Source organism: Palaemon carinicauda, unplaced genomic scaffold, assembly GCF_036898095.1.
Source record: "Palaemon carinicauda isolate YSFRI2023 unplaced genomic scaffold, ASM3689809v2 scaffold173, whole genome shotgun sequence".
In the NCBI taxonomy this organism is placed as follows: Eukaryota; Metazoa; Arthropoda; class Malacostraca; order Decapoda; family Palaemonidae; genus Palaemon; species Palaemon carinicauda.
This window is the reverse complement of record NW_027169292.1, coordinates 86,569-158,657: the sequence shown is the minus strand read 5'-3', so window position 1 is coordinate 158,657 and position 72,089 is coordinate 86,569. Positions and strand designations below refer to the sequence as shown.

Sequence of the window (72,089 nt, the reverse complement as noted above, 5' to 3'; positions counted from 1 at the left end):
ACAGGCATTTTTTTTTTTCAAGCACATTTTGCAATATATTTTTTTTTAAATTTCTCTAACAGCCTTAATTTTTGTCATAGAGAGGTCAGGTTGGTCTCATTGTTTTGGAAAATGCCTGAAATTTCTCGTAAAGTTATCAAAAATATGCAAAAAAAATGTAAAGAAGTTTTTTTTGCGAGGACGTACCGGTACGCCCTTGGGGGTAAAGGGATGAGTTTTGTGAAACGTACCAGTACGTTCATTGGGGGTAAAAGGATTAATGATGGTGATAGTAATAATGTTATTTTGGACCAAACAAATATGACCAGCACATTGTAAAGCCCCTCTTTGTAGAATAAAGTACTTGCATTTGAAAAGGGTGATTCAAGGGAAAAGAAATCATTAAGTACAGTACTGTGCGGTAAAAATTAAATACACATATGAACAGCAGCTTGGAAACAAGTCCTCTAAATTATGGTGTAGAAACCTCACTCTACGATTTAGCGTAGTAATATGTTGTAGATGTAAGAATGAAATTTTCTCTTTCTTTAGGAAGATCATTCCTCAATCAGGCTTTTACAGTAACCTGTAACCTTACTTCAGATAATCTTTATTTTCCCATTTTGTTTTACAATAGATTTCAATTAATCATGTCTTCTAATTGATGAAACCAACTCATGTTTAATTTGTCTTGAAGACTCATCTTAAGTCTCCTCACTTATTCAAATTACTGTACAGTGTTTGGTTGAATTTCTCGTATTGTAAAAATGAATTTAAAACAACCTTTTCTTGTGTTTCTCAAACAGCCCTGTTTCTCCGGCTAGCCTTGCAGCTGCTAAACAATCTTCTATTATAATCATCCAATATATTCTTTGTGTTATTAGGACTTGTTCAACAGTTTTTGAAATGTCTATGTCTTGACGAATTATAAGTGCTCTAAATTTTTTTTCAGGTGCTGCTGACGTCAATAGAAGAACGTGACGAGGCCGTACGGTTGATAGCAACCAATTCAACAAGAAGGCTTAAGATATGAGAGCCGTCTCTACAAGTGCAGACTTGCCGTCAGCAATCCGAAAATGTAACCGACATACAATCTCTCCCCCTCCAATAGCGATCTGACTTATGCATCTGTTGCAGGCAACTGCATCTAAGAATGAGAGTTAGAGACGGGGGCTCTCTTAGTTTGTAAATCATCACAATTATAAAGTACTGATTTTCATTCATGGTCCTCTTAAATAGCTTTTAAAATGTTTTGGGAACTTTTATGTGAGTCATATGCATATGCCAGGTAGCTAATTGATAGGTTTCTAAACTGTGCTCCAAGTTGTCTTTCATTTAGTGTTGGAATGCTTAGGGCAGTGGCGGCCCATTACTTAACCTAAATTGTTACTGTTTAAGCTTGATCCATTTATTTTGAAAATTGAATTCATTTTTTTTATTTTAATTTGAATGAAAAGATCAATTATTTTCTTGATCTCTGGATGACAACTGAGGAATTTTTTCTCCATGGAAAGTGTTGCAAGTGCGTTTAGTCTATCCGAATTCATAGTACTTAGAAAAGTTTTTATGGTTTTCATTGTTGCAAAGCAGTGTTCTGCCTCTGTTGTAGTCATGAGAATTGTCAAGAGAACTGAAAAAAAAAAAATGAATCAAATAGACTAACTGGAAGTAGGATAATAAATGGATTTTGAAGCAAAGAATGACCTCAGATGTCAGGATGCCTGAAAACTTTAAATCAATCAATCAATTTGAAGCAAAGCAAAAAATCTATTTTTGGGTGAGATGGCCATGTCGTCTTGGTGGAATCTTCCTTTAGACAGCTTTCTAAGGGATATTTGGCTACAGTGATACTCCCAGAGAATTAACCATAGGTCTCCAGAATCCTAACTCCTGGCGCGAGTATCCTTAAAATTTTTCTTAAGCATATCGCATAATATCAGGGGATGTATATCTTTATACGACACACAGCAATCTTCACCCCGAATAGCGTTTTCGCTTTGAGGGGGAAGAGTGGCGTTATCAAGGTTACCCTTCCTCCCCTACTGTTACAGGGCTCCAAGATGGCGCTCATTCCTATTTCAGTAGCGCTTTCGCACGGTCGTTCTCCCTGCTCATCTAGTGTTCTAGATCGCTATTTTTGAGGATGTATTATGCATTCTCCAGCATCTTCTGCCTCTGGAAAGGAGGGGCAGAAAATGAAGTGCAGTGTGATGTACTGTAACCGCAAGAGTTAGCATAGCTTAGCTTATTGCTGCCCTTCGAATCGAAGACGACTTCTGCTTCGCTGTGATGGGGATGAAGTTAGATTTGTTGTCGTTGGTGCCATCTTGCATGGCTATTAAGACCAATTCTGGATCCACACACTCTGGCACACAACTGGCAAGTCAGGTCTGGGTTGACCGGGGGTATCCAATCTCGACGGTTTTGTCTTCTCTCCCTGCGCTGTTGTCTTGCCTGGTTCCGGGTGTCTTCAAGTGGATTGACTCCAGCTTTACAGAGTGAGCGCCATAGTGGTCTGTCAGAGGTGTTCATTTCTAGTTGCTCAGGTTGTATGTTGCACTTCTTGAGCGTAGCTTTGATGTTGTCCTTGTACCTCTTTTTCTGACCCCTGGATTACGCCGAGCTTCAGGGAGCTGACTGTAGAGGACCTGGCGATGTTCTGGCATACGGATGACGTGGCCGATCCACCTGAGTTGTTTTTCTGCCAATGTGGATTCTATACTCGGAAGGTTTGAACGGTGGAGAATTTCAGAACGAGGTACTTTGTCTTGCCATGTGAGGCCTAATATTATTATTATTATTATTATTTGCTAAGCTGCAACCCTAGTTGGAAAAGCAGGATGCTATAAGCCCAGGGGCTCCAACAGGGAAAACAGCCCAGTAAGGAAAGGAAGCAAGGAAAAAAATTAATTGTTTAAAGAACAGCAACAATATTAAAATAAATATTTCTTATATAAACTATGAAAACTTTAACAAAACAAGAGGAGGAGAAACAAGAGAGAACAGTGTGCCCGAGTGTACCCTCAAGCAAGAGAACTCTAACCCAAGGCAGTGAAAGACCATGGTACAGAGGTTATGGCACTACCCAAGACTTGAGAACAATGGTTTAATTTTGGAGTGTCCTTCTCCTAGAAGAGCTGCTTACCATAGCTAAAGAGTCCCTTCTACCCTTACCAAGAGGAAAGTAGCCACTGATCGACTACAGTGCAGTACTTAACCCCTTGAGAGAGAAAAAAAATGTTTGGTAATCTCAGTGTTGTCAGGTGTATGAGGACAGAGGAGAATGTGTAAAGAATAGGCCAGACTATTTGGTGTATGTGTAGGCAAAGGGAAAATAAACCGTAGCCAGAGAGAAGGATCCAATGTAGTACTGTCTGGCCAGTCAAAGGACCCCATAACTCTCTAGCGGTAGTATCTCAACGGGTGGTTGGTGCCCTGGCCAACCTACTACTATAGACGCTGAAGACATCGAATATGGAATGCCTCAAGTTGTTAACCGCAAGAGTAGGAACTTTTGCGGTCACACCATGTGCAGGTCTCATGCTGCCTGCGTTGTTACCACCGAAACCTTACGGTGTTGGGACCCCAAGGACTGCAACGTCTGCTCGGCCTTGGTGGCCGAGGGTTTCGGTGACTTCATCGATTGCCTTGAAATCTATTATAGATTTTCTCACTTTTTCTGATATACATATTGCCACTCCTTGTTGATGGAAATTATCTGTCCTTCCAATATACAATAAATAATGGAATATTTAACAATACTGAATTCTCCATATCCTGCCCATCTTGTCTCTTGCAGGATACCTGAATCCATTTTGTGATTTTTTTAATTCCTGGATAATAGTTTTACCATATCCAGTGTGTACAAGCTTTTGACATTCCATGCTCAAAGTTTTATAGGAGTTTTTTAGGGTGTTTGACCAATTCCTTACTGGTCGTCATCAGATCCATTCGGTGTACATCTTTCTTGAGTTTCAGTAGCATTAGATTTTTTCCCAGATAGGGGTATTAACCCTTCACTCGACCCTCCCTATTTATTCGGGCTTATGACCGGCATGTCGTATCGTGAAACCATTGGTGTCATGACAAGAATTATTGAAATGGGGAGCCAACTGATTGACCAGCCCAAACTGTCTGATCAGGCATCGGTACTTCTTTATAGTAAGCGGCTTATCCTTTGAAGGCAGATATGTATTGCATCAAGCACAATAACCCAGAAAATTCTCATCCCTTTGACAAAACTGAAATTCATTTGGGTTTTAGAGTTACAATATCGAAACCTCCCCAAGGGGCTAAGAAAGTCTGAAGCTTTCGACTTTCTTTTTCCAACTAATAAAAGGAATCCTTGATAGTAGAGGGTCTTCAACTTACTAACAGAAATCTTAACTGTGGCATAGCCAATTCCTCATCCCCCTTGATGCTTGCCTCGTTCAACTGTCTTTGCTCCCCTTTTTGTGTGGGATAACTACATTTCTGTGCTGCCTCCCTGAATCTTTCATTTTGCCAAGATTTTGCTAATTTAATTATATTTCTTAGAGGTTTCTGAAGTATTCTCTTGTAGCTTTGGATTCAGTGCCCCAATGCGTATTCACACAAATCCTCACTGCATTTTTAGTCATGCAAAAGCACACTTGAGAGCTTCCCGCTGTGACCTGTAGATTTATTCCTTCGTTGTTTCTCCTGTCTGACATCCTGGGAAGAAATTATCCCACACAACCGCTATTCTCAATTTGGAGAAATGTTCATCAGGCATCAAAGGCATCCTCTACCCTCAAACCATTCCAAGTGGCTGAAGAGAATTTAGTGTCTATGCTCTTTGTCATTTATCTTTCCAGAGTAGCCTGATATTCATGACTGCCTCGTCACAGAGGAACTTGCTGATTTTTATCCAATGCATAGATTGCTTACAGCATCTGAAATTACATTCGACTGTGAATGTGATGCATAGTTTTCCTAAAGTTTGATAACTATAATGAAAGTAAAACTTGGATATAGTAAGTGAATGTATCTTCAGGTGTATAAAAGGGATTTTGACGTAGGAAAAATATATTTTTGAACTCGAGCCATGTCGTCCAGATGGAAGTTCCTTCTGGCAACTTCTGCAGTATAATATTTCTGCAATTGATATTACAAGACAATTACCGTCGGGTATCACAGGATTCCAACCCCCGGAAACGACTATCCGAAGGTATCGTGTATAATCAGGAACGTATCCTAAGAAAACCATAGATCTCTGTAACCCAAACAGACCTTAGCCAGTCTAATCCACTAAGGGGAAGGATAAGTAAGGAGCTGCTACACCTATCACCTTCGAGTGCCCTTATACCTTCCTGCTCTCCATTCCTTCGAACGCAGTTAATGGCTACAGTTCAGTTGATATTTGGGAGTGCTTTTTTCGCAAACTTTGATGATTAGTTTTGTGAATTGGCTTCCTCTTTTTCGCAAAAGTTGAGTATCCTTCATATAACTACTTTCCCAGAGTTCCGCTTGGCTTTGTAGGTCCTATTGCCGGGCTATTTAGCCCTTTCTTGAATCCATCTTTAGCATCAACAATTTTAGCCTTCTGTTATACCTTTTTTTGCACCTTATTCCTTCTGTTGTTCAAATCTCAAGTTTTATTATCAGTATTATATCATTACTAGCTAAGCTATAACCCTAGTTGGAAAAGCAGGATGCTTTAAGCCAGGGGCTCCAACAGGGAAAATAGCCTAGTGAGGAAAGGAAAATTAAATATTTTAAAAGATAAATATCTATATATACTATAAAAACTCTAACAAAACAAGAGATAAGGTAAAATAGTGTGCTCGAGTGTACCCTCAAGCAAGAGAACTGTAATTAAGACAGTGTAAGACTGTGGTATACACAGGCTATGGCACTACCTAAGATTAGAGAACAATGGTTTGATTTTGGAGAGTCCTTCCACAGGAGAGCTGCTACCCATAGCTAAAGAGTCTTAAATCCTAACCAAGAAGAAAGAGGCCACTGAACAATTACAGTGCAGTAGTTAATCACCTTGAGTGAAGAAGAATTGTTTGGTAATCTCAGTGTTGTCAGGTGTATGAGGAAAGAGAAGAATGTGTAAAGAATAGGCAAGAACGTTCAGTGTGTTTGTGTAGGCAAAGGGAAAGTGAACCGTTAACAGAGAAGGATCCAATGTAGGACTGTGGCCAGTCAAAGGACCTGTAACACTCTAGCAGTAGTAGCCCATCTCAACTGTCTTTAATTTACAATGTAGATACCATCACTACTGCTACTCACAGTATCGAAGACCTATTTTAAAATCATTACTAGTATGGAGGTAAGTACTCTTCATGTTGTGTACTGTAAGCATGACTTTAATGTTTCTTTTCTTTGTTTTTGTCGTCCAACATTTTTACTTCATAAGTAAAAATGTTCTTTGAGCCCATAGGTAGGCCAAATGTCTCAAAATCCATACATCCTTGCCAATCAAATTTCACAAAAACATTTGCATGAAACCTATTTAGAATTTTCTTGTTAATAACTTATGCTGCTAAACTTCTGCTTAGATGAAATAGAGAATATCATTTATGGTGCAAAACCAAGATGCTATAAGGCCAATTGCTCCAACCGGGAAAAATAGTCTAGTGAGGAAATGAAATAAATAAACTACAAGAGAAGTAATGAACAATTTAAATGAAATATTTTAAGAATAGTAAAATCATAAAAAGTATGAATTGAAATAAGATAGACTATGGTGTCCAAATGTACCTTCAAGTAAGAGAACTAACCCAAGACAGTGGAAAACTAAGGTAGGCTACATTGTATTATTATACTAGATTAAATCAAAACTTTGATTTCTGGTGGTTTCAGCAACCAATCAAAGGATATTTGCAGATGAAACTTATGTTCATAGGATTTTTGTGTTTATAACTTGATATTTAGATAGTGATAGAGGTTTTAGAGTTCCTGATAAAAGAAACCCAGCTAAATTTTCCTCCCAAATTTCAGTTCCCTCTAGTATTAGAAAATATTAACCTCATTAATTTACGCTATTTTAACTATATAGTTTATTTGAATATCAAATTATACTAATGTCAATATTTTAACACCAGCTGGAGTATTTTTCAGATCATAAGTTAATTCAAGTGTTTCATCATCTGTTTAATGTTTGCTTAAATTATATGCTACAGCTTCACACACACAAGCATCGTAACCAAGACAGTCATTTATTCCTTTAAATAATCAAAGTTTACTTGAAATTCTACAAAATGCGACTTAAAGTTGGGTAGTTCCTTCACTATATAAGCTCTTATGATAATATAAGCAATCTGTAAAATGCATCCTACTGTTCATGACGTCATTGAAACGTATTTTCTTAATAAAAACACAGATTTTGTCTCTAAAATGTATCCTTTTGATAGATTGTTATATAAACATCTTATAAGGACGATCTCTATATATTTTGTTGAAATCTCTAATTTCCCGTAAAACAATAAATCTTCAGCCCCGCCTCTCATGACTAGACATCGTAGCCAGAAAGACAGTATTATTCTTTCGAATTTGACGTATTTGTTTAACTTACAGCCTTTAATACGAGCCTTTATTTGTTTATTTAAAGAAGTACTACCTTTTATAAGGTTATTTTTTGCAAAATCTAATTTTCTAAGTCATAATTCATCTGATATCCGTATAGGTTTTTCCCTACCCTCCCAGGTCTGACACGTAATTTCATTCATAAAAATACAGTCCTATGACGTCATATGTAACCACCAATCACAGCAGAGGACAAATCAGTCAGACAACAGATATTTCCCGCTAAATATACATAAAGGTGAGAGTGTTCCTCTGGATTATGGCTGCTGTTAGCAAGCGAGTAAATAATTTCAAAGCATTTGAACTTTTAATGTAATAAATAAGTAACTGATTTCTCGAGCAACAGCTCATAAATCGCAGGAACACTCTCTTGGTGGGATAATCCAGCCCTCTGATTGGATGTATCTTCTCAGCTGTGATTGGTTGTTATTTCTGTTTACAAACTCCCACATACAAGTTAAACATCGTAGCCAAAACCTTGTTGACTATTTCTTCTAAAAAGACGTATTTATTCAGCTTAAGCATTCGAACAAGGTTTTCTATCTATTTTATTAGTAAATAAATTATATTAAAAGTTCATTTTTACTATAAACTATAATTTATCAGTCCTAATTTATCTGCAATACGTATAGATACTTCACTCCTACCGAGAAGAACCCATTCATAAAATACTATTGCCTGACGTCACATACTACAACCAATCAAAACAGAGGACGTATCAGCCAATGAGAGGACAGATATTTCCCGCTAAAAATGCATAAGGCGAGAGGGTTCCTCCAATTTATGGGCTGCTGTTGACAAAAAAGTCATCTTAACGGGAGCAATTTCGGGTAAACACTCTAACTAATGACGTTTTTTTCATCCTATTTTGTTTTCATAATCGTTTTAATGTAAATTTACGGGTAATTGGGCAGGTTCCTTCAACAGCAACTCATAAGCTCCCGTTACTCTTGGTGGTACATTCCAGTCCTCTGATTGGCTACATCTTCCTCAGTTGTGATTGGTTATTGCCTTCGTTTCACGCACAAACGAACACACGCATAGAACATCGTAGCCAGAAAGTCAGTCGATTATTCCTTCAAATATGTCTTATTTATCTAACTTACGACCTTTAATAAGATTCTTTATTTATTTTATTAAAAAAGTAATAATATAACTAAGGTTATTTTTTGTAAAATTTAATTTTTGAAGCTCTAATTAATCTAAAATACATATAGTTTTTTTTTTAACCTTAGGTAACATCGTAGCCAAATCGTAGATAAATTATTCCTTCAAAAATACGTATTTATTCAGCTTAAGCAATTGAACAAGATTCATTATCTATTTGTTTATCAAATTACAGTAATTCTATCATTAGTTTGGTTTTATGAAAAAACATAATTTATAAGACCTAATTTATCTGCAATACATATAGATACTTCGCTCCTACCGAGTCGAATTCATTCATAAAAATACTATTGTCTGACGTCACATACTACAACCAATCAAAACAGAGGACGTATCAGCCAATGAGAGGACAGATATTTCCCGCTAAAAATGCATAAGGCGAGAGGGTTCCTCCGACTTATGAGCTGCTGTTGACGAAAAAGTCAGATTCACGGGAGCAATTTCGGGTAAACACTCTAACTAATGACGTTTTTTTCATCCTATTTTGTTTTCATAATCGTTTTAATGTAAATTTACGGGTAATTGGGCAGGTTCCTTCAACAGCAACTCATAAGCTCCCGTTACTCTTGGTGGTACATTCCAGTCCTCTGATTGGCTACATCTTCCTCAGTTGTGATTGGTTATTGCCTTCGTTTCACGCACAAACGAACACACGCATAAAACATTGTAGCCATAAAGTTAGTCAATTATTCCTTCGAATATGACTTATTTATCTAACTTACGACCTTTAATAAGATTCCTTATTTATTTTATTCAAAAATTATTAATATGATTAAGGTTATTTTTTGTGAATTTCAATTTTTGAAGCTCTAATTAATCTGAAATACGTATAGTTTTTTTTTTTTACCCCTAGGTAACATCGTAGCCAAATCGTAGATTAATTATTCCTTCAAAAATACTTATTTATTCAGCTTAAGCAATTGAACAAGATTCATTATCTATTTGAATAATAAATTAGTTCTATCATACGTTTGGTTTTATGAAAAAATATAATTTATAAGACCTAATTTATCTGCTAAACGTATAGATATTTCACTCCTACCGAATCAAATTCATTCATAAAATACTATTACCTGACGTCACATACAACCACCAATCACAGCAGAGGACGTATCAGCCAATGAGACGACAGATATTTCCCGCTAAAAATGCATAAGGCGAGAGGGTTCCTCCGACTTATGAGCTGCTGTTGACGAAAAAGTCAGATTCACGGGAGCAATTTCGGTCAAACGCTCTAGTTAATGACGTTTTTTTTTTTCATCCTATTTTGTTTTCATAAGCGTTTTAATGTAAATTTACGGGTATTTGGGCAGGTTCCTTCAACAGCAACTCATAAGCTCTCGTTACTCTTGGTGGTACATTCGAGTCCTCTGATTGGCTAGATCTTCCTCAGCTGTGATTGGTTATCGCCTTCCTTTCACATACAAACGAACACACGCATGAAACATCGTAGCCATAAAGTTAGTCAATTGTTCCTTCAAAAATGACTTATTTATCTAATTTACGGCCTTTGATAAGATTCCTCATTTATTTTATTTAAAAAATTATAATATCACTAAGATTATTTTTTGTAAAATTTAATTTTTGGAGCTCTAAATAATCTAAAATACGTATAGTTTTTTTTTCTATTCATGAATACGAGTGTCTGACGTCACATGCAACCAGCCAATGAGACAACAGATATTTCCCGGTATAAATGCATAAGGAGAGAATGTTTTGTAATACCATTTACGCAGAAAACAGCATTTGTTAAACTATTTTTGTTTAATTAAAAGACATTTAATTAAAGTATTCTTACATTTATAATACATGAACCCTTCTCCTTTCTGTATTTAAGTAAATACAATGAGTTATGGATAATGACGTCATCAATCAAAAATCATTAATAGCTATGAATAATGACGTCATGAGTCAAGAACCAATTATGAGCTCGATAGTTAATGACGTCATTATCAAAGCAACCAATCACAGCACATAACCTTCCCACCAGACGAGCTTAACACTAGGGCTTATGAAATGCTATGCTGACTTATGGAACCTATTTTAAACATCTCAGACATATAATAATGTATGAAGGAAAGCAAATACATTAATATATACTGTACTATGAATGTGTTTTTATATAATAATTATGCATACACGTTTCAACACAATTGTTTCCTGTTGCACTGGAATTACTGATCTCTTACATGTGAATAAATCATATTTTGATGTTCTATTGGTCATTTATTCATAATATAATGCACATTTATTCAAAATTGGTTGATTTTTATATTGTTCTTCCATGTGTACGTAGATTGAACAATAAGCTACGCTATGAAATCATGCCAGCCATAAATGAAAAATTATAGTGTACTCTATAATGGATGAAGATAATTTGTGTGACTTGTGCAAAGATGAAGAAGATACTACTGAACATTTATTTTTATGCCCAAGATTAGGACAGCTAATGAATGTAGACATAAGATTAGGTTCTCTGAAAAATCCTAGCAGGGATCTGGCTGCATTTATAGGTAGGGCAATGCGTATAAAAGAAGAATTTAAGAAATCCAAACTGACCACAATAGGTTGCCAAAACTGATGATATCAAGGTGTTATCCTATCTAATTTCAAGGTAGAATGGAATAAAAGTAAAGATTGAGAATCTCATTACGATATTAATTTATTTAAGGCACAGGTAATATTAACTTAATAACAATAATAAGAATAAGCTTAAAGAAGCTTTGCACCTATCTATAAAGGGATAGAGGGATAGAGCAATAAGGAACTAGGAAGAAGTTTCTATGACGTCATGGGTATAGCTTTAATCCAGGTAAAGTATCTTAATTAAATCTTCAAATTCAACTAATATCCAGAATGAATTCTACTAAAACGTATTTAAGTATAATAGTAATTTATTTATATGATTTATATTTCATCCATTTATATTATTTAAAGTAATAAAATAAGATAAAACATTTTAAAGATGTATAGTTTATTTGTTTTGGTATGACGTCACCAAGAAGCCATCTCTAATTTATGACGTCATTACCCACAGCAATAACAAACCAGGAACCCAGCGGGCAAGGTAAATAATTCCATAATATTGTATAGTTGTATTACATTACGTCATTTATAATGTAATTATCATTAGTTAAAAGTAAATCTTAACTATTAGGAACACAGTAAGTGTATATAATCCTTTTAATTATAAGATGATCACGCTTGCTTGACGTGTAACAGCTAGGGGTACTGTATTGCGTTCGGTAAAGTTACAGTTTATCCTTATAAAAAAGCAAATTATATTACATTAATTACATGTATGTTCATATTATGTTATTCTAACGATTCTTGTCTAGTTACTTACTAGTTTTGTCTTCGTATTATCCATTTTTTGTCTTCGTTTTTTAACCATTTTTGTGTCTTCGTTGTACCGATTCTTGACGGATTTCCTGACCCGGTCTGTCCCAATAAACTATGAATTGCCACATATTAGCAAGGTAAAATAGCAAGTATTTATCAAATAAATTACCTATTTATGGTTTTTCCTTCACAAAAACATAACTATTACCATTTTATATTTGTTTTAGACGAATGATTTCCGTGGTCTCGTATTCTTTACATTCGACCAAGGGTCGTTGTGTAAGGTACATCGTAAACTCAATTTCCGATAGAAACGAAGACAAGAATCGTTATAATGAAGACAAGAATCGTTAAAATAATGAAAATAATCGTTATAATAAATCTAACAATCGTTAGGAAACAGAAGAATCGTTAAAACGAATATGAGACGATAAAACGAAGTCAAGAAGGTAAATCTTTACTGTAGTACAATAACCCAAATAAAGAAAATAAGAAGTTTTCTTGGTATATTTGTGAATACTTTAAACTGTACTGATGCAAATAATTAGGGGAAACATATTATACACATTTCAAATGTTTTAAAATGATAAAATTTTATTGAAAAAACTACATTTTAAAAGGGAAACAAACTTGACCCCATTTAACGCAGTCTAGGAGCCATATCCTGACCTAACTACTGGGGAGGGGTTGGCTACTCCCCCATCAACCAGGCTTAGACCAGCGTATCCTGATCTTACCCTAAAACTAGTACTTAGAAGACAATTCATCGCCTCACTTATACTGTATAGTATTTTATAGTAATATACATGGTTAGACAACTCGGAGCCACACTTGTACTATATTGTCCACTAACTTACAGAGTAAGACAGCTCATATACACATAACCTTGGACATGTCAGAGAGTGTCATGTGTCCACACAAGAATATTATAAAGTTTTAATCAAATATTTGCTCTCCAAACACTCGGGTATGACTTGCCTTAGGATAAGGGGGGGGTTGTATGTATGATAGCGGCCATCTGTATGTATGATGACGGCGCACTGAGAATACGGCAGTGTAAGGGGGTCGCCGGTGTCCCTTACCAACCCCTTTAGTTAAGTAGGTAAGAATACTTCTTGTAGGTTAGGTTATTGGGTGAAGTTTAGGTTAGTTTATGTCCATATTTTATGCTCGCTGGAGCAACTGACCGCTGATATACAAAGGCTCCAAGTGGGGTTATAGGGATGGGTACATGGGAAGGAATCACAGGGTTATGACTTGTCTTAGGGTAAGAGGGGTTATAGGGATGGGTTGTCGGGAAGCAAACACACGGTTATGACTTGTCTTATGGTAAGTGGTGTTATAGGAATTGGTACTTGGGAAGGAAACGTAGGGTTATGACTTGTCTTAACGTAAGAGGGGTTATAGGGATGTGTTGTTGGGAAGCAAACACAGGGTTACGACTTGTCTTATGGTAAGTGGTGTTATAGGAATGGGTACTTTAGAAGCAGGGTTACCAGCACCATTTCAAACACTCCAGCCTGAAGATGAGAGATAATACTTCTCAAAATGTGACGCTGTAAACCGTACTTTACCTTCTTTGTGTACTCATTTTGTAAATTGCATTATGCCCAATTTTGACATGCATTGGATCTACCTTACCCATGATGATGAAGGGTGAATTTTACCTTCTTATTGGCAGAATGCAGTAATGCTGAAAAGAAAATCATCAGATCTATTAAGCAATGCTACCGAGGCAGTGATCATATTCAAAGACGTAATCTGAAGAGTCACAATAACCCGTTAATAATGTCTACTCAAACCTAGGTCGCTGGGTACTTATTGAAATGGGGGTGGGGGTGTGATGATTCGTCCCCTTTGCTTTATCCTTTAATAAGCCACTTGTGCGCTTGGGCAACTGGTTGCCCATTACATTTATTATCCTTTATTCAGGATAAGAAGTTGCAGATGGTGATTTGCCTTTTTGTGGTGTCTGTATCTGCTTTAGGAAAAGCTAAATATTCAGGACGTTTACTGTAAACTATACTGATGTACAATGTAGAACTGAAATATTGAGAGAGCAAGCTTAAATTGTAGTGCCTAGTATATAGATAAGGGTAAAAAGGGAAATGGGCAAATTTGTACTTGTACTTTGAGAATAAACCTTTGCAACGGCTCCTCTATTCTTTTCTTTAAATGGTATTGTCGTTTGTCACTTGATGTCTTGTTTTATTATTTTTGCTTATTTTCCACAGTTCTTGGACAAGATTTTTTCTGCTTTCTATTTCTTTTTGATCACAGTTGCTGAAACAAAGAATGTCCCCTATTATTTCACGTTCATTTTCAATATATGGTTGATGTAATAGTGTGGAATTATTTCTTGTTTCCTTGTACATCTCGCAGTGTAATATAAAGTGTTCCAATGTTTCTTCTTCATGGCCACACACATACATTTTGTATCTTTATTTTTGTATCTGCCTCTCCAATTTAGATCTAAAGTGTCTATTCTTGCCTTCATCATTACAGTCTACTTTGCGTGAATTATTGCTTTTCTTACTTATTATCACTACACATATCCCGTATCGTATTTTGAAATTAGTTTTTATAGGATAAATAACATAGGAATTTAGAAATTTATGGTGAGAGAGCACATTCTGAAAATTTAGGTTGATTATCATACTACCATCAAATAACACAACTTAAGGTCTATTCAAAAGAGACTCTTTAGCTATGGTAAGCAGCTTTTCTAGGAGCAGGACACTCCAAAATCAAACCATTGTTCTCTAGTCTTGGGTAGTGCTATAGCCTCTGTACTAAGGTCTTCCACTGTCTTGGGTTAGATTTCTCTTGATTGAGGGTACACTCAGGCACACTATTCTATCTTGTTTCTCTTCCTGTTTTTTGTTAAAGTTTTCATAGTTTATATAAGGAAATATTTATCTAAATGTCATTGTTCTTAAAATATATTATTTTTCCTTGTTTCCTTTCCTCACTGAGCTATTTTCTCTGTTGTGGCCCCTGGGCTTATAGCATCTTGCTTTTCCAACTAGGGTTGTAGCTTAGCAATTAATAATAATGATAATAATAATAGACTCTAGCAATGGAAAAATGAGTGGAGCCAATGTACAGCTAGTGAGTACCCAAAATTACCTAATTAATAGAAAGCCTTGAGACTCTTTCTAACAAGATATGTTTTTCAGATTTGAATGCGAGAATCGTCCCACAAGCCACAGGAGGTGGTCTGGGAAATGGATTTCTTAATCAGAAAGGAGAGTGGTAAGTAGAGTTTATGTTTTGTAGGGTGGGATTCTTGGAACCAATTAAGTTCGTCCTTTCCATTATCAGTAATTTCTTTTAATTTCCTTGTCTGAGTACCAACATTACAGGGTCTTGTTTATACTGTATCTTCCATTCCTTCGTTCACTTCTTTAACTATTTCTACATCACAGCAAAACCTAATGAGTGGGGAAAGTTGAGGCAAAGAGAGAGAATATTTCTGGTAAAGTGTCTTCTCCCTTACTGAAATTATGAGTGTTTTTATAAAATAATTCCTGTTTAATCAAAACATAAATTAAAAAGTGAACTGCTTATCTGTACATTGTCGCTTAAATTCATCCAATTGTTTGTATAAATAGATTTAGATTGAAAGACAACTTTGGTGGTAATGGAATAGGTACCCTTTGATATTAGACCACCTATCTGTGATGAGAGTTTGTCATTTTTTAACATAAAACTTACCCGCTGGTTATATAAGAATGGCTAAAGTCCCTGGACGCCCGGCAGAAATATTCAAAATCTCCCGGCTATCGCAGATATGCCAGGTGTATACTACCGCCCTTGCTGTAGACAGGCCGAACTAATCCAACCACTTCAGATCTTCTCTGCCGCCATAGGGGCTAGAACGTTGGAAATTCTCTCGCAGATTACTTTGATTTAGACGGTTTATTTGGTGATGTACTGTCTTTTTGTTTTGGGCTCTCGCATAAGTGATTTCTCTTTCACAATTTCTTGAAATCTTTATTGTTTTGGGTTTATTTAGTTAATTTTGACTCTTGTTATTTTTTGGGGGGATCTCTCTCGTAACTTTTCAATATGGCCGACCCCTCCCCTGTGTATAGGAAGTGTATTAAAGGTTGTCGTACTCGCCTTCCTAAGGGTTCTGTTGATCCACATACAATTTGTGTAAAATGTAGGGGTAAATCTTGTACTTTTGGGGATCAGTGTGAAGAATGTTCTTTGTTAACCGAAAATGAGTGGGTAGCTTATGAGCGTTATACTCAGAAATTAGAGAGAGACAGGATTAGACATAGTTCTTCCCTTTCTGTGGATTTACCTGTATCTAAATAAGAGCTTGGTCCATTTATTCAAATGTCTTTATTATTGAACATAAAACATATTAAGAATAAATGATGAACAATGTATATAACTCAATGTTTATAACCCTCTATCTCCCCCCCAAGTTTTTAAACGGCCTTTTAAAATGTCTCTCGTGGAGGTCGGTTTAAAACTGATGTCAAAACATTGGGTGGCAATTAAACATCCAAATTATAGGTTCATGAACACTAAACTCCTGTTAGCATGGGAAGGAACGGAAACTTGAAAAACAATTATTGTCATGTGTTGATCATGATGACACTATAGCTAGTTCATCTCAAAATCACAGTGCCATGTTGGCGGTCGACGGGTACGACTGGACTTGCGTTGCTCCAAATTTGGCATGGCAGGAGTTAACTGCGATGGAGAGTTTGTGCTATCATTGGGAGGCGGAATCTCTGCTTGATGATTCGCAGTGTTACCGAGGTCGTTGGGACAGCATTCCGGAGCAGCTACATCAAAATGAATGTTAGGGGTAGTACCACTTGGTAATGGTAAAGTGGTCAGTGGAAGAATACCATGTGTGTCCAGATTTTGGGTTGTCGGAATGGTGTCCTTCGCAATGGTCTCAGACGTTTTAGTGGTCAAAGGATTGGCAATAGGTACAATCTGATTCCGATTTTAGTCATCTCTAATTGTACGGACTTCTGGAACACTCCTGACAGGCACGTATTGTCTCAAAAACTTCCGGTTCCTTAGCGTGACCCTACCAGAGCCATCAACTCTGACGACGTATTGGTCGAATTGGCGGACTTCTATGATGACACCGGTTTTGTCCCATTTCAGGGGGTGATTTCCTGTTTGATTTTGGATGCGAACCCGGTCACCGACGGACAGTGGCGGTAGTCTCTTAGTGTGCTCTGATAAGCGCTCTCCCTGTTTAAGGTGTCGATGTCTTAGGGCCTCCTCTCTTGCATCGAGTGTTTCCTTCCACGTGTCGTGGGGACGGTACCTGCCGGGCGGGACAGGTATGAAGTCTCTGATGGGACGACCAAATACACATATTGCAGGAGATAACTTGGTATCTCTGTCAGGTGTGTTCCTGTATTGGAGCATCGCACGTTGGAATTCATCAGTGTTGAAATCACCGTTAGTGCCCGTGTTGTACGCTATAAGACGCTTGACAGTTTTGACGCCTATTTCGGCTCTGCAATTACTATGTGGGAAGGCCACAGAGGAAAGGCGGTGATGGACTCCCCAGTCCTTTAAAAACTGCCTAGTTGCCGTCGCTGTAAATTCAGGTCCACCATCAGATGTCATTTCATCCGGAATCCCAAATGTCACAAATGTTCGACGTAGTGAAGTTATAAGACCCTCTGCACCGTTCGAAGATCGTTCAACTATGGGCCAATTCAAGTATCGATCAACTATAACTAAATATCCAACTCCTCGGTAGTGAAAGTAATCTGCTCAAACACATTGGAATGGGTAGTCTGGAGATATAAGGGGTGTAGGCGGAGCACTAGGATTCGAAGGCGCGATGCGATTGCAGTGGTTGCATCCAGCTCGAGGTGCTGTTATAGCGGGTGTTATCCCTGGCCAAAACATAGATGACTCTGCTTGCGATACCATAGAGGTAATTCCTTGATGTGCTGAATGAAGAGATGTGAGAATTTCCTGACGAAGGGCTGGAGGAATAACTATACGCTCCTTGTATAGTATCACACCATCAACAGTGTAGAGATGCTCGCGGAATTGAAAATACTCTCGAAGATGTACAGGAAATTCTTGGCGAGACTCTGGTACTCCGCATTCTATAAGGCTGAGCAGTTCATGCATGTTATCGTCACTACTTGTGGCAGTGCGAACTCTGTCCCAGGTGACTGCTATCACGTTAAGTGAGTCAAGTGAGCATACTGCTGATGCGGTGATACAAGTATCAATATCATTGTCAGTGGAAACAGGATATGCTGATGGCAATTTGTGTAGGGGAACATTTCTCACGGAAGGTACACTGTCAACTGATGCAATGTCATTTTGAAGCGATAGCTTTTCAGATTTTCCAGTTGGGTGGCGCGATACTCCATCTGCAACGAGATGCTTGACCCCTGGGATATGAATCATGCGAAATTGATAGCGGAGGGACTTTTCCTTCAAGTTTCTGAGACGTGAATTTGATATGTCCTCCAATGATGTCACCAAATATTTTCAACAGTGGTTTATGGTCAACTGCGACCACAAGATCTTCACAGCCAAGAACAAAGTATCTTGCCTTATCAAGAGCATCGACGACTGCCAACGCTTCACCTTCAACTGGTGCATATCGAGACTCAGCTGCATGTGTGAACCTACTTCCGACAAGTGTGATCTTCCAACCAGTGCGACAACAAAATGGTCGGTTGTCTGGACAGTCGCAGTGTTTCTGGAACAGCCAGAATCCAATTCCTGATTTTGACCAATCGGTGGCGAGACAGGTAGGTTTTGTCTTGTCAAAGATTCGCACGCCTTCTTCAATTTCGTTGATAATGGCAGTTTTAGACTCCTCAAAGAGTGCATTAATATTGTCATTCCAGGTGAATGGTGTTCCTGGTTTCAATAACTGTCTGAATGGTAGCATTTTGTCGGTCATGCTGAAAGCATACGATACTTGGTTTACTAAACCAAACCAAGATCTGACATCGGTGATATTTCTTGGGGTTGGAAAGTCCATAATTGCACTAAGATATCTTGCACATGGGCGAACTGTGTCTGGGGTTATTTCAAATCCAGCGAATTCAGCTGTGTCTTCTGCGAAACGAAATTTGTCAGGGTTGAGTGTTATGCCGTGTCTTCCACATATGTCGAGCCATTGTACAGCTTGGAAAAAACTCTCCTCTATTGAGTCAGACCAAAGAAGAACATCGTCGACACATTTAGTTTTGTTGGGTATCTCGGCAACTATTTCATCATACCGTCGAGTATATCCGTCGCCAGAAGCAATATACCCTTGAGGGGCTGTTTTATAACGATAGCGTCTCCAAGGAGTGATAAACTAGTATCTAGTATCTGATGTCATTGATCCTATTCCTTCCCCCGTAGTGGTAGATCAAGAGCCGAAAGAGCCTACGATGAAGGATATGTTGTCCGCTATTCAAGCGCTCGTTGTGAGAGTGGAATCGTTAGCTGCGGACAAAATGCAAATTATGTCAAATATTAATTTACTTAAAAGTTGTCGCACTGGCGACCGATCAAGTGTAAAGAGTTCGACTAATGTGTTCAGTGTTGTGGAGGGTGCGTTTGCGCGATCCTGTCATTCGCCTAGCCTAAGACCTCTGTCAAGCTCCCGGACCCAGGGGAGAGGTTATGTTGAACGGCGAAAGGGAACGAGAGGCTTCATCAATAGCACAGACGTCCCCTCGAGTGTTCCTGCTGTCATATCACAGGTCGCTCAACCTCACCGTAGGAAAGGTGAGGTTAGTGCTTCATCTCCTTCTTCGGATGAAGGGTCACGTGATGAGATGTGGCGGCAAGCCTCTAGACCGCTTAAGAGAAAAGCGCAGTCGGTGGAACAGCGGCGCGTTTCCTCTCCGCAACAGCCAGGCTGTAGTCATTGGGATACACCGGAACGTTTTCGGTCCCTTGACGAGTGTTCGCCTGTGAAGTGCTCTGACGTGGGTTTCGATATAGATAAAGATTTGATTCAGTCATATGCGCAACTAATTTCTGGTTCGGGTGTTACGGTTCATGCTCAGCCGCTTCCATCGGACTGGTGCTCGTCTTCCGAAAGCGGGGAGCGGTTCGGTAACGATGAGGAAGGCGAATTCGCATTGGGAGAGGCGGCGCAAATATCGCCTCAAGGTGATCCCAACTGGTCTATGTTGTTGGGTATGAAACAGCAGCTCTCGTTGCTTATGCAGTCTTATCGGCCTGCTGTTGACAGTGCGACTGGGCGTCAGTCTTCGTTGTAAACCTGTTGTCTCTGGTACTGACATGTTATCGCACAGTCGGTGGTCTCCCAGTCGCAGCGTTCAACAGTGGGTTGAGGTGGATGCATCTCGTCATAGCTCTGCTTCACAACATCTATCGATTGCGCATACAGCCTATCGTCAGTCTTCCAAATGTGACGACGCTCGCCAGGGAACGGAGCGGGCCGCTAAGCGGCAGGATGGGAGCGGGCGCGAGATGGAGCGTCAGCGCCAGCGGCAAGCTGACGTGGCGGAGCGTCAGCGTGAGCGGCGCGCCATGACGCGGCGGAGCCTCAGCGCCAGCCAATCCATGACTACACGGCAGTCGACTGTTTTTGCAGCGTATCAGGTTGATGCTGTTTCACAAACCGATCGTGACAGCAAACGCATGGCTAGTGATTGTCAGTCGGATGGGAATTTTGAACAGCGCAAGCACGCCCATGTCAGCACTGATGCGCCTGCACAGGAACATCGCCTTTCTGATCAAGGCACAACTCCAGTGGCTGAATTGTCGGAGGAAGATCCAGATGAGGTTTTCTCTCAGGAGGAACAATTGGATGACGTTTCAGTGGGAGAAGAGGATAAGCCACCTCAACATTCGGTGGACCTCAAGAAACTAATGCTGGTCTTCATGGAGTTATTTCCAGACCATTTTACCCCTGTTGCCCTGCGGTCTCCTCCTTCGGAATTTACTCGGTAAAGCAGCTAGGACATCCCTTTTCACCAAAATGGTTCTCTCCCGCTCCTCTAAGAGAGCATTGAAATTAATGGAGTGCAGATGGACTCAAAGAAAGCTCTTGGCAAGACATGTTTCGCTTTTCCACCAGCCAAACTAGCTTCCAAATCGAGCGTTTGGTATGAAACGCGAAGTCTTAGGTTTGGGGGTTCCTGCGTCTGCTCAGGGGGACTTCTCGAGCTTAGTGGACTCTTCTCGGCATCTAGCCATGAGGAAGACTAAAGTGTGGTGGTCATTGTCGGAGTTTGACCATCTCTTGAAAGGTTTGTTCAGGGCTTTTGAAGTGTTTAATTTTCTTGACTGGTCTCTGGGAGCCTTGGGTAGAAAAGTAACGGAAATGAAGGGCACTGACACGAGTAACCTTCTCCAGCTTATGTCTTGTATGGACAAGGCAGTTAGAGATGGTTCTAAGGAGTTGGCTGCCCTGTTCACTGCAGGAGTCGTGAAGAAGAGGCCAACTTTGTGTTCCTACCTCTCGGTGGGATTCACTCTCTTTCAGAGATCGGAGTTACTTTTTGCTCCCATGTCTTCTGCTCTATTCCCGCAGGATTTAGTGAGGGAGGTGGCTGCAGCATTGACTCAGAAGGCTACTCATGATTTGGTTGCCAAAACAGCTAGGAAGGTGTTGCCTACATCTTTCTCTTCTCGTAGAACGAAAGAAGGGACGTCATATTCCCAGACTGCTCAGCCCTTTCGTGGTAAGCCTACCGGGAGAGGTAACTTCAAGCCCGATGCGAGGAAGTCTAAGAAAAGAGGAACTAAGTACAGTCGAGGCAGGGTCTGACTGTCCTCGCCTTCAAGCAGCAGTAGGCGCCATGCTAAGTTACTTCTGGCAAGCGTGGGAGGTAAGGGGAGCGGACCCTTGGTCCGTTCGTGTTCTAAAGGAAGGATACAAAATCCCATTCTTATCAAATCCTCCTTTAGCCACAGATCCTGTGGATCTCTCACCCAAATACAGGGAAGGACTGAAGAGACAGGCCATGCAGCTTCAGATGTCTCTCTTGCTGGAAAAAAGAGCGATAGAGAGGGTGTGGGACTTAAAATCGCCAGGGTTTTACAACCGTTTGTTCCTGGTTCCCAAGAGTTCAGGGGAATGGAGACCGGTTCTAGATGTAAGTGCCCTCAACAACTAGGTCCAGAATTCGAAGTTCACCATGGAAACTCAGAAAACCATGCTGGCAGCAGTAAGGAAAGGCGACTGGATGGTATCGTTGGACCTCCAGGACGCTTATTTTCATGTCTCAATACATCCAAGTTGCAGACGTTATCTGAGGTTCGTGTACGGGAAGGAGGTCTTCCAGTTCCGAGCCTTATGTTTCGGTCTCTGCACAGCCCTCTGATATTCACGAAGATCATGCTGAGTGTGGTGAGCATGCTGCACTCAAGAGGCATCAGGGCCTCCCTGTACTTGGACGATTGGCTCATAAGAGCTCCCTCAGCCGATCGCTGCTTGAAGGCTCTTCAGATAACTTTGGATTTGGCTAAAGAGTTGGGACTTCTAATAAGTTCAAAAAAGTCACAGCTGACTCCATCCCAGAACAAAGAGTTTAAGAGGCAGCTCGGAGGCTCTCTGGTGCGCAGTTAAGAAGCCATCGCAGCCTATGTCGAAGAACGCCTTATCCTTTTTCATAAGGCTCTTGATTAGAGAAGCTCATGCCCAGTGTGGTGAGGCAGAGCTTAGACTGCTTAAGGTGAAAACATACGAAGTAAGAGCGGTAGCTACTTCGGTAGCTTTTAAACAAAATCGTTCTCTGTAAAGCATAATGGATACAAATTTTTGGAGAAGTAAATCTGTATTCGCATCCCATTACTTGAAACGTGTTCAGACCCTTTATGAGGACTGCTACGCTTTGGGTCCATTCGTTGCGGCGAAGGATCTACCACTACGCTCCCCTGATTCCTAGTACCCTTTTCTATCTCTTGGAACTTGTTTAGTTTTTATGGTTGTATGTGGAGATTGGTCGTCAGTCTTCCGCAATCTGTCAATAGGAGAACATCAGCTTTAGAGGACCCACTAGAGCCTGTGGTATCCCCTCCAAGCTTAAGTAAAGGGTGTGTTTTTCTTGTCCCTATTCATTGGAAAGCTTTTAAGATCTCCATTACCTACGGTCAGGAATGCTTAGACTGGATATAGAAATCAGCCAGCCACGACTTCAATCCTCCTTCATCTCCTCGCTATGATTAGCCTGGACCGAGGTGACTTTCCTTTCTGTTCCAGAAACATCTCTGCCTGGTAATCAGTTGAACGGGAGTTCAGGGACCATTCAAGCTGGACCATGTCTAGTAGAGTCTACAACCTCGCCATCCTTGACGTCAACCCGTTCCTGTTAGTGACTTGGCTTATTGCCGGCTGTATTTTCATGCTTATGTCGTTGGGGTTGACAAGAGGTGTCATCTTAGCTCCTGTGCAGGACCAAAGGGCTTTGACGTATCCCCTAGGGTCTCCTATTTAAGAATTTTAAGTCGCCTTCTAGTTACGCTAAAAACATTCTCCTGATAAATGATTCGGGTTTGTATGGTAAGGGAAAATAGATATGAATAAAATTTAAATTTTTACATGGCAGAAGGCTGTTGAAATTTCCTGAGTGTAAATGTTTAACATGTTCTTGGTTCGATATTTATTATGATGGTTAATAGTAGTTAGTGATAAAAGATGCTGGCAGTCGAACATAAAAGTTGTTTGTTCTTATGATTTGTTTATAAGTAAAGGAGCCACTGAAAAGGTACAACAGTAGAATAGGACTTTGGGATTCAATTGAATACATTAGTTGAAGTGGATTAGATTAATTTCATTGTATCGTCTTCTTCTGGGATATGGATCTTGAAGCTTTGTGGGTAATTAGTTTTTATTTTGCTAGCCTTTATTTCATCTTCACCCGTAGTTCTGTGTCAAGATTGCATCGTGTTTTTAGCTGTTTCAACAAAGCTTGATGTATGTCAGGATGACGGAAAAACCCAAAATCAATCTATCAACGGTTCCTGCCAACAGTATATCATATATAAATTTATATCAAGATTTCATTATATTCTGGGATCATATTCTGGGTCTATTCAGTGAAGTTTTATCCATTCCCGGTCGGCAAATCTCCAGTTAATCTGCGTCGTATTTTCGTAATTGAAAGGGCCGTTAACGTTGTTATTCCAAGTGTTCATTAAATGTTCTGTTCTTTCAAATTCACCAATTTAATGTAAGAGAGGCTGTAGACAGGTACTGATTATTCCTTTATCCTTTTATAACCAAAGAATAATCTTTTATTTTGAAAGTTGTTTATATTAAAATTAGCTCAGTACAAGTACCATACTTGAAGGGATGTTGACGAAACAAGCACTCCACTGGTATGAGAGCTTTTAAATATCCGACTGCCGTACTGAGAATTATTTCTTAAGGAATTCGTGAAACTTCCTGCATATAATAAAAATTCAAAGGGAGAAGTATATATTAGTTCTTAGCTATAGTAACTTTTCTCTTAAGAATAATTATGTCTATCAGATGTATTTGTTTTACTAAGCTCAACTTCGTCTTTCAGAAAACTTGGTCGATGACCAAGACATGATTGAGCTCGAGGATCACCTGAACAGCGAGGAGGATGAGGCGGAGGACGACTACGACGAGGAAAACGGCACTGGCAAGGCCGAGGACGAGCTGATCCTCAAGGCGGACAGCGACATCGATAAGATACAGGAAGATGACACGAACGGCTCCACTGGAAGGGAAGCGTCTGTGGAGACCAGGGAAACGCCGCAGACGAAGCGAGACACGGAGTTCACCTCCGAGGATTTTAAGATAGAACTTAGGGGGCTGCCTCGATATTATGCTATGGGGGTGAGTAGTTGACTAACTTATTTTAACTAATAAATAGACAAAAGCAGATGACGAATTGGTGGTCGTTCCTTCCTTTACGTGTGCCAACTATCGTCCTTTGAGCGGGTCAGTCAGCTAATGCCGTTTTTTTAAGGACAGGACTTTGATATTCATACCACTTAATAAGGTGACTTAGATAAACAGTTGAGGGATAGCAGAAAACTTAACCCCCAATGACTATAACAGGACCTTTGCTTGCAAACAGTACTGGACTAAAATTTGACCTTTGCTTATAAACAGTATTGGACCATAACTTGACCTTTTCTTGCAAACAGTACTGGACTATAACTTGACCTTTGCTTGCAAACAGTATTGGACCATAACTTGACCTTTTCTTGCAAGCAGTACTGGACTATGATTTGACCTTTGCTTGCAAACAGTATTAAACTATAATTTGACCTTTGCCTGCAAACAGTATTAAACTATAGTTTGACCTTTGCCTGCAAACAGTATTAAACTATAGTTTGACCTTTGCCTGCAAACAGTACTCGACTATAATTAGACTTTTTGCTCTCAAACAATGCTAACAATCATTTATCTTTCCAGCAACTGAAGAAACTTCTGAAGGAGACCTTGCAGCTCAAGGCGCACAAGATCAAGCCGGCCGGCTCCAACAAAGACTGAGCCTACGTGACTTTCCGCGACAAGAAGTCCAGGACCAAGGCTCTGACTGTGCTGGACAAGTTCAAGTGGAAGAAATGCGTCCTCTTGTGTTCGGTGAGTCTTATAATGAGTAGAAAGAGTACAGTAATCGTAGATTTCAGACCTCTGGCAACGAAGATTGTCAACGCTTTACTGTACTCAAGTCTACGGACCAGGATTTCGTCTTTTCGTGTTGGCCGTAAGTGTATCTACATTACTGCATGATAATAAGTCTTCGGTCCAAGGTTTCCTCTTTTGTATGTTGGCCGTGAATAAATCTATTACATAACAATATTAACCCTTTTACCCCCAGGCTATTTGGAACTTTCCAACCCTTAACCCCCAGGGGTTATTTTTTTTCAAGCATATTTTGCAGTATATTTTTTTTAAATTGCTCCAACAGCCTTAATTTTCATCATGGAGAGGTCAAGTTGGTCTCATTCTCTTGGAAAAGCCTGAAGTTTCTCAAAAAATTATCAAAAATATGCAAAAAAAAAAAAATGTAAATAGCAGTTTTTTGCAAGGACGTACCGGTACGTCCATGGGGGTAAAGGGATGGGTTTTGTGAAACGTACCAGTGCGTCCTTTGGGGGTAAAAGGGTTAACCAGAATTATGATCTTCATCTGGATCACCTAAAAAAATGTAAGGGGTTCTTCTGGGGCATAATGCCTATGTGTTGTTGCAATTTGATGAAAATCAAGCACGAAAATTTAACGTAATCCCACACACAGATACGCGTAAAAAAGTAGTCGGGTAAATCCAGGTGAAAATATAACCTCGCTGGTAATAACAATGTTTATGTATATTACTGAAATATGTGGATGTGTATGTGAAGACTCAGCTGATCATTTTTTATTTATATGTTCATATAGGAATGTTGCAATGCACTCCCTGCTTATGCAGGCAATGCGCATTGCTATGTGGCCGAAGGGGCTTTCATGTTGTTGGTGGTTCTAGCTTTATTTATTTTGAGGAATGGTTAAAACTGTAGAGTATTTTGGAATTCATTCCCGATGCTGTAACCAATTTGTGAAATGTGTTTCCTAATTGTACAATTATTATTGTTATTATTATTATTACTCTCTAAGGTACAACCCTAGTTGGAAAAGCAGAATGCTATAAGCCCAGGGGCTCCAACAGGGAAAATATCCCCATGAGGAAAGGAAACAAAGAAAAATAAAATATCTTAAGAAGAGTAACAACATTAAAATAAATATCTCTTATATAAACTATACAAACTTTAACAAAAGAGGAAAAGAAATAGGACAGAATAGCATGCCCGGGTGTACCCTCAAGCAAGAGGACTCTAATGCAAGACAGTAGAAGACCACGGTACAAAGGCTGTGGCACTACCCAAGACTAGAGAACAATGGTTTGATTTTGGAGTATCCTTCAGACTCATTTTAATCTCAATGCTGGTGCTGTAAACTATAGGAATCTTACAGGTTTCCCTTATTTGTTGTACAGTACATATTCTTGTTATGGTATTAAAGTTCTTACAGGTCTCCTGTATTTATTGTATATACTGTATTCTTGATTCTTTACTGTCTTAATTTACGTCTTGCTAAAATAGTAATTAATTCATCTATCATAGATATTTAATCCAATACGTTTAGAAATAAAAAAAACTGTACATGGAGATTTCAATTGAAATCATTTATATAAATGATTTATTAAGTTTTTTTCTTCCAGATCGCAAAACCCGTTGAAGACCCGGTTCAGGCCAAACGAGCCGCCGACTCCAAGCTCCTGGAGGGAGTCGACCCGGACGCCAAAATCCCAATTAACGAACGGGTGGTGAAGAGCGTGACGCCGTTCACTCACTTCACGTACGAAAATCAGGTAATGTTGGCTTTTCTCGAAGTTATTGAGTCCTTAACAATTTGATGGTGTAGAGATTTACTTAGGTGATATGTTAGGTAATGGATGCAAAGTCTGTTTTCTTTCAAAGTTTATTAATGTTTTTATTACCAGCTAAGCTACAACCCTAGTTGGAAAAGAAGGATGATTACCAAAGGGTTCCAACAGGGTGAAATTACCCAGTGAGGAAAGTAAGTAAAGATATGAATAAACTAAAAGAGAAGTAATGAATAATTAAAATGTTTTGAGATCGGTAACGTATAAAAATAGATCTTTCTTGTATAAACTATAAAGAAAGCTTTAAGTCAGTCTATTCAACATAAATAAGTAGATACATTCTTTTCTGTCGTGTATAAACTATAAAGACAGCATTAAGTCAGTCTATTCGATATGAATAAGTAGATACATTCTTTGCAATTGTGGTTCCACTAATTTAACATCCTGATTAGGAACATCATTCCACATACTTTTACTGAAGATAGGAAAAGAATATTTGTTATTGTATTTTATGACAAGAAGAGTTGTGAGATATCACGCCATTGTTGCGATGAGGGATGCAGTGCTATTAGGTCTTTGGATTAGTTTGTTACAGTGATATTGAAAGATAAACTAAGGGAAGGTGAAAAGATTGTGAATTGCTAGGTTGGGCAAGACATTGGCTACCTATTGTAGGACTTTGAAGGCTGATCAGGCAGTTTTGAAGTTGATTCTCTATAGGGACAAATTTTTCTTTAGCTTCCACAGACGCTGATTAATCTGAGAAAGTTTTAGGAGTTTTTGAAGACTGACCATGTAATTTGATGTTGATTCTCTAAAGATCATGTTATAAGATAACCACTATTGAGACTCTCAGCATGTTCACTTGACTTTTCCTTGTACACATCGAAGACCACATCAATTTTCATTCTTCTTTTCTTTAGTGAAACATCTGTGAAAATAATCGGATGCCTTCGAATGTGGGATTTTCATTATTTAGTTTCGAAATTAGTGTAATGCCATTGCGTCTCTTAACATCTCACTGGGTTCAAGGTCCTTTTTTTTTTCAATAGATGACCCACGGCATTTCAATAGTTTTGCAAGTACAGCCTTGTTTTTTCTTCATAGACCCATTAACTTGAGTGGCTGACCGGAAACCTGACGCATATCTAAGACTGTTCAAAGAAATTAGCATCGTATTGCGAAACACCTTTCTCTATCTGCTATGTAAACTATCTCCTGGTTATCATTCATGAAGTGTTTCCCTTTATTGATCCAAAACTTTTTAGTTTAAGCTTCAGAAACTCGCACCCGTTTGTAGTCGTCATGTTTGGAAAATGTAAAAGACTTCTCCTATCTGATGAGCCGAGAGTAAGTTGGCACATACATGAGGAGAGGCGATGATACCAGTGGAGAGGTGAACAAGTATCGAGCTTCCCAGGAAGGGTTTTGTCCAACTATTTTCAAGTACAGTAGATTTATAAGAGAGGCAATTTTAGACTCGTCTCAACGAGTGACTGTAATATCGGGATGGGCGAATCCTCTACAGTGGGAAGTGATCGGTTCTCGTAGCTGTCTCGATACTGTTACTCGTTGCTTTCCTATTAGTTAATGGCGGGCCACTGTTCTTGATTTTAAGCTCAGGGAAGTTTTTTTTTTAGTTTATATATGAAAGATCTATTTTTCAATATTAAACTTAGCCGGTGATCATATAAGCTGTCAGCTCTGCTGCCCGACAGAAAAACCTAAGGACAAAATACGCCAGCGATCGCTATACAGGTGGGGGTGTACATCAACAGCGCCATCTGTCGAGCAGGTACTCAAGTACTCCATGCAAACACAGAACCCATTTTCTCTCTGTCGTGCCACTGGCAAGACCTACTAACTACGCTGTTACTAACTGGATTTGTTTTCACAACTATTTGGTGAAGTACACTATTCTAGTTTTGAGCTTTCGCTATGCAGGGGTTTTATCTTCATCTCAAAACTTGAACTCGTTTTGGATAGATTTAATTATGGTGACAAAGAGAGTATGGACTCTCTTTCACTTTTAAATGGCCAACCCTTCCCTTAGACGGAAGTGTGTTTAGGTTTTTAGTAATTTTTATAGATCTATATATTTTATATCTCTCCGCCTTTATTAGGCCTCTTCGATTAACTTTCCATTTATTATAAACATATAAAAAATAAATTTTTATGTTTTGTTTATATGCGACCTTTCCTGATAGTAGGCGGTCCTAACTTGGAACAGAAGTTAATCAACGTTGAGCCCGTTATATCGTATTTAGCCTTTAAAGAATTTAAAACTTTTTAAATTTAATGTTTTATGAAAGAATTTCTTTGATAGTCTTCGTACTGTTTTCAAAGATGAACTAACGTTTAGTTTTTTAGACTACGCAGTTGTTGACATTCAGGACGTTCAACATGCGCTCTATCGTTACAATAGAGAGAGAGTGTATCACGGTTTCACTTTGCAGTAAGAGTAAATCGATTCTGACGTTTCGTTCATTCTTTCTTAGCTTAAATGGTTTAAATTCTAAATTAAAGGAACCTTTTTTTTGGAAAACCTTTCAGTTTTTTCCTTTAGCCAAATAACATGTTTTTTTGACGATATATAATTGGGCTCTTCTCTCAGGTGCGAAATCAAGAGAGAAAGAGAGAGAGAGATAGAGACGGAGGGAGAGAGAGGAGAAAAAACGTTCCGTTCAAGCGGGTAACGTTGTTCTCGTGTTACTCTCCTCCCTAGTCGCTGTACGGGGAAGAAGGTAAAACGTTTCTAGGGTTTTATTCTTGTCCCCAGGCTATGTGCGGTGAGAGATTGTAAACGTAGTTTATTTGAACTAGTGTTTAGTCTCTTTCCCAGCCACTGAATTCTTTATCTTTATATATGTTTTCTGTTTTTGCTAGTATTAATGAGCTGCATTATACGACTGTTTTCGCAATTACTACCGTCTAATGAAGGGTAGAATTGCGTGTTTCAGGTAGAAATCAGTAAAAGTTTCGATTTCAGTGAAATAAGTGCAAAACAGAAAATCGAAGTGATAAAGTGATATGCGCAAAGTGTTACAGTGTTGCGTCCGAGGGTTCGTCTGTTCGTGCCTGTCGTTCACCTAGTCCGGGACCTCTTGCAAGCTCCCAAGCCCAGGGGAGAAGTAATGTCGAACGACTTATGGGTTCGTCAGGCCTTGATCAACGAACAGACGTTTCCCTCCGTGGTTTCGGGCGTATCTACCCAAGATCACCCCACCCACACAAAGACGAGAGAGCCCATTTACTTTTCGTCTGCGGAAGAGGTTTCTCGTAAGAAACCATGGACCAAGGTCTCGCAGCTTATTAAGCGCAAGTCGGTCCCTTCCGCGCAAGTCCAACGGCCCAGTTGTAGCCACTGGGTCAGTTCGGACTCGCTGCAGTCTTCCGACGACTGCTCACCTCCTAAGAGAGGCAAAGCGGTACCGCAACAGGCAGTAACACCGTCTGTTGCCGCACCTGCTACTGTAGACCCTAAGTGGTCTTTGCTGCAGACCATGCAGACACAGCTAACGTCTTTAATGCAGGACTTTCGTGCGGAGAAGGTTGACGCTGCACCCGTTAGCCTACAACCAACCACGGTTGTGCGTTCAGTTGACGCTGAGGCTACCTTCTCCCGCACTCCAGCTGTGAGAGTCCCGCCACCCATGCGCAGTGTACCCTGCCAGCCGCATGTTGACGTTCAGCGACGCACGGAACCCTCCGTTGACGTTCGCGAGTTACAACAACAACCATAGTTGTTTTGTTTTGACGTCGGTGCGTCAACCTCCGCATTCTAGAGTTGTTTTGACTGCTCAGTATAGACAGTCAAAGCAGTCTCGAGTGAACACTGTATGTCCTCACGCACCTGTTGTGGTTGACAGTTCAGTTGTTGACAGTTCACAGACTGTCAAGCAGTTACATGACGTTGCCTTCTGGTCTGCTACTAATGCACCAGTGCTGTATGTCCTCACGCACCTGTTGTGGTTGACAGTTCAGTTGTTGACAGTTCACAGACTGTCAAGCAGTTACATGACATTGCCTTCTGGTCTGCTACTAATGCACCAGTGAGAGACTCACTGAGATAACCTAGCTTTTATCGGACAAGGTTCCTGTAGATGAGAAAGTGCTGTTCTCCCTCCTACTGATATTCCTTTGAGGACTCTGTCATTTGGAGAGGAGCCTTAAGCTGCTTAGCCTCCTATGGACTTTAATTAAATCATGATGATTTTTTAAGGATCTTCGTCGGATCTTGTAACTGCTGCTCCTCGTTCGCCTAAACGTCAGAACTTACACTAGGCCTAGCTACTTCGAAGCCGTTGTTGTTAAGCTAGTGCTCTCTCGCTCTCCTAGAGAGCGTTACGTTGGCTAGGCGACTGGTTTTTGCACCAGGAGGAGTTTTAGGGATACAGCCTTTGATTTCCCTTCTTTTAAACTGGCTTATAAAGCGAGAGTCTGATAGGACACGAGAGAAGTTCTCGGCTTGGGAGTTCATGCCTCTGCCCAGATAGACTTCTCAATTCTGGTAGACTCGCCCTGGCGCCTAGCCAGGAGACGCTCCAAGTTGTTTACAGGTCAACTTCTCAACTTTTGTCGAGCCTTTGAAGTTTTGCTGTACTATTATGTCACACATAACAAGGCTTCCAGGGATGGTAAATGGTTCCGCCTCAGTCGCTAACCCCGTCTGTTGCCACACCTGCTCCCGTAGACCCTAATGGGCTTTGCTGCAAGACATGCAGTCCAAGCTTGTGTCCTTGATAGAGGACTTAAATGCGGAGAAGAACCTTCTGGCCAACAACCTTCCAACCGGTTGGTTGTGCGCCCTGTTGACGCTGAGGTATCCTACTCGCGTCTGCCAGTTGAGGTGGTTCCTCCACCGATGCGACCCAGTGTGGGTTGCCAGTCGCACGTTGACGTTAAGCGACGCTCGGAGGTGGTTGTTGACGTTCAGTGTGTCACTAGGAAGACGTTCAACAACCTGCAGAGGTGACTTGTGACGCAGTGCGTCAACCTCAGCAACCCGGTAGGGTGTTGACTGCACAACCCAGACAGTCTAGACAGTTTCGGGTTGACGCTGTACTTCCTCGCGCACCCATGGTTGTTGACAGTTCACAGACTGTGCAGCAGTGCCATGATATTGCGTCCGGCTCCGTCACGCATCCACCAGTGCGACCGGATTCAGCGAGTCAGACGTTGCCCACTCCGTTGCCGTTTCCTCATCAGTTTCGGATGAGGAACCCTCTGATGAGGACGTTGCTGAACAAGACGATCAACCCCCAGCCCTGCTATCCATCCAGAAGATGCTGAAGAAGGAACGCTGCCCAGTCAGGCTGTGGATGAGTATGGTAGGGACACTGTCATCCGTGGATCAATTTGTGTCACTAGGAAGACTACACCTCCGTCCTCTTCTATACCATCTAGCTTTTCACTGGAAAAAGGACAAGACGCTAGAAGCGGTCTCGATCCCGGTTTCCGGAAAGATAAAGTCTTGTCTGACTTGGTGAAAGGACTATATCTCCTTAGAGAGGGTCTTCCCCTGACTGTTCAGACTCCCAACCACGTTCTCTTCTCGGACGCATCGGACGTAGGCTGGGGTGCGACATTAGACGGTAGGGAATGCTCGGAATTATGGAACTCGAGTCAAAGGACAATGCATTTCAACTGCAAGGAGCTACTGGCAGTACGTCTGACCTGGAAAAGCTTCAGGTCTCTCCTTCAAGGCAAAGTGGTGGAGGTGAACTCGGACAACACCACGGCTTTGGCGTACATCTCCAAGCAAGGAGGGACCTACTCTCTGACATTGTACGAGATCGCAAGGGACCTCCTCACCTGGTCAAAAGGTCTAGACATTTCACTAGTAACGAGGTTCATCCAAGGCAACTTGAATGTCATGGCAGATTGTCTCAGTCGGAAGGGACAAATAATTCCAACAGAATGGACCCTCCACAAGGATGTATGCAAGAGACTTTGGGCCACCTGGGGCCAGCCAACCATAGATCTCTTCGCAACCTCGATGACCAAGAGGCTCCCAATATTTTGCTCACCAATCCCGGACCCAGCAGCAGTTCATATAGATGCCTTTCTACTAGATTGGTCACATCTAGATCTATATGCATTCCCTCCGTTCAAGATTGTCAACAAGGTACTGCAGAAGTTCGCCTCTCACGAAGGGACAAGGTTGACGCTAGTTGCTTCCCTCTGGCCCGCGAGAGAATGGCTCACCGAGGTACTTCGATGGCTAGTAGACGTTCCCAGAACACTTCCCCTAAGGGTGGACCTTCTACGTCAGCCACGCGTAAAGAAGGAACACCAAGGCCTCCACGCTCTTCGTCTGACTGCCTTCAGACTATCGAAAGACTCTCGAGAGCTAGAGGCTTTTCGAAGGAGGCAGCCAGAGCGATTGCTAGAGCAAGGAGAACATCCACCCTTAGAGTCTACCAATCGAAGTGGGAAATCTTCCGAAACTGGTGCAAGTCAGTATCCGTATCCTCGACCAGTACCTCTGTAACTCAAATAGCTGACTTTCTCTTATATCTGAGGAAAGAACGATCTCTTTCAGCTCCCACTATCAAGGGTTACAGAAGCATGTTGGCATCAGTCTTCCGTCACAGAGGCTTAGATCTTTCCAACAATAAAGATCTACAGGACCTCCTTAAGTCTTTTGAGACCACGAAGGAGCGTCGTTTGGTTACACCTGGTTGGAATTTAGACGTGGTACTAAGATTCCTTATGTCAGACAGGTTCGAACCGCTACAATCAGCCTCCCTGAAAGATCTCACCTTAAAGACTTTTCCTGATATGCTTAGCCACAGCTAAAAGTGTCAGTGAGATTCATGCCTTCAGCAAGAACATCGGATTCTCATCCGAAACGGCTACATGTTCTACAACTTGGTTTTCTAGCCAAACACGAGCTGCCTTCTCGGCCTTGACCAATATCGTTCGATATTCCAAACTTATCGTATGGTTGGAAATGAACTAGAAAGAGTCTTATGTCCTGTAAGAGCTCTTAAGTTCTTTTTAAAAACCTTTACGAGGCCCGTCTGAAGCTTTATGGTGTTCAGTTAAGAATCCATCTTTGCCTATGTCAAAGAATGCTTTATCCTATTTTATCAGACTGTTAATACGAGAAGCTCATTCCCATCTGAATGAGGAAGACCAAGCTTTGCTGAAGGTAAGGACACACGAAGTTAGAGCTGTCGCAACTTCCGTGGCCTTTAAACAAAATAGATCTCTGCAAAGTATAATCGACGCAACCTATTGGAAAAGCAAATCAGTGTTCGCGTCTTTTTATCTTAAGAATGTCCAGTCTCTTTACGAGAACTGCTACACTCTGGGACCATTCGTAGCAACGAGTGCAGTAGTGGGTGAGGGCTCAACCACTACAATTCCCTAATTCCATAACCTTTTTAATCTTTCTCTTGAAATGTTTTATTATTGTTTTTGGGTTGTCCGGAAGGCTAAGAAGCCTTTCGCATCCTACTTGATTTGGCGGGTGGTCAAAGTCATTTCTTGAGAGCGCCTAGATTAGGGGTTTGATGAGGTCCTGTTGTATGGGTTGCAACCCTTGATACTTCAGATCCTAGGGGTCGCTCAGCATCCTAAGAGGATCGCGAGGCTCCGTAAGGAAGACGTACTTAAAAAGGCAGAGTAATTGTTCAAGTCGACTTCCTTACCAGGTACTTATTTATTTTATGTTTGTTATTTTGAATAACTGCTAAAATGAAATACAAAATACTTAGCTCATAATAATGTCAACATGTAATGCTGGTCTCTACCCACCCCCCTGGGTGTGAATCAGCTTATATGATCACCGGCTAAGTTTAATATTGAAAAATGTTATTTTTATTAATAAAATAAATTTTTGAATATACTTACCCGGTGATCATATATTAAAGGACCCTCCCTTCCTCCCCAATAGAGACCCAGTGGACCGAGGAGAAAATTGGTTCTGTGTTTGCATGGAGTACTTGAGTACCTGCTCGACAGATGGCGCTGTTGATGCACACCCCCACCTGTATAGCGATCGCTGGCGTATTTTGTCCTTAGGTTTTTCTGTCGGGCAGCAGAGCTGACAGCTTATATGATCACCGGGTAAGTATATTCAAAAATTTATTTTATTAATAAAAATAACATTTTAATGTTGTTACAGTACAGTTTTTATAGTTTTATTTTAATTGTTCACTACTTTTGTTGTAGTTTATTTACTTTCCTCAATGGGCTATTTTTCACTGTTAAGCCTTTGGGCTTATCCATCACATAAATCACTGGTTGAAGGTTTGTACTATTTTGATAATTGAAGGAAAGAAAATGGAAATATTTAAATTGTTTGAAGATTTTATGGTAAATGTCAATTTAAACCAAGCCTCTAGAGAAGAAGTAATATGAGCTACAGGCGAGTGTAGAAATAGATTTTATTTTTGAAATTCAATTTTTAATTGGAAAAATCTAACTGAAAAACTGAAGATGCATATGTGGCTTATTATTACGTGCCGCTATTTTAATATATTGATTCTTTCATTCTGCCTTGTTTTGAGTATTGTAATCCTGTCTGGTCTTCAACTGCTGATTCTCATCTTAATTTGTTGGACAGGAATTTAAGGTCTATTAAATTTCTTATTCCTGATATAGATATTAATCTCTTGACACTGTTGTTCAGTTAGTTCTTTATGCTTGTATAAGATTTTTCATAGTTCTCATTACCCTTTGCATTCAGATCTTGTTTTGTTATTATTATTTACTTATTATTTAATTATTATCTCTCCTTTTTCCCTTGAAGATATGGGAATTTGCATTCCCAACTAAGAACAATTTCCAGCTTTATTAATTTTTTCGATGTCACCGTCTAGGCATCAACCCCGAAGACGATTTTCCGACTGTCGGATTCCGAGTTTCCAGTTACAAGGCCGGGAGCCTGGCTTTCGGACCAGTAGGTCATCTAGTCCACATTCCAAATACTATGAAGAAAGTCGTCGAGGTACGTTGGATGTTTTGAGTCTTGAGACTCGGTGGTGCTGAGTAGAGATGGTCCGAATGTTTTCATTTACATTTGCAATAGTTGATATTCGCATGTGTTCTAAGATGCGCATTTGCTTTTGTCTGCGAAATATTTTTATATCAAATTCTCCTGCTTCTTTTGCAATCTTTTGAGACCCATTCTGTTATTCTTAATGTCCATCTATTATATGTCATTCTCTTAAAATGTCCTGCCCGTGTCCATTTCTTTTTCTTGTTAGAATACCCTCTACTTTAGTTTGCTCTCGTAACCATGTTGTGCTCTTTCTTTCTCTTTATGTTATTCCCATCATTATTCTTTCCATAGTTCTTTGAGTTATAACTAGCTTAGGTAAGGCTCCAAGTTTCTGATGTGTAAGTTAAAAAAAGATTATATACATATATGCAGTATATATATTGGTATTAACTACATGCAATTATATAATTATATTCAGGATATATAACAGTTGAGAGTTATCAATTTCAAGTCCATTATAAAAAGATTATATAAGGAAACTAGTAAATTTTGGTGTGGTAAGTAAAAATAGTAAGAAAACTGAATCGAGAATTGTAGAGTATAAACAACATGGAAATAATAGATCCATAAATGTGTCTGTGGTTGTCGGTTATCATTATTCACGAGGGGTTACTGTATAGCTACGGGCAAATTACAGCAATTTAAAAAAAGAATACAGGTTTATTTATCTACTTAGCGGTTGTCAACCATCGCAGTAGGGGCTTGGGTCTTGATGCTTGCAATAGCCAAAAGATTACTTTACCTGTAAATTTAATGATTTCTCTAAGCCCACAAAAAACTGACCAGTGTTTTTCTATGCGATCTCCATTTTATTTAAGATCCTAGTGGTAAGAAGCTACTTGTTTTCAAACTGATGTTTACCCCTTTTTATTTTCCATCAGGTATTCCAGGATTACATTCGCAGCTTGGAGCACAAACCGTTCGATCCCCTGACCCACGAAGGGGTGTGGAGACAGCTCACCGTCAGGACGTCATCCCACGACGATGTTCTCATAGCTGTTGTGGTCAGTATAGAAGAGTATCTGTTTTAAAGACGGATAAGATAGGTTTAAAACTTGCAGTGGAATTTTGGTCCATTTATATTAAAGCAATCCTGACCCCTTTTGACTACGTGTTCTGGGTCAGGAATCATCTTGGGGTAAACCACTCGCAAAAGGGAAATCTCAAAGTACTGTATTGAAGTTCGTCGCTTCAAGGGGACAGTAGTGACCTCTATAAATCTGTGTATTGTCTTTGTGCCTAACTTGGTGCATTGTCTCTGCACCTAACCTGGTCCATTGTCTTTGTGCCTAACTTGGTGCATTGTCTCTGCACCTAACCGGGTCCATTGTCTCTGCACCTAACCTGGTCCATTGTCTTTGAACTTAACTTAACAGGGGTCCTTCATCCTCTTGCAACTCTACATTTTATAAGTCTCAACATATGTGCCCTTCTTATTACTGCAGTTCTCATTCAACCTCATTAAACTTTAACTTCTTAGTATACTTTACTCCTCAATTGGCCTCCCAGGCCCTGGCCCTAGATGAGGTTCTATATATCCATACTTCTGAATTATATTAAAGTCAAAAGTTCTCTACTCTAAGTCTGAGAAATTTTGGGGTATTTTTGCATTGCAATATTTCATATTTAGCCGTGGGTGAAGTAATAGATAATCTATCTCATTCTTTCTCTGTTCATTGATATAATTTTCCTTGCCAAGAGGAAGGCCAAGGTTTGGGGGGATGGATGGAGTGAAGAAAGCTCTTGGTGATAGGAGGATAGATGTGAGAGGTAAGAGAGCGTCCTAGAAATAGGAATGAATGGCGAGCGATTGTGACGCAGTTCTGGTAGGCCCTGCTGCTGCTTCCGATCGCCTTGGATGACTGCGGAGGTAGCAGCAGTAGGGGATTCAGCATTATGAAGCTTCATCTGTGGTGGATAATGTGGGAGGGTGGGCTGTGCCACCCTAGCAGTACCAGCCGAACTCGGTCGAGTCCCTCGTCAGGCTGAGAGGAGCGTAGAGAGGAAAGGTCCTCTAATTTTTCATTTGTTTGATGTCGGCTACCCCCCAAAATTGGGGGAAGTGCCTTGGTATATGTATGATATATATATCATTATTCTCTCTCAAGGATTTCTTCTACGTCCGCAGATCCATCCGCAAGATTTCTCAGAGGAAGACATCGGCAACCTGAAGCAAGGCATCATAGATTACTTCAAGGACGGGGTCGGCACGTCGGCCGGCGTGACCTCCATCTTCTTCCAGGCGTTTGGGCAGAAGTAAGTCAACAGTTTATTAAAATTAAATGAGTTTAGAGAAGTTCCAGTCATTTGGGCATAAGTAAGTCATGATTTATAACCATGAAATAATGAGTTGAAATTGTTCATTTGAGTTAGAATATCATTACTTTGATTGAAAACAATTCTTGTTTTGTGAAAGTCAAAATTCATCCTTTGTTTATTAGATTATTATTATTAAAAGGGAAGACCTTAACCAGCTTACATGAGTCAAGCTCGACTCTGACAGCTGGCCTGATTAAATTCTAGAGGTAAAAGAACTTATATTAAAACTAATAAAATATAAAGCAAATATATATAAAATATAGGATAAATATAGATTTTTATATAAAAACTTGCTGAAATATAAGATTATTATATAGAATATAGGATAAATAAGATTTTTATATAAAAGGCTAGGGTAAATAGAAATTTAAATCTGTATAAAATGTTCTCAAAAGTTTTAAATCTTGAAAACCAAAATTCCTAGAGTCTGATGAAATGTTCTATAAACTTATATCGCCAAAATATAAATATCTCTATTTAAAATTTTACAATTTTGTCGTGATGTCTCAGACTCGGTATTGGTCAAATGAGGAGAAATTATTGTAAAGTCAAGTTATTGGAGTGTAGGTGTTGTTGTTATTATTATTAGTATTATTATTATTATTATTATTATTATTATTATTATTATTTTTATTATTATTTCTAGCTAAGCTACAACCCTAGTTGGAAAAGCAAGATGCTATAAGCCCAAGAGCTCCAACAGAGAAAAATAGCCCAGCGAGGGAAGGAAATAAGGAAAAAAATAGACCATATAAAAAGTAATGAAAAATTAAAATAAGACATTTTACGCTACAACCCTAGTTGGAAAAGCAAGATGCTATAAGCCCAAGGGCTCCAACAGGGAAAAATAGCCCAGCGAGGGAAGGAAATTAGGAAAAAATAGACCATATAAAAAGTAATGAAAAATTAAAATATGACATTTTAAGCTACAACCCTAGTTGGAAAAGCAAGATGCTATAAGCCCAAGGGCTCCAACAGGGGAAAATACCCCAGCGACGAAAGGAAATAAGGAAAAAAAAATAGACTATATGAAAAGTAATGAACAATTATAATAAGACATTTTAAAAAGAAAAGGCTCCAACAGGGAAAAATAGCCCAGTGAGGAAAGCAAATAAGGAAAAAAATAGACTAAGAAGTAATGAACAATTAATATAAGATATTTTAAAAAACGTTTTATTCTGATCTCAGAGAACCGGGTCCGGAAGATATCGAGTTTGAGCATCTGTGGGGGGAGGAGTACATCACCGAGACGGTCCTCGGCAAGACGTTCCGCATCTCCTGCGAGTCCTTCTTCCAGGTACATAACGCCCGAGAGATATCTGCGCGTTGACTCGTTGATTACAATTGTTGAGATGGGACGAGTCAGAATTGTCCATACAGGTTCTTGGCTTACAAATTTAATGGGTTTTAAGAAGCCGGTTGTATGTCAAATTGCTTGTAGATATCTTCTTCTTCTTTGTCTTCATCTTTTCCCACTTCTATGTGGGGTCGATGTTTCTGGTCAGCTTTCTCCATCTACCTCTGTCCCACACTTCATCACCAGTTAATCCCTTTGATACAGTCCATCCACCTTCGCTTTGGTCTCCCTCTCCTTCTCGTTCCCTGTACCTCCATTTTCATCACTCTCCTCCCAATATACTTTTCATCTCTTCTCATGACATGACCGTATCACCTCAGTCTACTTTCTTGGATCTTATCTGATAGTTCTCTAACTCCTGTGGTACCCCTAATTACCTCATTCCGTATCTTATCTCTCCTTGTCACCCCTCACATCCATCTCAACATTCTCATGCTGCGTTACACTTGACTGGCATAAAGTGCAAAGACACGACTAATGAATAACACTGTATACAGATATAATTGTAGATATAATTTTATTAAATTTTGGCTTAGGGTAGGCCTAATCTGAATTCCATGCCTATGATTTCCAGCTGCATAATTCAACGAAGAGTCCCGTTTTACACGAATTAAATTTCAGGTTATTGAATTATCATTTTGCTGACTATATTAACCCTTTTACCTCCAGTCTATTTGGAACTTTCCAACCCTTAACCCCCAGGGGTTATTTTTTATTCACGCACATTTTGCAGCATATATTTTTCAAATTGCTCTAACAGCCTTAATTTTTGTCATAGAGAGGTCAGGTTGGTCTCATTCTCTTGGAAAATGCCAGAAATTTCTCAAAAAAATTATAAAAAAGAATAAAAAGAAATTGTAAATAGCAGTTTTTTGCAAGGACGTACCGGTACGTCCATGGGGGTAAAGGGATGAGTTTTGTGAAACGTACCGGTACGTCCTTTGGGGGTAAAAGGGTTAAATTATATAATATTCTTTTATTCCATTATACTAGATCTGGGATTTAATGATTTCAGTTGGATTTGAGTTATATCTCCGAATGGTTCTAGTTGAGGATCTTAACCCTTCTACCCCCAATGGACGTACTGGTACGTTTCACAAAACTCATCCTTTAACCCCCATGGACGTACTGGTACTGTACGTCCTTGCAAAAATCTGATATTTATATATATATATATATTTTTGGGCTCAAGCCATGTCGTCCTGATGGAAGTTCCTTAAAGGCAGCTTCCTAGGGTATATTACAACTACGGCGATATTCCCAGAGAATTTACCTTAAGGTACCCAGAATTCTAACTCCTGGAGCGAGTATCCCTAAAAAAGACCTTAGGGATATCGTAAATATCAGCGGACGTATTCTTGACACGCCACATAGCAATCTATACCCCGAATAGAGTTAACACTTCGTAGGGGTCAAATGGCAAGAAAACGAAAACGATAAGAAAAAAGGGGGGAGCCGTTCGTAAGGCATCTCTCCTCCCCGTTTCGTAAGCGTGCCCTGCGCCGCTCGCGGCGCCATCTGTATTCCTTTTTGCGTAGCTATACAACTCGGTGTTTTTCCCTGTGTTTCTACCAAAATCTTGGATTTACTCTCGTATTATGCTTTCTCCAACTTCTTCTGCTTCGGATAAGTTGAGTACTATTTCTTTTATGTATAAATGTAGGCTCTTGATTAAAATTTAAAGTAATTAAAAGAGTTATCTTTGATACAAGAGCTGTTGCCTGCTGGAGGCGTCATGGACGCTGTCGCTCGCTAGAATAGGATTTATTTGTTAGCAAGAGCGACGTTCCCAGCCCCCTGCGCTTTAATAATTAGCTGCTTAGCTTAATTAGGAATTCTGTTATGATGCGATAGTAGTGCGCCTGGCGAAGGATTTGCCTAGGCTGTCCAACACTAGTCTTCGTAGCCTAGTTGTTGGCCCTTGTACTTCCTGCATGATAATTAGTCTTCCAAGTGTGATTTTATATTGCTTAAAGCGTTAGGCAACGTTATACATATAAGCCCTTTTTCGAGTATTTTCCAAGATAGTATTGGAGTGAGTTTCGGTGATTTAGGTAATCGATTCTCTTAGTGCCTAGGTTAGGTTGTCTTAGGTCATTATAATATTGTCTGTTTCCCCGTTTGCTCCCTTCTCTTTGGGGAAGGGGCAAACCCTTTCCCTCTGTTTAAGCCTTAGGCTTAACTCTAGTGGTTTGTTTGAATTAATTTTCAAATATAACTATGCTGGAGTAGTACTGTACCTTCCTGCTCCAACTGAGTTGGTTCAGAGGGGGACAGTACAGCAGTGTATTAGTCTGAGTCCGTGTTGGTTTAGCGTGGGGCAGAGTCTTCCTTGCTGCCTGACACGGGCATAGGAGGTTTATCCGCCTTGGATCACCGTGGAGGGTTTCTGTAGTTATGATCCCTTCGCTCGGTGACCCCTCAGACTTGTCCTCTTTGCTGTTCCGGGTTCGGGATATGTTCCCTTTCCGGAATAGCAATTCCTTCCTTGCCTTGGTTTTAGGGAGGCAGCCAGTAGTGCCGGCCTCCCTCCCTGGATTTCTTTGGCTGAGATGAGCTTTCTTAGTTGGGAATGATCCTTAACCAAGGCAAGGTTGGACAGGACCCTCTGTCCTTCCCTTCTATTTTTCCGTTTCCTTTGTGTCAGTCGTCTCACATCCGTACCTAGCCTAGGTTAGGATGGGGAGCTGACGTGGTCCCCTGTCGGCCGGCAGTGTGTGCCGACCGGCAGAGACCCTATCTCTTGAGTGCTGCCCGGTCCTTTCTTGGTTCCTCAACCGCTGCCGTCTGTAGATTCAGTAAGCAGTGGTTAGGAAGCCTGACTTAGTGTCTCCCCTTCCTCTCGGCACTCTTTCGGGTGTCGGGCGCAGAGGTTCATAGCCTCTTAGCCCGGCACTCATTCTGTTGTCTTCTTATGTGTTGTCCTTGCCGTCTGCCGGCCTAGGGGCCGGCCGTCGGTAGGGGGTGTTCTCTAGTTCTCTTGCTGTCGGTCGGCGGTGGTTATATGCCTTTGCCGGCCGGTCTCTTTGCTCATCTGCCGGCCGCTATGAGTGGCAGCCGGCAGCCGGGCACTACCTGGTGTGGATGCCAGCCGGCAGGGTTTGCTTACCGCTGCCGGCCGGCCTGCTACATTGCTCGGTTAGCCGGCCACTAAGAGTGATGGCCGGCAACACGGTGCTAACCGGGTGGCTACGGACCGGCAACCACTGCCGGCCGGTTCAGGCATGGGAACTGGAGTTCTCCCCAATATGGGTGATCTGAAGTTGTATACTTGAGACCTACCTTTGGAAAAGGGGGGGGGGGGGTACTGACCGGCAAGAGCCGGCCGGCACACCACCCTCATGTACTGTATCAGTTCTTTCCTGTGTGGTGTATTCTACCAGGGGAGACCATGATATAGTAGGTTACAACACTGTTTTTTCTAACTTACTTGTGTTGCCTTGTGCAATCACTTGGTGTCGCCTTACAAGGATGAAAAGAGAATTCTTTTCATCTCTAGCCAGAATGGTAAAATCTTACCTTAGGTGTGAGCTACACCTAATTTCCCTCAGGAAATATGATCTCTGGTTATTCTAGCAAAGACTAACCACGTGATTTTAATGGCTGGTGGGCTTCCACAGGTGATTGTGTGGGATTCACAAGTAGGTGTCTTTCCCTTATTCTTTGTGAATGCTCATATATACATGTGAATTGAAATTCACTTGATATTCATGGAAATTTTCTTCTTTTACAGGAGGAGCATCCGAAATGTGATAGCGTTTTCTGCAATGTCCGCAGCAAGAACTTTTGCGGACATGTCTCGTGTAGGAGGCACGCGGCTTGCGCAGCCTCCAAGGATGATCATCGCTACTGGGATCCGCAGGTATGTGCAGTGTGTACTAACCTGCTATCAGAGGCTTTTGAATCCCCTAGGTCAGCGGAGTCAAGGGATGCAGCGAGGGAGAAGCTCCGTTTATGGGTAAGGGGTTTCCAGAAGAACACCACTGGACCTTATCTTCCTAATGAGAAGATGAGGGCGTACCTTTTTCCCAAGGCTTCTACTGACGCTGTTGTTCCCCAGCCTCGGCCGGAGATCCCTCTCGTCCAGATCCCAGTGGAGGAGGATGTTGCGGATGCCATGCAGGACATCCAGCTGGATGACAAGATGTCTGACTTGTCCGACCGTGCGGAACAGGACCTCCTCGCAGAGGGTGAGGAGGAGGATCAAGATCCGATTGCCGTGGAGGAAGAGGTTTCCGTACCTTCAGACGTTCCGGTTCAGGCCCCTGAACCTATCCCCTCTACTTCGTCCGCTCTTCCAGCAGAGCTGGGACAGGCTCTCTCTTCCATCGTTGGTATGATACAACAGATGCAGAGGGAGAATAATCAGAAGGCCGCTGCAATGGAGCTCCAGATGCAGAAGATCACAGCGTCACGTGGACCTCCAAAGAAGCTCAACGTGAAGGACCTTCCTCTGTGCTCAGATGCCAACCTGTGGAGATATGCCGAGCACATGCCGATGACGGTCGGGAAGATCGTCATGTCGGAGAAGCTGGGCTCAGTTCCCCTTGAGGAGGTGGAATTCTGGCCCAGCAGAGGGGCCTACCCGGACTGTTATGTCCGTCTGAAGAAGGAGCCGGCCTCGAAGGAGGAGACGGAACCGAAGGAGGTGATCATCCTGGATCACGCCAAGGCTCAAGCTGCTTTAACATCTGCGTTGAAGGAGAGGGGGTTCTCAAACTCTAAAGTTGCTGCTTTGAGTAAGAAGCACCCCTCCTTCGTATCCTCCCCGGCTAGGGCCTTCCCCTTTATGCAGAAAGGGTTCACGGCTGTTTTGAAGGCGGTTGAAGCTGGCAAACCATGTCCATCCCTGGAGGAATGCAAGCCATTGTCTTTGGCCTTGCCGTTGGACAACAAGGACTGGAAGGAGGTACACCTCACCTTCTCGGTTGGGAAGTTGGACGCCGATATCGCAGGTCAACAGTTCGGCGAAAACCTTCCCAAGTTGTCGGAATTCCTCCTACGGAGGGAATTGGATACAAAGGAGCGTCTGGCAGCCTCAATGTCTCTACAGACAAACATGGAGACAATGGCTAGCAACCCCACGATGCCTGAGATGTTCATGGTAATGGCCAAGATCCATCTGGCCACGGTGACAAAGGACCTCTATTGCTTTGTCAAAGTGAGGAGGGCCTGCAGGGAGTTTGTGTTCGCCTCGGCCACAGTGAAGCATGAACCCAAGAAACTCATCTCATCCAGCATCTGGGGTAAAGATCTCTTTCCCAATGAGGTGGTCAAGGAGGTGGTGGACAAGGCTGCCACTGAGAACCGAAATCTTCTCCTTAAGTGGGGCCTGTCCCTTAAGAGGAAGTCTTCCCCTGATGAGGGCCCTCAGCCGAAAGGAAAGGCGAAGAAATCGAGGTTTTCTTCCCGTCCAGCCAAGCCTTTCAGACCACAACGTCAGCAGCAGCAGCAGCAAGCTTTGCCTTAGGTGCCACAACTGGTAGCCCAGACCCCGACCACCTTCCAATGGGTACCCCAAGCCGTGTCATCAGCATCCCCGGCATTCAATCCAGTGTTCGAAGGGCAATCGACCACGTTTCGAGCAAAGCCCAGAGGTGCAGCCAGAGGTTCGGCGAGACGCCCCTCTAGGGGAAGAGGATTCAGAGGTGGTCGCGGCCAGGGAGGCAAGACTGCAGGGCAGTCAAAGTGAAGTGTCGCCGGTAGGAGGGAGACTACAGTATTTCCGGGATCGCTGGACCTTCGATCCCTGGGCCCACAGCCTGCTCAAAAATGGACTGGGTTGGAGTTGGTACAGTACTCCGCCCCTGTGCCCTCAATTTTTCCAACACTCCACCCCCGTTTTGGAGGAGTACATTCAAGAACTGTTGGAGAAAAAGGTGATCCGGAGGGTAAAGTCCATCAGGTTCCAAGGGAGGCTGTTTTGTGTTCCCAAGAAAGACTCGGGGAAACTCAGAGTCATTCTGGACTTGTCACCACTCAACAAGTTCATAATGAACCACAAGTTCAAGATGTTAACATTACAACACATACGGGCCTTACTGCCCAAGAGGGCATATACCGTCTCCATCGATTTGTCAGACGCCTATTGGCACGTTCCAATGAGTCGCCGTCTCTCCCCCTACCTAGGATTCAAGCTACAACAAAAACTTTATGCTTTCAGAGCGATGCCTTTCGGGCTAAACATAGCTCCAAGGATCTTTACGAAGCTTGCGAGCGCAGCGCTCAAACAGTTACGCCTAAAAGGGTTCCAGGTAGTAGCCTACCTGGACGATTGGCTGATGTGGGCAGCATCCAGAGCGGAATGCTTGCAAGCTTCCCTACAGGTGATTCAGTTCCTAGAATATCTAGGTTTCATGATCAACAGAAAGAAGTCTCGTCTTTCTCCAGCTCAGAGGTTCCAGTGGTTGGGAATTCACTGGGATCTAGTGTCACACCGTTTTTCCATTCCAATGTCGAAAAGGAAGGAAATAGCGGGGTCTGTCAAGAGACTTCTAGGTTCCGATAGGATATCAAGACGCGAACAAGAGAGGGTTCTGGGCTCTCTTCAGTTCGCATCAGTAACAGACCCAGTGCTAAGAGCACAGCTAAAAGATGCAGCGGGAGTTTGGAGAACCTTTGCATCAAGAGAGCGAAGGGACTTGAAGAGACCGGTCCCACTTCGGCTACGTTCTCTTCTCAGACCGTGGTCTCAAGCCAGTCGTCTAAAGAGGTCAGTACCTCTTCAGCCCCCCCCCCCCCCCCCCGGTCTGTGACAATCCACACAGACGCCTCAAAGGTAGGGTGGGGAGGTCACTCCCATCGGAAAAAAGTGCAAGGGACCTGGTCCAAGCTATTTGGGACTTTTCACATAAACTTTCTAGAAGCTATGGCAGTGCTTCTTACCCTGAAGAAAGTATCCCCACGTCACTCGATCCATGTAAGGTTGGTACTGGACAGCGAGGTGGTAGTGAAATGTCTGAATCGGCGGGGATCGAGATCTCCACCTCTCAACCAGGTAATGTTAGCTATATTCCGACTGGCGGAGAAGAAGTGGCACCTGTCAGCAGTTCACCTTCAAGGAGTCCGGAATGTGACCGCGGACGCTTTATCCAGGGTTACACCGATAGAGTCGGAATGGTCCCTAGACGCAGGATCATTCTCCTTCATCTCGAGTCAAGTCCCAGAACTGCAGATAGACCTCTTCGTGACGAAGGACAACAAGAAGCTGCCGAGATATGTGTCCCCGTACGAGGACCCCTTGGCGGAAGCAGTAGATGCGATGTCCCTCGATTGGAACAGATGGTCCAGGATCTACCTGTTTCCCCCTCACAATCTGATGTTGAGGGTCCTCAACAAACTGAGATCCTTCAAGGGAGTAGCAGCGATAGTGGCCCACAAGTGGCCGAACAGTGTATGGTTCCCTCTAGCTCTGGAACTACGACTAGAGTTTCTACCACTCCCGGACCCAGTTCTGTCCCAGCAAGTCCAGAAGTCGACTGTCTACGCTTCATTACAGAAAACCCGGACCCTGCAGCTCATGACTTTCTCTCCCTAGCGGTGAAGAAACGGTTCGGAATTTCGAAAGATAGCATCGACTTCCTGGAAGAATATAAGTGCAAGTCTACTAGAAGGCAGTACGAATCAGCATGGAAGAAATGATTAGCCTTTGTCAAAGACAAGAATCCGCACGAGATCTCTACGGAGTTCTGCCTATCCTTCTTCATCCACCTCCACGGACAGGGGCTGGCGGCTAACACGATTTCTACATGTAAGTCAGCTCTGACAAGACCCATTCTGTATGCCTTCCAGGTAGACCTCGCTAACGAGATTTTTAACAAGATCCCGAAGGCCTGTGCTAGGCTTAGACCTTCAGCTCCTCCAAAGCCTATTTCATGGTCTTTAGACAAAGTCCTTCATTTTGCCTCATTACTGGATAATGAGGAGTGTGCACTGAAGGACCTGACTCAAAAAGTGATCTTCCTTTTTGCCCTAGCTTCTGGGGCCAGAGTTAGTGAGATTGTAGCCCTCTCGAGAGAGGAGGGCTGGGTTCAGTTCCTGGATGGGGGAGAACTGAACCTGTTTCCGGACCCTACGTTTCTCGCTAAGAACGAGTTGCCCACCAACAGGTGGGGTCCCTGGAGAATCTGCCCTCTGAAAGAAGATGCATCTCTATGTCCCGTAGAATGCCTAAAGGTCTATCTTCGTAGAACTTCAGACTTCCATGGGGGCCAACTATTCAGAGGAGAAACATCGGGCTCGAATTTATCTTTAAATCAACTTAGGGCGAAAATTACATATTTTATTCGCAGAGCGGATCCTGACAGTTCACCCGCAGGTCATGATCCGAGGAAAGTTGCTTCATCCTTAAACTTCTTTAACTTTATGGATTTTGAACACCTTCGTTCATACACTGGCTGGAAGTCTTCCAGGGTATTCTCTCGCCACTATGCTAAGCAAGTGGAGCAGCTAAAGAGGTCTGTGGTAGCAGTTGGTTGCGTCGTTAACCCTGTTGTTTAACTCTGCGAGGAACAGTGGATTTAATTGGGACTTTGATTGTTGGGTGAGTGTATAGTTATATGCGTTGCTATAACTAGTAGTGAAGGCTCTGGGAGCCCACAATGACTGTTCCAGCATTATGGTGATTGTAGCACAAGTACAGACAGGTGTGCCGAGCGTTTCTGACGCTAATGTCAGTGGATAGTAACATGGACGTTTAACTTTGATACCTTGGTATGTGACAAGTGACCTGATTGTTTTCTTTCAGATAACCATACATCCATGCACTACAGTACTTGTGTAAATTGTTGGTCATCCACCTATCATATGTATATAATTGTGGTAACCATGTCTATTTATTGTTAATCAATAAACTTGTTCTCGGGAACCTTGCGTCTCCTTCACCTATATTAATTTCATTTTAATTATTGAGCATTCAGCCTATGTATATTAATCGGGGATATCTATAATAGCCTGTTCCTTAATGCAAGCCTTGTTGCACTGGTTTATACTTTCCTTAGCATAAAGGGCTCCATCCTTCTCTGAGGACGGTGGCGGCAGCAAGTTTAATCCTACGCAGATATAACCTTTTTGTTTATTTCTACTTCGACCAGGGTGCTGGTCGGGGTTTTTCCCTTGGATGCTGTAGTTCCGTAAGGACTACGCTTTACTTCATATAGAGTGAGACCCCTATATTGTATTGGCTTGCGAGTGAGTCATACATAGGTATATGTACTCTTCGTTCGTTTCTAGAGTCTAGTAGGACTCCTCCCTGTAGGGGGCAGGAAGCGCTTTCATGGTTTATGATTAGTGGAAAGATGTATAACGGTAACATCTTAGGTCTTTCAGTCGAGTTGACTAAGAAACATTCCTGAGGAGTACGGCACGTATTGAGAATCCACAGATACAGTAATGCTCTGGTATACTTCCATCAGGACGACATGGCTTGAGCCCAAAAAACGGATTTTGAGCGAAGCGAAAAATCTATTTTTGGGTAAGATGGCCATGTCGTCCTGATGGACCCGCCCTGTCCCTTTTCAAAAAAAAAAAAAAAAAAAAAAAAAAAGAAAAGAAAAGAAAGGGCTGTAGGACCCCTCCCTACATACAGTATCTGTAGCACCTCGTGTATCGCTACAAGGAATACAAATGTCTGAATCGGCGGGGATCGAGATCTCCACCTCTCAACCAGGTAATGTTAGCTATATTCCGACTGGCGGAGAAGAAGTGGCACCTGTCAGCAGTTCACCTTCAAGGAGTCCGGAATGTGACCGCGGACGCTTTATCCAGGGTTACACCGATAGAGTCGGAATGGTCCCTAGACGCAGGATCATTCTCCTTCATCTCGAGTCAAGTCCCAGAACTGCAGATAGACCTCTTCGTGACGAAGGACAACAAGAAGCTGCCGAGATATGTGTCCCCGTACGAGGACCCCTTGGCGGAAGCAGTAGATGCGATGTCCCTCGATTGGAACAGATGGTCCAGGATCTACCTGTTTCCCCCTCACAATCTGATGTTGAGGGTCCTCAACAAACTGAGATCCTTCAAGGGAGTAGCAGCGATAGTGGCCCACAAGTGGCCGAACAGTGTATGGTTCCCTCTAGCTCTGGAACTACGACTAGAGTTTCTACCACTCCCGGACCCAGTTCTGTCCCAGCAAGTCCAGAAGTCGACTGTCTACGCTTCATTACAGAAAACCCGGACCCTGCAGCTCATGACTTTCTCTCCCTAGCGGTGAAGAAACGGTTCGGAATTTCGAAAGATAGCATCGACTTCCTGGAAGAATATAAGCGCAAGTCTACTAGAAGGCAGTACGAATCAGCATGGAAGAAATGGGTAGCCTTTGTCAAAGACAAGAATCCGCACGAGATCTCTACGGAGTTCTGCCTATCCTTCTTCATCCACCTCCACGGACAGGGGCTGGCGGCTAACACGATTTCTACATGTAAGTCAGCTCTGACAAGACCCATTCTGTATGCCTTCCAGGTAGACCTCGCTAACGAGATTTTTAACAAGATCCCGAAGGCCTGTGCTAGGCTTAGACCTTCAGCTCCTCCAAAGCCTATTTCATGGTCTTTAGACAAAGTCCTTCATTTTGCCTCATTACTGGATAATGAGGAGTGTGCACTGAAGGACCTGACTCAAAAAGTGATCTTCCTTTTTGCCCTAGCTTCTGGGGCCAGAGTTAGTGAGATTGTAGCCCTCTCGAGAGAGGAGGGCTGGGTTCAGTTCCTGGATGGGGGAGAACTGAACCTGTTTCCGGACCCTACGTTTCTCGCTAAGAACGAGTTGCCCACCAACAGGTGGGGTCCCTGGAGAATCTGCCCTCTGAAAGAAGATGCATCTCTATGTCCCGTAGAATGCCTAAAGGTCTATCTTCGTAGAACTTCAGACTTCCATGGGGGCCAACTATTCAGAGGAGAAACATCGGGCTCGAATTTATCTTTAAATCAACTTAGGGCGAAAATTACATATTTTATTCGCAGAGCGGATCCTGACAGTTCACCCGCAGGTCATGATCCGAGGAAAGTTGCTTCATCCTTAAACTTCTTTAACTTTATGGATTTTGAACACCTTCGTTCATACACTGGCTGGAAGTCTTCCAGGGTATTCTCTCGCCACTATGCTAAGCAAGTGGAGCAGCTAAAGAGGTCTGTGGTAGCAGTTGGTTGCGTCGTTAACCCTGTTGTTTAACTCTGCGAGGAACAGTGGATTTAATTGGGACTTTGATTGTTGGGTGAGTGTATAGTTATATGCGTTGCTATAACTAGTAGTGAAGGCTCTGGGAGCCCACAATGACTGTTCCAGCATTATGGTGATTGTAGCACAAGTACAGACAGGTGTGCCGAGCGTTTCTGACGCTAATGTCAGTGGATAGTAACATGGACGTTTAACTTTGATACCTTGGTATGTGACAAGTGACCTGATTGTTTTCTTTCAGATAACCATACATCCATGCACTACAGTACTTGTGTAAATTGTTGGTCATCCACCTATCATATGTATATAATTGTGGTAACCATGTCTATTTATTGTTAATCAATAAACTTGTTCTCGGGAACCTTGCGTCTCCTTCACCTATATTAATTTCATTTTAATTATTGAGCATTCAGCCTATGTATATTAATCGGGGATATCTATAATAGCCTGTTCCTTAATGCAAGCCTTGTTGCACTGGTTTATACTTTCCTTAGCATAAAGGGCTCCATCCTTCTCTGAGGACGGTGGCGGCAGCAAGTTTAATCCTACGCAGATATAACCTTTTTGTTTATTTCTACTTCGACCAGGGTGCTGGTCGGGGTTTTTCCCTTGGATGCTGTAGTTCCGTAAGGACTACGCTTTACTTCATATAGAGTGAGACCACTATATTGTATTGGCTTGCGAGTGAGTCATACATAGGTATATGTACTCTTCGTTCGTTTCTAGAGTCTAGTAGGACTCCTCCCTGTAGGGGGCAGGAAGCGCTTTCATGGTTTATGATTAGTGAAAAGATGTATAACGGTAACATCTTAGGTCTTTCAGTCGAGTTGACTAAGAAACATTCCTGAGGAGTACGGCACGTATTGAGAATCCACAGATACAGTAATGCTCTGGTATACTTCCATCAGGACGACATGGCTTGAGCCCAAAAAACGGATTTTGAGCGAAGCGAAAAATCTATTTTTGGGTAAGATGGCCATGTCGTCCTGATGGACCCGCCCTGTCCCTTTTCAAAAAAAAAAAAAAAAAAAAAAAAAAAAAAAAGAAAAGAAAAGAAAGGGCTGTAGGACCCCTCCCTACATACAGTATCTGTAGCACCTCGTGTATCGCTACAAGGAATACAAATGTCTGAATCGGCGGGGATCGAGATCTCCACCTCTCAACCAGGTAATGTTAGCTATATTCCGACTGGCGGAGAAGAAGTGGCACCTGTCAGCAGTTCACCTTCAAGGAGTCCGGAATGTGACCGCGGACGCTTTATCCAGGGTTACACCGATAGAGTCGGAATGGTCCCTAGACGCAGGATCATTCTCCTACATCTCGAGTCAAGTCCCAGAACTGCAGATAGACCTCTTCGTGACGAAGGACAACAAGAAGCTGCCGAGATATGTGTCCCCGTACGAGGACCCCTTGGCGGAAGCAGTAGATGCGATGTCCCTCGATTGGAACAGATGGTCCAGGATCTACCTGTTTCCCCCTCACAATCTGATGTTGAGGGTCCTCAACAAACTGAGATCCTTCAAGGGAGTAGCAGCGATAGTGGCCCACAAGTGGCCGAACAGTGTATGGTTCCCTCTAGCTCTGGAACTACGACTAGAGTTTCTACCACTCCCGGACCCAGTTCTGTCCCAGCAAGTCCAGAAGTCGACTGTCTACGCTTCATTACAGAAAACCCGGACCCTGCAGCTCATGACTTTCTCTCCCTAGCGGTGAAGAAACGGTTCGGAATTTCGAAAGATAGCATCGACTTCCTGGAAGAATATAAGCGCAAGTCTACTAGAAGGCAGTACGAATCAGCATGGAAGAAATGGGTAGCCTTTGTCAAAGACAAGAATCCGCACGAGATCTCTACGGAGTTCTGCCTATCCTTCTTCATCCACCTCCACAGACAGGGGCTGGCGGCTAACACGATTTCTACATGTAAGTCAGCTCTGACAAGACCCATTCTGTATGCCTTCCAGGTAGACCTCGCTAACGAGATTTTTAACAAGATCCCGAAGGCCTGTGCTAGGCTTAGACCTTCAGCTCCTACAAAGCCTATTTCATGGTCTTTAGACAAAGTCCTTCATTTTGCCTCATTACTGGATAATGAGGAGTGTGCACTGAAGGACCTGACTCAAAAAGTGATCTTCCTTTTTGCCCTAGCTTCTGGGGCCAGAGTTAGTGAGATTGTAGCCCTCTCGAGAGAGGAGGGCTGGGTTCAGTTCCTGGATGGGGGAGAACTGAACCTGTTTCCGGACCCTACGTTTCTCGCTAAGAACGAGTTGCCCACCAACAGGTGGGGTCCCTGGAGAATCTGCCCTCTGAAAGAAGATGCATCTCTATGTCCCGTAGAATGCCTAAAGGTCTATCTTCGTAGAACTTCAGACTTCCATGGGGGCCAACTATTCAGAGGAGAAACATCGGGCTCGAATTTATCTTTAAATCAACTTAGGGCGAAAATTACATATTTTATTCGCAGAGCGGATCCTGACAGTTCACCCGCAGGTCATGATCCGAGGAAAGTTGCTTCATCCTTAAACTTCTTTAACTTTATGGATTTTGAACACCTTCGTTCATACACTGGCTGGAAGTCTTCCAGGGTATTCTTTCGCCACTATGCTAAGCAAGTGGAGCAGCTAAAGAGGTCTGTGGTAGCAGTTGGTTGCGTCGTTAACCCTGCTGTTTAACTCTGCGAGGAACAGCGGAATCATTTGGGACTTTGATTCTTGGGTGAGTGGTTAGTTATATGCGTTGATATAACTGGTAGTGAAGGCTCTCAGAGCCCACAGTGACTGTTCCAACGTTATGGTGATGGTAGCACAAGTACAGACAGGTGTGCCAAGCGTTTGCCAACGCTATTGTCAGCAAAGTAGTAACATGGACGTTAAGTTTGATACCGGGGTATGTGCAAGTGACATATATGTTTTCTTTCAGATAACCATTCATCCATGCACTACAGTACTTGTGTAAATTGTTGGTCATCCACCTAGCATATGTACATATTTATGGTGACCATGTCTATTTATTGTTTTTCAATAAACTTGTTCTCGGGAACCTTGCGTCTCCTTCACCTATTTTGATTTCATATTAATTTTGAGCATTTAGCCTATGTATATTAATCGGGGATATCTATAATAGCCTATTCCTTAATGCAAAGCCTGGATTACACTGGTTTATACTTTCCTTAGCATAAAGGACTCCACCCCTTTCTGAGGACGGTGGTAGCAGCAAGTTTAATCCTACGCAGATATAACCTTTTGTCTAATTTTACTTCGACCAGGGTGCTGGTCGGGACTTTTCCTTTGGATACTGTAGTCCCGTAAGACTTCGCTTTACTTCATATAGAGTGAGACCACTATATGGTACTGGCTGGCGAGTGATTCATACATAGGTATATGTACTCTTCGTTCGTTTCTAGAGTCTAGTAGGACTCCTCCCTGTAGGGGGCAGGAAGCGCTTTCATGGCTTATGATTAGTGAAAAGATGTATAACGGTAACATCTTAGGTCTGTCAGTCGAGTTGACTAAGAAACATTCTTGAGGAGTACGGCACGTATTGAGAATCCACAGATACAGTAATGCTCTGGTATACTTCCATCAGGACGACATGGCTTGAGCCCAAAAAACGGATTTTGAGCGAAGCGAAAAATCTATTTTTGGGTAAGATAGCCATGTCGTCCTGATGGACCCGCCCTGCTCCTTTTCAAAAAAAAAAAAAAAAAATAATAAATAAATAAGAGTGAAAAGGATTGTAGGACCCCTCCCTACATACAGTATCTGTAGCACCTCGTGTATCGCTACAAGGAATACAGATGGCGCCGTGAGCGGCGCAGGGCACGCTTTCGAAACGGGGAGGAGAGATGCCTTATGAACGGCTCCCCCCTTTCTTATCGTTTTCGTTTTCTTGCCATTTGACCCCTACGAAGTGTTAACTCTATTCGGGGTATAGATTGCTATGAGGCGTGTCAAGAATACGTCCACTGATATTTACGATACCCCTAAGGTCTTTTTAGGGATACTCGCTCCAGGAGTTAGAATTCTGGGTACCTGAAGGTAAATTCTCTGGGAATATCGCCGTAGTTGTAATATACCCTAGGAAGCTGCCTTTAAGGAACTTCCATCAGGACGACATGGCTATCTTACCCAAAAATAGATTTTTCGCTTCGCTCAAAATCCGTTTTTTTTCATATTTTTGATAATTTTTTGAAAAAATTCAGGCATTTTCCAAGAGAATGAGACTAACCTGACCTCTCTATGACCTAAATTATGGCTGTTAGAGCAATTTAAAAAAATATACTGCAAAATGTGCTGGGAAAAAAATAACCCCCTGGCGGTTAAGGGTTGGAAATTTCCAAATAGCCTGGGGGTTAAAGGGTTAAAAAAGAAATTTGAAAATATAAAAGTCCAAGAATTTTTTCCTTATTACAATAGGCCTTTGCTCTCTCTGGCTGTTTAGATAGTCTGGTTTAAAGGTCGCTCATGAATGGCCGAGGCAAGGGACAGTGACATTGCCCAAGGAATCGGGACAATGGCCTAGAGACTGACCATATATTATATGATCAGCGCCCAAGCCTCCTCTCCAGCCAAGCTAGGACCAGGGAGGGCCAGGCAGTGGCTGCTGATGACTCAGCAGATAGACCTATAGGCTCCCCCAAACTTAGCTCACAAGGATGGTAAGGTTGCAGACACTAATGGCACTAACGAGTCTGAGTGGGACTCGAACCCCCCGACTGGCAAACGCCAGGCAGAGACGTTATCACTCAGGCCACAGCACCTTTGGTCTGTAACTTTAGTTTTGAGAACAGATTATCCCATTCATGCTTTCTTTTGGTTTTCTTTTTAATGTGAATGTCACGAATTTCATAGGTTGTGTAGTGATAGGCAACAGTTTTTTATCCCTTTTTCTCTCTTTCCATATGGGGAAAACTATAAGGATATTTTTTCTTACCATTAATGCAACTAACATAGTTTCTGTTATCATCATCAGTGTCATACAGTGAGAATACATGTTCACACGGAGCCAATGATACTGTTCCTTGGAATAGGAAGCCCACAAGTAGAAAATTGAAACCTTTGGAATTGTAACTTATTAGAAAATTACAGATAGGAAGGTAAACAGATCATCTTGCGGCAATATGGATTCTAGGACAGTTGGTAAACAGGGTTCAACATATGGTGATTATAGTTAGAGGACCTTGAAACAAGCAGTTGCATCTTAAACTTATGAAGAGCTTCAGGTTCTACGTCTTAACGGAAATCTTGTGCGCATTTGTGGCGTATTTAATAGAGGACCTTCGTCAATGGGCTGGTTTTTATCTTAATACCTTTTTAGAATAAAAATGGTGATGGTCTTCAAGAAAAAAAGAACACTAATTCCTAAATAGGTTCCATAGGTGATATGGAAACTCTGTTTTGTAGTACTTTATGACTTTAGAGAGAGTGGAAGTGGTTATATCCAAGTGCAGGTCAATTTTATAATGTGATATTATACATACATATACCAAGGCACTTCCCCCAATTTTGGGGGGTAGCCGACATCAAACAAGTGAAACAGAAAAGGGGACCTCTCCTCTCTACGTTCCTCCCATCCTGACAAGGGACTCAATCGAGTTCGGCTGGTACTGATATTATGACAAAAGGAATCCCACTTCGCACAGCTGTTTGTAAATGAAATGCCAGCTCAGTTTTCGTAGTTGTCTGAGGAAGGAATACCAGAATTGCTTTTTAAATTGTTTATAGAAGGAATATCAGAATTGACCCATTGCTCATAGAATGTATTACAAAATGATCACTGTTGTTTGGCTAATCCCAAAACACTGTCCTTTGTTGACCAGATATTCAGCTAAAAGGGAACAGAAAATGAACATTCGAAGGAAATATGTCTCCCTCAAACGATGAGATTTATGTATTGAGATGTCCTAGGGGATCCCTGATACATAGGGATAGAAGATCCATTGTCCGTTTGTAACTCCCTGATTGCTATATGAACTTTTCTAGACCTTGCATCCTGGGCGGTAGAAATTCAGTGTTGGATACCTTTGGAATTAGCAGGTATTAAGTATGAATACAGAGGAAACCATTGATGAGATTACAGTTGTGCTTGTTTAACTTGGGCAATCATATCGCAGGGGAAATTTTGATTCACTGATACTCAATTACATCTTTAAGAAAACAGAAAAAGAGTAGCAGGTTTTGATACAGTTAGCCACAACAACTGTTTCCCTACCCTTAGAAATAGTAAATGATAGATGATGGTATGAGGAGCAAGGATTCACCTTATTCCAAAATCTATCAATTAAATTTGATGGATCTTCATGCATGAATATGACAATCTTTCTCGAGGTGCTTATGTTACCGGGATATGAAGATACAGAATTTAATTGCTACAACCTCGGTTTTCCTTGAGAATGTTGGTTACATGTGGTGATAGGTCATATGAGGTGAAGATGACAGAAGATTGTAGAAGGGATGTCATTGTGGATATTTTTCAAAACCTTTCAGTAGTCGTACCTCTGTCATTGGAAGCGAGATGAACAAATATTTGCCATACTTCTAGGAAGGTCCCATGAGTGCATGATGGTGTATGGAATTAGGATGGGTCATAACTAGAAATGACACAGAAATAACCATGAATTCATAAGAGCATAAAATGGCTGGAAGTTCTCCACGATATGAACTCGAGGAAACTGGAATGCTAGCTTCTGGTTTGAGGAATCGGTTGCAATTGTGGGGAATAAATAGATTATTAAGTCTTTTTGTAAGGTATTAATGAAGATTTGTGTTAGGTAAATGCAACATAGTTTCCCATATCTTCAGTAGGGATAGACAAGGCCTTCCTCCAAGTGATCGCTTCACCAAAGTCCATACATTTCAAAATTGTAAAGGTCTTGTTAGATCTCGTCATGAGTGTCATTATACGGAAGCCTTTAGTATTATGCTCACTCTTCTGAACCCTACAGGATAGAGCAATTTTCAATATTAAACTTACCCGATAATCATGTAGCTGTCAACTCCGTTGCCCGACAGAATTCTACGGGAGGGATACGCCAGCTATCACTATACTAGAAGGGGGTGTACTCACAAGCGCCACCTGTGGCCAGGTACTACAGTACTTGTTGTTGTCGCCACCTCACTTTTTCCTCTGTCGTGCTTCCGGCTAGACGTTCTTGGATACGCTTATGATTTTGGAGTATTGTTCACGGTTTGGTGAAGTATTTCTCTAAATTTGCAGCTATTCGCTATACTGGAAACTTCTTTGTTAGCTTAGCTAGCGTTTGGAATTAATTTAATTTAATTTTTATGGTGACGAAGAGAGTATGAACTCTCTTTCACCTTTAAATGGCCGACCCTTCCCTTAGACGGAAGTGTTGGTGTCTAAGAGAGTATAGACTCTCTTTCTTAGTTTTGTTATAGATTTATTTTATATCTCTCCGCCTTTTATAGGCCTCTTCGATTAACTTACTTTTATTATAAACTTATTAAAATTAATTTTTATATTTGTTTATATTCGACCTTTCCTAATAGTAGGCGGTCTTTTCTTGGTACCGAAGTTAATTAACATTGAGCCCGTCATTTCGGTTTTACCTGTTAACATATTATGCTATTTTAATGTCTTTGAAAGAATTTCTTTGATAGTCTCGTACTGTTTTCAAAGTTGAACTAACGTTTTGTTTTGTCTCTGCAGTTGTTGACGTTCAGACGTTCAACTTGCGCTCTATCGTTACGATAGAGAAAGAATTTTCACGGTGTCACGTTGCAGTAAGAGTAACCGTGTCTAGCGTTTTGTTCATTCTTTCTTAACTTAATGGTTTTAATTCTAATAAAGGAACTTTTCATTTTGGGAAATATTTCAGTTTTTTCCTTTAACAATAATATGTTTTAACGATATATATGATTGGGCTCTTCTCTCAGGTTCTAAGTCAAGAGAGAGAGAGAGAGAGATAGAGACGGAGGGAGAAAGAGGAGGATAAACGTTTCATTCAAGCGAGTAACGTTGTTATCGTTTTTGCTCTTCTCCCTAGTCTCTTTAGGGGAAGAAGGTAAACGTTTCTAGAGTGATCTAGTGTTTAGTCTCTTTCCAGCCACTGAATTATTTATCTTTCATTAGATTTTTCTGTTACATTGTAATTCTGTTTTCGCAATTACTAACTTTTGAGAAAGGATAGAATTGCGTGTTTCAGGTACAAACCACTTAAAGTTTCGAGTTCAGTGAAATAAGTGCAAACAGAAAATCAAAGTGATAAGTGATTAGCGCAAAGTGTGTCAGTGTTGTGCGTGAGGGTACTTCTGTGCGTGCCAGTCGTCCTCCCAGTCCGGGACCTCTTGCAAGCTCCCAAGCCCAGGGGAGAAGCAATGTCGAAGGGCAAAAGGGTTCGGCAGGCCTTGATCGGCGCACAGAAGTATCCTCGGTGGTTGCGGGCGTGTCTTACAGAGACCGTCACTCCCACCCGCAGACGATTGAGCCCTTATTTTGCTCGTCTGCAGAAGAAATTTAGGGGAGAAAACGCTGGTCTCAGGTCTCAAGACCTCTTAAACGTAAAGTCCAGACCTATGCCAGACGTACGAAGTTAGAGTTCAAAGCTCTGACTCGCCGCAGTCATCAGTTGAACGCACTCCGCCTAAGAGGAGTAAGGTTCTGCCGCAACAGATCTCTGCTGTTAAGGCTTTACCTCAGCAGACTTTAGTGTCTGCCGACCCCAAGTTGACTCTTCTGCAGTCCATGCAGTCACAACTTTCGGTCTTGATGCGTGAGTGTCGGGCTGAGAAGGTTGCGCCTCCGCCTGCGCTCGCTCCGCCTGCGCTCGCTCCGCCTGCGCTCCCTCCGCCTGCGCTCGCTCCGCCTGCGCTCGCTCCGCCTGACCGCAGTACCGCCTGCCAGGCGTACGATGTTGAGCCACGTTATGAGTTTACTGATCCCAGTGGTGTGCAGCTCCCTCCGCCTTCTTTAAGGCAACCTCAGCAATGGGAACAGGAGGCTTATACCTCTCTTCCTCCGCTTCCACTTGCTGTTCCACCAGTGAGGCAACACTCGCTTGAGGTACAACAACCTCTCCCATCCATGAGTCAGTCTCCTCAGCTCTCGCTGCAGCGAGCTCAACCCTCCTCAAGGCAAGCACCTCAACACCTTAGCCTTGCGCCTCAGGAGCCTCAACTTGCGAGACATTTACTGCGTTCTGCGCAGCCACTACCTCATCGCTCTCAGCTCACACCGCAGGAACCTCAACTCGTTCCTCAGGAACTTGCTACTGCGCTTCCGCCAACCACTCAGCAAGCGCAACCCTTGAGTTCAGCCACTCATGCCAGGAGTCAGCCTCCTCCACCCATGCGCCTACCTTCTGCTACTTCTTTTGATCAGCCTTTGCAGACTGAGCCTCAGGTGTTCCCTCAACAGAGTCTTGAAGAGGAAACCACAACTATTGTTGTTCCAGCTCGTTCTGACTCTGCTGTTCAGCATACCTTACCTCCATTTTCAAACATTATGATAATGGAGGTTATTTGTATTACTTATTTAAAAATATATTTGTATTCCTTGCAATATATTTTTAACAAATCGCAAAATATGGCAAAAATCATGAGTTATGAATGTAAGGTAATATTATGTTGATATTAAACCCCTTGCAAGCATGCATGTAGTAATGCAGTGTTGCCAACAGGGCGAGTTTACCTTTCCGGAGGTGAAGTAGATTATAGTACATTTAGTGTAGCTTAATTCTACGATTATCATGCCGGCTATCAAATTCATCAACAAAACAGTCTAAATCAATTCCCTCGGCACGTGCACTTTCAATGGACGGTAATGCGATATTACTCACTCTAGCACTGGTCATGGAATTTCTGAGAAATGTTACACGCCATGCAACACGCTCTGCTTACCTTACAGCATGTTCTACATACAGCATGCTCTGCATACAGCATGCTCTGCTTACAGCATGCTCTGCATACAACAGGCTCTGCATACCGTACCGCATGCTTCTCAGTCACACATCTTTGGTTGTTGCCAACTCACTAGACTGTCAAGCAGTTTCTTAACGTTGCCTTCTAGTCTGCTGCGTTTGCACAGTGTAACCCTCACTGAGAGAACTTAGCTTTTCTCGGATATGGTCCCTGTAGATGAGAAAGTGCTTTTCTCCCTCCTTCTGATATTCCCTTGAGGACTCTGTCATTTGGAGAGGAGCCTTTAGCTGCGTAGCCTCCTATGGACTTTTATTTAAGCATAACATGCTTCCAGGGAAGGTAATGGTCCCACTTCAGTCGCTAATCCCGTCTGTTACCACACCTGCTCCCATAGTCCTTGAGCTGTGTTGCAAGACATGCAGTCCAAACTTAGTCCTTGTTAGAGGATTTTTTGTTTACGGAGTCAGTGTGTCACTGGGAAGACGTTCAACAACCAGCAGGAGTGACTTGTTGTGACGCAGTACGGCAACCTTAGCAACCCGATAAGGAGTTGTCTGTACGACCCAGACAGTCTAGACAGCTTCGGGTTGTCACTGTACTTCCTCGCTTCCCCATGGTTGACAGTTCACAGACTGTGCAGCAGTACCATGATCTTGTGTCCGGCTCCGTCAGACGACTGGCTTTTAAGAGCTCCCACAAGTCGTCGCTGTCTGGAGATTCTCAAATGGACTATGGATCTGACCAAGGAACTGGTCCTCCTGGTCAATTTTGAGGAGTCTTAGCTCGTCCCATCCCAGATCATTGTCTCCCTGGGTATGGATCTTCAGAGTCGAGCTTTTCGGGCTTTTCCGTCGGCCCCAAGGATCTTCCAAGCCCTAGAATGCATCCAGAGCATGCTGAGAAGGAACCGATGCTCAGTCAGGTAGTGGATGAGTCTAACAGGGACACTTTCATCGCTGGCCCTGTTCATCGTGTTAGGGAGACTCCACCTCCCCCCCCTTCAGTATCATCTAGCTGCTCACTGGATAAAGGACATGACGCTAGAGACGGTCTCAGTTCCTGTTTCCGAAGAGAGAAGGTCTTCTCGCGTGGTGTAAGAACAGCTTTCTTCTCAAGGAAGTCTACCTTTGGCTGTTCAGAAACCCGACCGCCGTCTCCTCTCGGACGCATCAGACACGGGCTGGGGTGCGACTTTGGACGGATAAGAATGCTCGGGAACATGGAATCAGGAGCAAAGGACACTTCACATCAATTGCAAGGAGTTGTTGGCGGTTATTCTGGCCTTGATAAACTTCAAGTCCCTCCAGCTTAACAAAGTGGTGGAGGTGGACTCTGACAACACCACAGCCCTGGCTTACATCTTCAAGCAGGGAGGGACTCTTTCGTGGAAGTTGTTCTAGATCGCAAGGGACCTCCTCATCTGGTCTAAAGATCGAAAGCTCACGCTGGTAACGAGGTTCATTCAGGGCGGTATGAATGTCATGGCAGATCACCTCAGCCGCAAGGGTCAGATCATCCCCACAGAGTGGACCCTTCACAAGAATGTTTGCAGCAGACTTTGGGCCCTTTGGGGTCAGCCAACCATAGATCTGTTCGCTACCTCGATAACCTAGAGACTGCTGTTGTATTGTTCTCCGATTCCAGACCCAGCAGCAGTTCACGTGGATGCTTTTCTGCTGGATTGGTTCCATCTCGACCTGTATGCATTCCCGCCGTTCAAGATTGTCAACAGGGTACTTCAGAAGTTCTCCTCTCGCAAGGGACACGGCTGACGTTGGTTGGCTCCGCTCTGGCCCGCGAGAGAATGGTTCTTAGAGGTACTGCAATGGCTGGTCAACATTCCCAGGACTCTTCCTCTAGGAGTGAACCTTCTATGTCTACCTCACGTAAGGAAGGTACACCCAATCCTCCACGCTCTTCGTCTGACTGCCTTCAGACTTTCGAAAGACTCTCAAGAGCTAGGGACTTTTTCGAAGGAGGCAGCCAGAGCGATTGCCAAAGCAAGGAGAACATCCACTCTCGGAATCTATCAGTCTCAAGGGGAAGTCTTCCGTAGCTGGTACAAGACCAATGCAGTTTCCTCAACCAGTACCACTGTAACCCAGATTGCTGACTTCCTGTTATATCTAAGGAAAGTAAGATCCCTTTCAGCTCCTACGATCAAGGGTTACAGAAGTATGTTGGCAGCGGTTTTCCGCCACAGAGGCTTGGATCTTTCCACCAACAAAGATCTACAGGACCTCCCTAGGTCTTTTGAGACCTCAAAGGAACGTCGGTTGTCCACTCCAGGCTGGAATCTAGACGTGGTCCTAAGGTTCCTTATGTCATCAAGATTTGAACCTCTCCAATCAGCCTCTTTTTAGGACCTCACGTTAAAAACTCTTTTCCTCGTGTGCTTGACAACAGCTAAAAGAGTAAGTGAGATCCACGCCTTCAGCAGGATCATTGTTTTCACATCTGAAACGGCTACATGTTCCTTGCAGCTCGGTTTTTACTAAACGAGCTTCCTTCACGTCCTTGGCCTAAGTCGTTCGAGATCCCAAGCCTGTCCAACTTGGTGGGGAATGAACTGGAGAGAGTACTTTGCCCAGTTAGAGCTCTTAGGTACTTTCTAAAAAGGTCTTAACCTTTTCGAGGACTATCAGAAGCCTTATAGTGTGCTATCAAGAAACCTTCTTTTCCAAGTTCTAAGAACTCAGTTTCTTACTATTCAGGCTTCTGATTAGAGAAACACATTCTCATCTGAAGGAAGAAGACCTTGCTTTGCTGAAGGTAAGGACACATGAAGTGGGAGCTGTGGCTACTTCTGTGGCCTTCAAACAGAGCCATTCTCTGCAGAGTGTTATGGATGCAACCTATTGGAGAAGCAAGTCAGTGTTCGCATCATTCTATCTCAAAGATGTCCAGTCTCTTTACGAGTACTGCTACACCCTGGGACCATTCGTAGCAACGAATGCAGTAGTAGGCGAGGGCTCAGCCACTACATTCCCATAATCCCATAACCTTTTAACCTTTCTCTTGAATACTTTTTATGGGTTGTACGGTCGGCTAAGAAGCCTTCCACATCCTTGTTGATTTGGCGGGTGGTCGATTCTTTCTTGAGAAGCGCCGAGGTTAAAGGTTGTGATGAGGTCCTTTAGTATGGGTTGCAGCCCTTGATACTTTAGCACCTTTGAGTTGATTCAGCCTTCCAAGAGGAACGCTGCGCTCAGTAAGGAAGACGATCTTATTAAAGGCAGAGTAACGGTTCAAGTCGACTTCCTTACCAGGTACTTATTATTTCATTGTTATTGTGGATAACTGATTATATGAAATACGGGATACTTAGCTATCCTTTAGTCTTGTACACTGGTTTTTCACCCACCCCCCTGGGTGTGAATCAGCTACATGATTATCGGGTAAGTTTAATATTGAAAAATGTTATTTTCATTAGTAAAATAAATTTTTGAATATACTTACCCGATAATCATGATTTAATTGACCCACCCTTCCTCCCCATAGAGAACCAGTGGACCGAGGAAAAAGTGAGGTGGCGACAACAATAAGTACTGTAGTACCTGGCCACAGGTGGCGCTTGTGAGTACACCCCCTTCTAGTATAGTGATAGCTGGCGTATCCCTCCCGTAGAATTCTGTCGGGCAACGGAGTTGACAGCTACATGATTATCGGGTAAGTATATTCAAAAATTTATTTTACTAATGAAAATAACATGTTTCCCTCTTTCTTTAACCCTTTTACCCCCAGGCTATTTGGAAATTTCCAACCCTTAACGCCCAGGGGGTTATATTTTTTCAAGCACATTTTGCTGTACTGTATATATTTTTTGAATTGCTCTAACAGCCTTAATTTTTGTCATAGAGAGGTCAGGTTGGTCTCATTCTCTTGGAAAATGCCTGAGGTTTCTCAAAAAATTGTCAAATATTTGCAAAAAAAAATTTAAATAGCAGTTTTTTGCAAGGACGTACCGGTACGTCCATGGGGGTAAAGGGATGAGTTTTGTGAAACGTACCAGTACGTCCTTTGGGGGTAAAAGGGTTAAAAGTTTGCCGTCTATTATGTCTCCGTTCACTCACAATTAATAACAACCACCAAACACGAATGCACAGACTGCGATAGATCCGACACCCACTGCTATTGGTAAATCGGAGCAACTTGGGTGTGTACGCTAAGATGTATCTAACAGTATGCATAAAGCCCCAGGAGCCAGCCAGACCAAACCTATTCTGACTTCGAAAATAAACGGGCCGATGAGGAACAAGCAATAGTTTTCTAACAATGACATAACCAACGTACAACGAGTAGATAAGGGTGCGAATGAGCAACCCTAACATCGTCGTTGCAACGTTTCGCTACAAAAAAGTTGTTGATTTAATTTTCATGTCTATATTTCCAATAGGGAACTCCCACAGTGTTTCATTCTCCTTAGTCAGACCCACTACAGATTGGTACCTCTGCAGCTCTTCAATTTTTGAAGTGTGTATTCACGCCTTGGTTATACTTATCCCAATTTATTTCGTTATTTATTGGCTGGGAAATTCTGTCATGTGGCTTCATTTCTAAATACATGAAGAAAATTATGGCTTGTATACTATGAAACACTGATTCATTACCAAGGTGTAACTATTGTGGTCCGCATTTAATTTAAACCTTTAGGATTTGAATCTAGATTATGGTTATCATATCCAAGATACAAAAGGGCGTAATGTAATTCATTGTACAGTACCGTACGTTATTGCCTTTTGAATGGAGAGTGTAATGCTTATCCCAGAATGTTAGAATTTTCAGTTATTATTATTCTGGACTTTACAACTTACATGATAGATTTCATATGAAATAAAGATGAATTGGCAGACAAGTTAAACTTTAAATAATTAAATGACCTGTTTGTATAAAGATTGATGCATTCAAAAGTTCAGAATTATGTAAATAGACTCAGAATTATTAAGGTATTATTAAAAATATGCAAGTTTAGTAATGTATATTGCTTTTAAATGTATGAAAAAGTCCACTTGTTGAATGGAATTTGAAATATATATAAAATGCTTATTTTAAAATCTCTCCACATCTGTATTATTTTAGAACATTCTTAAAAGCACTAGAATAATTTATTTTCTTTTCCAGATTATCGACGTGCGTAGGAAGTTGAAGACCGACATCACCGAAGATTAATCTTTCAAGAAACAATAGACGGTGCTGCTACATGACCAGTATCTTCTTCTTTCCCACTTCTATGTGGGGTCGATGTTTCTGGCCAGCGTTCTCCATCTACTTCTGTCCCATACTTCATCACCGGTTAATCCCTTTGATCGAAAGTCATCATTATAAATCTTTTATATTAATTCACTATGCGCATGAGTAATGCATGATGGCCCTAACGTTTGGTAATTCAATGGTAATTCTCAAGTTATTTTGAGAAAATGAGTTCTTACTTGCATGGAAGTTGTCCGTATTCTGCTCAATGACCGAGTGGTTATATTGCATGAACTATGATTGATTATAGGTATTCATTTATTCATTATTGATTGGTTTGTCCTTTCCTAGGATCCAGGTCTTTTAACCTAAAGTGTTCTGTTACTATCTCTAGTAATTTCTATCTATGTGTTCAAGTTGAAGAAGGATCCTATTTGAGATTTTAAAAATGGCTTCCCCGGGTCCGTTTAGCTTTTTACTTTTAATATTTCCTGAGCCATACACAGATACTCGTCAACTTATGACCATGACTACAACTAGTATGTCTGGCAATGTTGTTACGACATTGGTGAAAACGAGAAATTCAGAGCTTTAAATTGAGCTTTAAATCGCCAAATAGAGCATAATGTTAAAAAGTGCAAGTCAAAACACTTGAAAATTAGCATTTGAAATTGGCAGAAAATAATGTACAGTATTAAAATATTGGCAAAAAACACGAATCAAGACGTAAAATTTTGAGTTCCAAATGGCCAAATAAAACACGAATCGAGACGTAAAATTTTGAGTTCCAAATGGCCAAATAAAACACGAATCAAGACGTAAAATTTCTGAGTTCCAAATGGCCAAATAAAACACGAATCAAGAGGTAGAAGTTTGAGTTCCAAATGGCCAAATGAAACACGAATCGAGACGTAAAATTTTGAGTTCCAAATGACCAAATAAAACACGAATCAAGACGTAAAAGTTTGAGTTCCAAATGGCCAAATAAAACACGAATCGAGACGTAAAATTTTGAGTTCCAAATGGCCAAATAAAACACGAATCAAGACGTAAAATTTCTGAGTTCCAAATGGCCAAATAAAACACGAATCAAGACGTAGAAGTTTGAGTTCCAAATGGCCAAATGAAACACGAATCGAGACGTAAAATTTTGAGTTCCAAATGACCAAATAAAACACGAATAAGACGTAAAAGTTTGAGTTCCAAATGTCCAAATAAAACACGAATCAAGCCGTAAAATTTTGAGTTCCAAATGGCCAAATAAAACACGAATCAAGCCGTAAAATTTCTGAGTTCCAAATGGCCAAATAAACTACGAATCAAGATGTAAAATTTCTGAGTTCCAAATGTCCAAATAAAACACGAATCAAGCCGTAAAATTTTGAGTTCCAAATGGCCAAATAAAACACGAATCAAGCCGTAAAATTTCTGAGTTCCAAATGGCCAAATAAAACACGAATCAAGACGTAAAATTTTGAGTTCCAAATGGCCAAATAAAACACGAACCAAGACGTAGAAGTTTGTCGACTAAATCTAGAGACCGGTTGACAAAATCGAATGACGTGTTTCATCCGCGGCCTATGATCGAACGTAGATTTAAGCAAAGTACGAGTTTATTTTGAATGTAGCATTTGATAGATACTTTGCAAGGAAACAAAGATTTCTGTTCCTTCTGCTTTATATACTATATGTATTGTAAAGCACCTCTGAGAGAGAGAGAGAGAGAGAAACATTTTATCTCTCTCTCTCTCTCTCTCTCTCTCTCTCTCTCTCTCTCTCTCTCTCTCTCTCTCAGACGTGCCCCATGTGTCAAATAATTACCTATAATAGTTATAAAGGAACTATATGAAAACTATGGAATGCTATAACATATTGATGCTAAAGTAATATTCATTATGAAGATATTTTGAATACATTAAGATATTATATAAACAATACTCTGTTATCCGTATGTGCGCATTTTTAAGAATGCGATAATGTTGTCTGCTAAAACTAGAAATCAGCTGAGGAAATCGCAGTGCTGTATTTTAAACCTCAGTCTATAATAACTACAAACAAACTTTATTATTATTATTATCATCATTACTAGCTAAGCTACAATCCTAGTTGGAAAAGCACGAAGCTATAAGCACAAGGAAAAATAGCCTAGAAAGGAAATAAACTACAAGAGAAGTAATGAACAATTGAAATTAAATATTTTAAGAACAGTAACAACATTTGTAAATAGATCTTTCATGAATAAACTATAAAAAGAGACTTATGTCAGCCTGTTCAACAAAAAAAAGCCTTCCTTGCAAGTTTGAACTTTTGAAGTTCCACCGATTTGAGAACAGTACCCGATTAGGAAGATCATGCCACAACATGGTCACAGCTGGAATAAAACTGTGACAACACTGCGTATATTGAACCTTATGATGGAGAACGCATCACGATTAGAATTAACTTCATATCTAGTAGTACGAACAGGATGGTGCTGTCAGGAAGATCTGAATGCAAAGGATGGTCAGAATTATGAAAAATCTTATGCAACGATGGTGCCAGAGATTGATATATAGATAAGAAAAAAAGAATTTGATAGATTGTAAGTTCCTGTCCATTAAGTTAAGCTGGGATTCAGCACCTGAAGACCAGACAGGAAAACAGTACTTGAAAAATTTAAAATGAAAGAATTAAAACACGCTTCAGAATCGATTAATCACCGAAAATCTTGAAAGACTTCCTCAGTAAGCTAATTTTTTGTGTAACTGAAGAAGAGACAGACCTAATGTGTTTCTCAGATGTAAATTTGCTATTAAGAATCACCTAAAATTTTAAGCCTTACATAGTTAAAAAACTCATTAACAGTGCTGAGATCCAGATGTTGAGGAGCCACTGTCCTAGACCTTCTTACAATCATACATTGAGTTTTGTTACGGTTCAACTTCATGTCCCATAATTTGCACCTTGAACTAATTTTGGCTATAACTCTATTAAGGGATTCATTAACCCCAGATCTACATTCTTGAGATGGAATTGATACAAAGAGAGTAGCATCATCTGCATATGCAATGAGCTTGTTTTCTAGGCCAAACATGTGTATATAGTATTAAAAGTTATGGACCAAGAACACTACCATGAGGAACACCAGATATTACATTCCTATACTTGCTATGGTGTCCATCATAAAAAACTTTGCTATCTATTACTTAAAGATTCAATAATGATGGTAAGGAAAGACCCACCGTCTCCCAACTGTTTGAATTTGAAAACAAGGGCTTGATTAATACGGCCAAAGGCAGCATTAAAATCAAGGCCAATCATAAGAACTTCCTGACCACAATCAAGACATTTCTTCACAGCATTGTGGATTGTAAGAAAGCCATCACGTACTCCAAGACATTTACGGAAGCCAAATTGCAAACTAGGGAACAGATGATTACCTTCAGCAAACCTTTTCATGTTTTACCAAAAGACATTCAAGATCTTTAGATAATATGGGAGTTATGGAAATTGGGCAGTAATCATGTGGTCTTGAGCTACCACAAACACATTTACATAATGGCATAACATTACCAATTCTCCAACAAGTGTTGAAAGAAAGAACATCTTGCTAACTTGCAGAAAATGATAAATGAAGTTAAACTAGTTAGTTTAGCCTCTGGAAAATAAGAATGAGGAAGATCAAGTTTCAAATTACAATGCTTACTGTCTAAAATGTCAGTCAAGAGAATTGACTTTTCCTTTAGAGAGGGAGTGACAGCCATCTGGTTTAAGTAAAGGAGGAATTGCTACGTCTACACCAAATATTGCAGATTTAAGGGTACCCCACCGCTTATGTTCCTGCATTGTACAGGAAAGTATTTCTTTTATAGCTAAATTGTATTCCTTTTCAGTTGAAGCATAAACACTGAGGAAAAGCTCTAAAGTTAGTATAGTTATTCCAAGTCAAAGCTGATCTGTTACCTTTCTAAAGATGATAGGCTTCCTGCTTCTCCAAATAAGCACGCCAACAATCATCATTGAACTAGATAAATGATGTAGTAAAAACTGCTGGCTATCATCTTAGAAAAATTGCTTTTATAAAGAAGTACCTGGATGAACTTTCTGTAAGGAAACTAGTGAAACTGTGTTATTACCAGGATTGACTAATGTAACTCGATTTACTACAATTTACCAAAAGTGCAACTTAAGAAATTACAAAACATAAGTAGAGGAGGAAAACGGATAAAAAGTGCCCCACCCCGAGAAAGGATCACTCCTACACTAATTGATTTACATGGGCTCAATTAAAGCAAGAATTGAATTTAAGATATGTATAATAAACCCACCAAGTTATCAGAACCAGACATCCTAAATATCTAAGAGAATTGCTACATATTGTGCAGCCAATAAATCGTGTTAACGGGAGAAAAGTTACAGATGGTTTCAAATTATTGGAGTGTCTACTGTAGGCTCTAGAGCCTTTAAATATGCAGCCCCGAGACTATACAGTAAGCTTCCACTAGACATCCGAAAGACTGAAGATATTAAGGCTTTGAGAGAAAACTGAAGACTTTCCTTTTCTCTCCAAGTGCTTCGATAGTGTGGATTTGATAATAAGCGAGCAATATTTGGTGTGAAATGCTGAATGCCTTGGAATGCACGTGATATAATGACTGTGAAGGTCCTGTAGAGAGTAGGGTTCCCCTGCTATATAGGACCAGAAAAGCAGCCTTTGAAGTAAATTAAAGTGACCAGGTTTTGTCTTTTACACGGAAAGGGATATGCCTATCAATTATGTTGACCAGATAGTCATTCAAAAGAACAGCAGGCTCAGCATTATTATGCAACTGTGACCAATTCAAGTTAGAAATAGTAAATGCCATTCCAGTCTGCTTGAGATTCTATATCAATCTTACATGAATATGATACATCAGATAGGCTGCTCAGTCTTTACAACTAGTGAAATTAAGGCATGATCAGATGTCCCGACTGGAGAACCAACGGTACTTGGTATAACATCAAGGGAGTCAGTGTATACTAGATCTAAGTAGTTATCAGACCAATTAATAGCTTTACTTATGGTTTTCTAACAGCCTGATTCAGAGGCAAAGTCCAATGCTCTAAAGCCATGGTGATCAGTAGGAGAAACATGATTTAACCACTCCCTATGGTGAGTATTGAAAGTACCAACAAAAGCAACATAGGCATTTTTATCATCTTGTATCTTAGCCATAATGGTAAGTAAAGACAATTGAAGATAGAATCATTTATCTGGATTCCAGTAGAATAATATAAGTAGAAGGTGTTATGCCTGCCACAAACTTATATTACTTGAATATGACAACCACATTCGTAGCGGGATTTATGTGGAGCAGGGAACCCAGTCCTAATATACACTTCCATTTCCCTTGCCCTAGGAATGGCATCCTGTTTCAAAATTATTGGCTTCTTAAAACCAGTTATAAGGAGCTCAGATGAATGCTTCATTTGATAAAGTTTATGAGCATAAAAGAATATTATACTGTCTGGATGCAACTGTAAGGTTTTGAATATTGGCATGCAGACCACGAATATTGCAGTGCAATAGACGACACTGGAAAAGTCTAGGATGCATTGGTTCAGGATTTCGCTCGATGTCTCCAGAAAGGATAAGAATTAAGAGCAATGAAAAAGATTCATCATACATAAAAACTAACTAAATATTGATAATGAAATATGTACTGAAGTATAAGTACAGTACAGTAAAATGATTGATACCATCCATAGAGTTGAGATAAAAAGTTGGATAAAATAGGGTCAACTTGGCCGAGCCAACACACCAC

General features: G+C 41.5%; 1 pseudogene; it reads left to right on the top strand.

The window, feature by feature from the left end:
• The first annotated feature begins 11,717 nt into the window (after nt 1-11,717).
• On the top strand, nt 11,718-67,925 carry LOC137635783 (tRNA (uracil-5-)-methyltransferase homolog A-like; annotated as a pseudogene).
• Nucleotides 67,926-72,089: the final 4,164 nt, after the last annotated feature.